General features: G+C 37.7%; 3 protein-coding genes across 9 annotated transcripts in view; 2 read left to right on the top strand and 1 right to left on the bottom strand.

Annotated features, from left to right (window-relative positions):
- Positions 1-11,663, top strand: part of golim4a (golgi integral membrane protein 4a) — a 29,942-nt gene extending 18,279 nt beyond the window's left edge. The window contains exons 6-18 of one of the 3 annotated variants that reach the window (XM_028465066.1): positions 110-192; positions 350-433; positions 1,830-1,913; positions 2,416-2,424; positions 3,942-4,157; positions 4,256-4,486; positions 5,265-5,551; positions 6,552-6,628; positions 6,728-6,795; positions 7,368-7,550; positions 7,681-7,749; positions 8,329-8,412; positions 10,713-11,663. In XM_028465066.1, the coding sequence (XP_028320867.1) occupies positions 110-192; positions 350-433; positions 1,830-1,913; positions 2,416-2,424; positions 3,942-4,157; positions 4,256-4,486; positions 5,265-5,551; positions 6,552-6,628; positions 6,728-6,795; positions 7,368-7,550; positions 7,681-7,749; positions 8,329-8,412; positions 10,713-10,871 (1,634 nt within the window). In that variant the 3' untranslated portion in view covers positions 10,872-11,663. Of the gene's footprint in view, positions 1-109; positions 193-349; positions 434-1,829; positions 1,914-2,415; positions 2,425-3,941; positions 4,158-4,255; positions 4,487-5,264; positions 5,552-6,551; positions 6,629-6,727; positions 6,796-7,367; positions 7,551-7,680; positions 7,750-8,328; positions 8,413-10,681 lie in introns of all 3 variants that reach the window. The other 2 variants (XM_028465068.1, XM_028465067.1) reach the window with 2 other exon arrangements.
- Positions 11,664-25,059: 13,396 nt separating this feature from the next.
- Positions 25,060-47,792, bottom strand: serpini1 (serpin peptidase inhibitor, clade I (neuroserpin), member 1). 2 transcript variants are annotated; one of them, XM_028464331.1, is made up of 9 exons: positions 47,659-47,792; positions 36,514-36,805; positions 34,444-34,674; positions 33,623-33,817; positions 31,285-31,489; positions 29,832-29,929; positions 27,171-27,257; positions 26,986-27,075; positions 25,060-25,882 (listed from the first exon to the last, which is right to left on the bottom strand). In XM_028464331.1, exons 2-9 carry the CDS (start codon positions 36,782-36,784, stop codon positions 25,806-25,808), a joined length of 1,254 nt encoding a protein of 417 aa, XP_028320132.1. In that variant the 5' UTR covers positions 36,785-36,805; positions 47,659-47,792; the 3' UTR covers positions 25,060-25,805. The 2 variants fall into 2 exon arrangements, with proteins under 2 accessions (XP_028320132.1, XP_028320131.1); XM_028464330.1 differs by lacking the exon at positions 47,659-47,792 and adding an exon at positions 40,991-41,100.
- Positions 40,965-66,929, top strand: pdcd10a (programmed cell death 10a). Of its 4 annotated transcripts, XM_028464335.1 has the most exons (9): positions 41,025-41,100; positions 47,737-47,806; positions 53,210-53,402; positions 57,574-57,627; positions 57,751-57,868; positions 59,240-59,366; positions 64,837-64,915; positions 65,018-65,100; positions 65,437-66,929. In XM_028464335.1, the coding sequence occupies exons 3-9, from the start codon at positions 53,310-53,312 to the stop codon at positions 65,516-65,518; spliced, it is 636 nt and encodes a 211-aa protein (XP_028320136.1). In that variant the 5' UTR covers positions 41,025-41,100; positions 47,737-47,806; positions 53,210-53,309; the 3' UTR covers positions 65,519-66,929. The 4 variants fall into 4 exon arrangements, with proteins under 4 accessions (XP_028320135.1, XP_028320136.1, XP_028320137.1 ...); XM_028464334.1 differs by lacking the exon at positions 47,737-47,806 and having other exon boundaries at positions 40,965-41,100; XM_028464336.1 differs by lacking the exons at positions 41,025-41,100; positions 47,737-47,806 and adding an exon at positions 50,183-50,290.
- The last annotated feature ends 5,160 nt before the right edge of the window (positions 66,930-72,089 follow it).

The raw sequence follows: 72,089 nt of genomic DNA, 5'->3' as shown, positions 1-72,089 counted from the left end.
TGTTGTTGTTATTTTTCAGGAATATTTTTGACATCATTGTCTGTAACCACGTGCTGCTTTTTGTTAAAAGCTGCTTTTTGTAATTAAATGTGTTGTTGATCATTGACAGAGAGCATTTATAACCTTCGAGAGGAGAATAAACAACTGAGGAAAGCCCACCATGACATTCACACACAGTTACAGGACGTGCATGTAAGAACAACCTCACACTCAGGAAATGGGTGAAATTTGCTTATTCAAATATCTAATTAAACATAATGTTTCTAGCATGGTCGATATGTTACTGATCAACACTTTTTAAAGGGAACAGTGTATTTCTGTTTGAATGTTTGCATTTTTTTGTGTTCAGGTTCAGCGTCAGGATCTAAAGGCAGCCCATGATAAGCTTGTACTGTCGCTGGAAGACCACAAGAGTGCGCTGGCTACATCTCAGGTGCAAAACGCATGTTTTGGCATTTTCATTTCTATTTTAAGATGTCTATTTTGAGATGCACATTAACCTTACCACAGAGTGACTAATGATTTATACCAGTGATTCAAGGGGAAAGTTAAATTTAAACATTTTAAGTGTCCGAACAACTTAGAAAATTTTTTGTATGTTTATTTGTGGAGTGAAATCATGGAACAGGATGAGTGTGGAGCTAAAAAGGTATAACACATGATTTTCACGAGGTACAGGAATGAATCTGCTCTCTAATCAATTGTTGTTTTTTCTTCTGTTTTGATGATAAGCTATGAACTATTTGTGAATATGTAGATGGTTTGTTTAATTATATATGGGTAATTAATTGTATTATTAGTTGTATTTAAAAAAGCTAAGTCTTTAGTGATTAAAGAGGTAGGATTAAGTAAGTTTACGCTTCTTCCTACTCCTTTTTGCACATGTAAGTTGAGAAGTTTAAAGGGCAGGATCTAGAAATCAGACTCCATAGTGACACCACAGTGGTTAGGGTAACTGCAGCCTTCAGCCAAGCCACCACAGGGGCACACATTAACTGTTTACAGCTGATACTATGACTAGAGGATGGATACCCAACATAACACTGACGGCACCTGACAGCACCGGAAGGGTCGGGTTCGGACAGATATTTAGAACTGGTGTTCGGGTTTGGTTACATAGTGTTGTTTGCAGGCAGCGTTCTTCCTTTCCCGCTGCAGCTGCCTGCCAGAGCTGATGTAACCCTGAAGAATGCAACTTTAACTGTAGAGCAGTGAGAGCTGTGGTCCGCTGGCAAAGGAGAATAGAGCAGAGGACAATTATAAAGGAATACACCGTTGGAACATTCCTTTTTCTGCACAATAACGTGGATTATCCTTATCTTTGATACATGGATTATGTAAACAGATCCGATGGGTCTCTTGCGTGCAAGAGTGACTATTTACTGCAAGACCTGTGCATATGTCTCTGCAGAACCAAACAGTAGTTTAGTTTACTGTGCTTGTCTTTTTTTCAGTCTCCAAGCCATCTTCTTCTCATTCTTCTTTATTTCCGGTTTATTTCCAAGTCGTTGAGAACGTGCACCAGCTTAATTTGACGTCACATTCACAGAACTGCATGGGAAAATGGCGCCCAGAACAGCAGTACAAAATGTGTCACACAATATTTTGAAGGCAATAGGGAGAAATGTGTGGACTCATTCTCTTTGGTTTTGCATTTTTTTTTTTTTATAAACTATTGTTCATTTATCATTTTACATGTTAAAAATAAATACATCAATCAAATTTGTCAACTAGGTGTGAACCCATTTTAGTGTGCATTTGGTAAATCCTTTCACAGTGTACACAGCTTATCTGAGGTGTGATAACTCGTAGCACCGCTTTGTGTTCAGATCCAGCATCAGGACCTGAAATCTGCCCACGAAAAGCTTGCACTGACACTGGAAGACCACAAGAGTGCACTGGCGGCTGCTCAGGTAGGAGCAGTCACATTGTTTACTGCACTCACCGAATGCTGCTGATTCTTTCATTTTTTTACATTTTTGTCAGGACGTTGTGTTACAGCTCAGTTATAGGGCTAACTGTTGTTTAATGTATCTGTTTTGAATTGTCTTTGCGTTATTTGTCGGTGATCTTGTGAAAAAAAAGATTCAAGACAAGTATTGCAGTAAAAATAGAACGTAGTCGATCAAGTGGAGCTAAAACGTCCTCCTCAGTCTTAATTTAATCATCTCAGCAAAGCATAAAATTGTGCAACGTAGCGGACTGAGTAATCCTCCACAGTCAGTAAGGACAATGTCAGGGGTGCTGTTGGTTTTCTGGCTAATTACATCAGATCATATTTGTCCTTGAGCGTGACCTTTGCTTTGAAATGAATGTTATAATGAGCACTGAGCTTTTTGTTCCTTCCAGCTTTTTTACCATCTGCATACTATCCACTAACTCTCTTTAACTCTTTATCTTCCTTCTGTCCATCAGAACCTCTGGGTATGTACACACATGCACGTACACGTGCACATGTTCACTCATGGGGGTTTGGTTTAGTCAGAGCTTTCAGCCATAGACCATAATGAAGCGACTGGGGTGAGAAAAAAAGAGAGAGAGGAGACATTTGGAAAGATCTAATTAGAAAACCACCTACAAGCCTCCACAGAAAATTAAATTAAAAACAGTCAAAAATACTGAAGGGTGTTTTTCAGACAAAATGTGTAAATTTAAGTTGTGTGTAAAGCTCATTGCCTTTTATCAATAACAGTGGTTTATGTTCTCCTTTAAAATTCATTGTACTGGCATTTTCTTATTTATTCAGCCCTTCAGACCAACATTTTGCTTAACATTTCACTATGTCAGTGGTTCCCAAACGAGGGGGGCACATTCACTATGAGGGGGTGAAACGTCATGACGAGGAGGTGGCGTGAGAACATTCTTGCTTAACATTGAGGAAGAAAAATATTTTTTTTTTTTTTTTTGTCTTTGCACTCCAAAAACTTTAACACTTTTATAAAATATGACGTTGAACATTTAATGTTATTTTTACGAGTTTTGAAGAAGAATTGTCACTGCAAGACACACAAGAACAGACACTCCAAAGTTTCTTAATTATAAGGCACAGACAGCACGTGGATGTCCTTTTTTTTCAGAAATGATTACTTTTATGATATATTATATGATGCTAATAAAGAAATTATATTAAAGAAAAATCGAGCTTTAATGTGTTTGACTGTCAGTCGTTCTGGATGTTATCAGCTATCCCATATTGATCTGCACTCCTGCTCACATAACATTTGATCTAATCACAACAAAGCATCTGTACACTCCTGTAAAAATTACTATACAAAACCAACAGTATATAATAATTTTATGTTCCTTCTTGTGTCCTTTTGGGTTCAACAAAACATACCTTAAGTTATATTTTAAACTAGGTTATTATTTTTTATTAAATTTATTTGGATTATCCACTGGAAAAAAACAAAAATATTAAAATGTACAGGGGACACTAATGTTTTTTTTTTTTTTTTTTTTGATAAACCAAGTGCCCAACATACAATTATTATGTGAACTAAAATGTTTGGAAGATGTGATTACTGACTTATTATTGTGTGGGCTGGTGTTAATTAAAAGGAAGCAAGTTCTTCCCTTTTCAATTAGTGGCCCATGAGTAAGTTACGTGTAGGTGTAATGGTTTTTAAAGTACCAGTTAAAGACGTCACTAATGTGACAATGGAGGAAAACTCAAAACAGCATGACTGAGTTTTTTGGACACAGAAAGGATGCTTTATGTTCAGTTGAGGTTTCGTTTATTCAGACAAGGTTTTTCAGGAAATGTTTATTTCCAGAGATAAAAAAAAATTGTTGAAAAATCTTGTCTGAAGGTTTTCCAATAAGAAGACAAAATGAATCTCGCTGGAACTATTACATGGATGCTTTATGATTTTTAGTTATTTAACACAGAAGGCCTGTACTCTGTGGCGCAGTACTCCCATTGTGTGTGTCATTGGTTACAGGTTCAAGTGAATGAATACAAACAGTTGAAAGAGTCGCTGAAAAGTGGATCCATACTGCCACAGCCTGGACAGAACCTCCATCCCCTACAGCTACATGACACAGCAGGAGGAACACGTGGCCATGAAGGGCCCGCAGACCTCGTCTTGGACAAAACACCTGATAACCACTCCCGTGAAGATCACATGGAGGAACATCACCACGACACTGAATCAAGGGTAATGTGTAATGCATGGGATCCAACAAACAGTGTTCCTGTGTATGAAGAAAAAGAAGGATTTTAGTATTCCTCACATGATGTTTTTCACCCCCACAGTTGGACCTCCAAGAAGAGCAGGTGCACGCAGAGTCAGAGGTCAAGTCTCACTTAATCCTGCCTGAGAAAGATGAGGATGGTGAGGGAGATGCAGAGAGAAGGAGGGAGCTGGAAGAGGAGGAGATGGCCCAGGCAGGACAACCTCAGAAGCTGGAGGAGGAAGACCTGGAACAACAAGAGGAAGAGGAGGAACAAGCTGACGAGAACGCTATGGATCAACAGAGACGGCTGGTCAGTTCATTCAAAGTCTTCTGTTTAACCACTAAAGCACTGGTTCTTGTCGTGACCCCATTTTTATATCACAAACTTTTTTTTTCTCTAAAATGAATTTTGTTTATCGTGTTTGTTTATACTGTGTAACAAACACACAGTAGCCAATATCAGTACACAAAGTAACAATAAGCTCCAGCTCAGATATTTTTATAATGCATTTTATTTTAACTAGATTTATATTTGAGAAAGTGAAAGTATACACATGTTTGAGATTGTGTGGATTAATTAAAAAAGGATAATAATAAATATTTCAGTATGTATATCTATTTCTATGATATTATGATTTTTCTTTTTCTTTTTTTTATTTGTGCAAAACAGATACAAAAAAAAAAAAAATCTTAAATATTTGACAAATTTTAAATAAAATTTAAAATTCAAACTTTCTTTAAAAAAAAAATCTAAAATTTAAAAATATAATTTTAATCAGTATTTTTTTTGTTAAAATGTATTATTACAAGACATTTCAGGCAACCCCACATGGGGCCCTGACCCTAAGGTTGAAAAACCCTGCTCACTTTGACTTATGTGATTAATTCTATGTTTCTGTCTGTGTGATGTTGTTGGACTTTCTAGTGGATTGATTGCAAGGGGTATTTTTTTATTCTATGTAAGGTTTTAATGATGTAAAGCACTTTGAATTATATATATATATATATATATATATATATATATTATGAATATTTAATACTTTTGTTTGTTCATTATATGTTACTTATGTTTCATTCTCCACTTAAAGGATCCACTTGCAGAGCTGAATCTAGAAGCCCAGCTACAGCACCAGGCCCAGGCTCTGGTGCCTGGAGCGAAGTCGGCCTACGAGCAACAGCAGGAGCAGCAGCGCCTGGAGGCTCAGAGAGCCGAGGAGCGTCAACAGATCCAGCTGCGACTGGAGTCCCAGCTGGCCCAGAGAGAGAGGGAGCTGAAAGAGAGGCAGCAAAGGCTGAAGCAGGAGCAGGAAAAGGAGCTGCTGCAGCAGAAGGAGGCCGACAGGAGGGAAGAACTGCTCAGAGAGGAGCAACAAAGGTCAGCATTATGGGCGACTTTTTTTTCTCCTCATCATCATCTTTGATCAATCTGAAGGAAACGATCAAACATAATTTAGTACATTTTTTACTCAACTTCTATCATAAACATCATCCACCAGAGAGGAGACATAAACTAAGGCGTTCAAAATGGCATACTAAAGTACTACTCATACTGACGTCAAAATGAGTATGGAAAGATCAAGTACGCGAGAAATACCCAGATGTATACTGTATCTGGACATTTTTTTAGTATGCACAGTGGGCACACTAGTCATATTAACCAACCCCATGATGCATTGCGAGCAAAATGTAAAATCGCCCTGGTACAGGCTTCACGCTAAAAGTCAAACATCCCCTTTTCAAAATAAAAGCTTCTCTAAAGGGCTGTTGTCCTAAAGTTAACCGGAGGTTTTGTGAGTAGCACAATGGCGGATTTCTGAAATGTCAGCATTAAAAGTGTTTCTACGAGTTTTTATGGATCAAATGAGCACGTGTTGATCTTCTACTTGGTCACTTTCTCGCTGAAAATGTTATCAGAACTTTCAGAGGTGGCGAATTAATGTAGATGTTTAGCCTCAGTGTGCTTCAGGTTTTTGTTTTTGCAGGTTCGAAATGCATCTTGGGGAACTTGGAAGTATACTTCAGTGGGAACGGTGCATCCTAATCATACTGATAGTATATAGTATATAGTGTGTAGTATGTTAGTATGCGATTTCGAACACAGCCTAAGACAAACGTGTGTGTTCTGTGCATCATTCCAGAAACCTATCTGTACATCATGTAGGCTGAAATAATGGTGTAAATAATTGTAAAAAAAAAAAAAAAAAATTGTACGCTATAAAAATTAAAAAAAATTAAAAAACATTTTTAAAGTGAAAGAAATATTAGCTTTTCATAGGCTAATATTTCATATGCTTCATAATGTATCAGTCTGTACTGAATCATTAATTATCAAGGCTTCTTTCCCATTCTGACTTTTCTTTATTCTCTGTTTTCAGAAAGCAGGCCGAGTATGAGAACATGGACAATGACATTTTTCCGGGTGAAGAGGACCATAAAGATGTGGACGAAGAAGGTTGAATAGAAATATAACAGTTACAATGTCAGAAATGCAAAACGAGTGAAACTTCCCATGAAACGTGGGTGATTCTGTGACTTTTTTCTGTGTTTTCAGAAAGAGACGTGCACATGCTACATGAGGAAGAGGAGGAGGACAAACACCAAGTGTTGCCACATCAGCAGGTGAGTCAGATCTGGATCTTTACATCTTCATCTCTTCGTCCTCATCACTCTTCCACCCACTTTGATGATTCCTTTAAATCACACGTGTCAAACCCTTTAAAGCATCAAATTCGGCCCACAGGAGACAGTAAAAGTCACAGAAAAAACATGCATTATTGTGTAAATGACCAAATAATTCAGTTATCCTGAATTCAGAAATATAATGAAACTCCATAATATTTGTAGTGACTTGCTGTTTTCTTTTGCTTATATTTCATGAATGCAAACATTTTTAATTGCATATTGTAAAAAGAAGTCTCAATTTTTCCACAAATTTTGCAATTTCTCACTAACACTCCCACAAAATTCCTTTAAATTACACAAAAAATGGTTATAAAATCAATACTTTTTAAAGTGAAGATTCAGCACAAAGGTGTTAAAATTGATCTTTTTCCCCCCAACAAAAATCTGCGGCCCACTCGATTTCAAACTGGTCAGTATTTGGTTCCTGGTCTAAAATGAGTTTGATACCCTTGCTTTAAATCTTTTTTAAGTTATTGAAGTATTAAAGTCTTGACATCATCATGGTAAAGGGCGGAGTTGAGGGTGAGTTGGACCCCGAGGACGACCCCAACAACCAGGGAGAGGATGAGTTCGAGGAGGCCGAGAACGAGCAGCGACACCACATCAAAGCTCATGAGGAGAAAGTAGAAGAAGAAGCAGAGGAGCCAGCGCAGCACCTCAACAAACAACCTGCAGTGGAGCAGGAGCTCGTGGTGAGTCAGTAAGCAGGTGCACAGGGAGATACAGAGCACAGGTTTCACAGAAGCAACTGCTGGAAGGCTTTCGTAGCTGCTTGTAAAAATGTTAATATTTGGGATTTGAGTGTCATTTGTGTGTTTTCAGATGGCAGAAAACCCAGACCAACAGGAAGACATGCTGGACGACCAGTACCCAGAGGAAGTAGAAGATGAGGTGAAGCCTAGTCCATAATCATATCAAATATAAACTGTTCAAGTTTAGAATGATCTTAAGGATCACTTTAAGTTAATGAGTTCACTGTTCAAAAATGATTGGAAAAACTAAATATGTTGCTCCTATTGAAACATAAGTTGATATGTGGTGGTCTAGTGGTTAAGGAAGCAGGCTTGTAACCGGAGGATCAGTGGTTTGAATCTCACCCGGGCCATTACTGTGGGATGTTGAGCCAGTCCCTTAACCCCAATCCAACTGCTCCCCGGGCGCCTGCAATTGGCAGTCCACAGCTACTCTCAGGGGAAATGGATAAAATGCAGAGTAGAATTTCATTACGGTAATTTATAAAGTACACATCATTAAGCTGATGAATAACAGCAGTATTCATGAGCTGAGTTTCTATTGTGTTTTTAAATGCTATTTGGCAATGGGCTCCGAAAAGCAGTTACTGCTTAAGCCCATTCCATTGTTAAAATTAATGTTTATTCTTTGTATTGTATTGTATTGTATATGTTTAAAGACAGCCAAGAACAAGTAAATATCTGTCTGTATATTAGTCTGAATATGTCTCTTTTGCAGGCTCCAGAGGACTTAGCTGGTGGGCCCAAGGAAGAGAGAGAGGAGGATGGAGAAGAGCAATACATTAATGAGAACTTTGAACAGGTGAGTTTCCTATCTGAGGCTTAAGAAAAACCTTTTCCTTAATGGTCAGCCGCCCTGAACTAGATATCTAATGGTAACCAAAGTAACTGGAGCTGAAAGTAATTAGCATGTTCTCACTGGACAATGTAGGAATTAAATGTGTTCCCTTTCCGCTACACCAGTGGAGACTTCTTTACAGCCATGCACAGTGGCAAAGATTAATATCATAGATTTATACATTAATAGTGTAATACATACATTGTCATTCTGGAATTTACTGGTGAAAGCTCAAACCCAAGTTAAGTTTGGGTAACTTGAACCCAGCTTGTGCAGCTCATGCTTAAATGAGGGCGATCAGGTGATGACTACTATTGTGGTGTCAGGTTTTTAGCGACGCTATGTTAACTTAATTTATCTTCAGTGGAATCTGCTCAAAAAGGATTGAATACCACATTTTATTTTTATTTTAGTTATGTATCGTCTGTCCCTAAAAGATTCAGTACTAACCACTACACCAGCATCTTATCCCTTTGTTAAGTGTTATAGTAAATAATCAGAAAGTATTTACTTTTATTAGCATCTGTCATCCCTTTACATCTGTGTCCTGCTAATCCAAGCTAATCATTTCATAATATAGTTTATCTGCTGACAGCCATTGCACTAATAAGGAAACAAGTATGTAAATTAGGGGAAATTATTTTGACTAATTATTAACTGATAAACAACAGTGAATCAGCAATAAATGGGAATTTCTGAGGGAAAATAAATCAGATCTCAGATAAACCAAAAAAAAAGAAGAAGAAGAAAATACCCAGACAATGACCTCAGGTGCCTGCAGGTAAATGTTTTGGATCAATAAACAAAGTCTGTGGTTTTCGAGACCCAACAGAAGCTCATTTATGAAATGAAGAATCAATGAAAAAAGGACCTTGAGGTTTTTCAAAGCCATGTGTTTTGACAGCAGTTCAATACTACAGCTAGAAAGTGACAAAGCCACCTCCAAAGTCTGTTGTCCACACATGTCGCACTTCATAGTGCAACATAGTTTTGACTATTGCAAACACCCTCTGAGATTTGTTATTTATTTGTTTGTTTGCCCATACAACATACAGTACTTTTAAAAATCCATCAAAGATTTATAACATAAATGTGCTGAAATTCCTGGAAAAGTTATGGAATTTGGAAAAAAAAAAAAAAAAAAGATTTTCCAGTCTTGAAAAGTCATGGAGCAATTTTAACTGTTTTGGAAAAGTTTTGGAAACATAGCTGTTAAGAAGTGGTACCAAAGCAGCTAGGATGTGGTAGGAGGCAGACGAGGGAGACTTTATGCAGATGCAAAAATCTTGAATAGATCTTCGCAGTTCAGAACTAAGTCATGGAAATTTGGTAAAATATTTTTGAAAAGTTTTGAAAAATCATTGTGAAAAAAGTGTGTGAAGCCTGGGTTAAGAAGACCACAGGCTCTTATAAAGCCACCTCACCAATTCCAACTAAGCAATTTACATATACAAAGCAACGGATGAATAAAAAATAAATAAAATAAACTTTTCCGAAAATTAACAATATATGCAAATGTTTTTTAAAAGAGTTAAAAGTGGATTTCAAAGTCCGAGGTAAATTGTTCCAAAGTGATGGGCCTCTATATTCCAAAGTTTTTTGGTTCATTTAAGTTCTGCAGTATGGCAGATGAAAATCCCTGCAATGCCTTCTTGAATAATTGTGAAAATCGGAAGAATATTTGAAGAAATTACAGAATACATTTGGTAACTCAGTGGGCAAGTGCACATAAATATACATGAATATACAATTTCTGTAAATGTCAACATTGAAAATGGACTACATTTTGTATTTTCTAAACAGAAGACCAAATAAGGACAATCTATCATAGGAATCCAACATTCTTAGAAATGTCTTTTGAATTAGCAAAACCTTGTTTAAATAAGTTTGACAGGTATTGCCCCAATTAAACTATAATATAGTCAATCATACAAGAGGGATTAACAAATGGACGGACTCTACCCAGAATACCTATAGATTTAATGATTTTCCTACAAACATATTCAGTGGTTTTTGGTCAACAATGACTCCAAAAATTTGGACTCCATCAATTAGCAAATTCTCATGATTTTGACTAAGGCTAAGGTTTTTTTTTGCTAAAAATCATGAAGTCAGTTTTTTCGTATATTCAGAGAAAGCTTCCACTTTCTTAATGTTTAGGCTAAACTACAGCGAGGGTCAGAAAGGGTTATGTATGAACTATGAAATGGCAAAAACTGAGCAAATCCAATAGCCCAAGGGCTTTGTGTGATTTCTCCTTATAGGAGGGTGGGAAAGACGAGGAAGGCCCTGAAAATGAGGACGACCATCATCACAATGACACAAAGGATAATGAAGGAGATAACTATGAGGAGGAGGATGAAGAAAGAGAGGAAGACGCAGCTGATCAAGGAGATGGAACCAATCGGAGGGCGGAAATGTAAGAGGGTTTTTGCGGTGCCTTTATAGAACAGAACGTCTTCATTGGGCACTTGTTTCAGATTCCAATGAGGGACATTGGGTTATTGTGCCTAGAAAATGGGGAAGTTGTTTCCAAACCTGAGATTAAAAGTGCTCAGATTACACTGTGGAGATGGACTCAAGTCCTGAGGCTCAACTGGGCCATCACTGGAACTATTTTTGAAATTTATAAACTTTTCTTCAAACACCAATCAAACAAAGAATGTGTTTTTTCCATTGTGTTTGGATAAAAAGAAAGATAATGTGGTGCTCTTGTCTTTTAGGCTTTTACATGAATATTTTTAACAGATGGATGTAACCTTCGAGGAACTCAAACGTTGTTTTATGTCTTGCATTCCAATCAGTCCAGTCTTTTTTCTGTTATTTATTGTTGCTGGAAACAAACCTGACAATCGTGAGCAGCGCACCATTTTTTTTACTTTCCCTGACAGAAATGCCTTGTGTTATTATTGTGTTTAACAATCTTCTGATGCTGATACAAAGACTCACTTTTACTGAGGATGTGTGCAGATGTTAATCAGTTATTTCTGGTGAAGCTGTTCTGCCCACTAAGTGCCACACTGACAGGGCAAGCCTGTTGGACACAAACGTTGGATATCAGTTACTGTTGTACGTCACAGATGATACAAGGCCTTAAAGATTATCCATTGTCAACTTCTGTCTTAAAATCTCTTACAATAATGAGGTTCAGTGCCATATATTTAGTCTACTGTACAATTTATGTAAAATAAATGATGATTTTTGGTATATTTGTATAACATTTGTACTGTTTGGTGTTGGACCGTCCCTGTTCTGAATTTATTCTGTGTATGGAATAAAGAGACTTCCATACTTTTACACAATAAATGCCAAGTCTAGATTTTCTTTTTAGCGTTTACCACATTATCTCATCGTTTTTTCTGCATTGCAATGCTTTAAGAGCCTCCCTGCTGTCAAATGCTACAGGTTCACGGTTTTAGGTGAAGCATAAGTTCTACAAAAAAGTGATTGTGTCAGTATTTCTATGAACTTTAGCAAAAAAAGATGCATTATCAGTGGTGTAACTTCAATAATGTACCCTGATAAGATGCCCTTTAGATCAGGGGTTCTCAACCTTGGGGTCAGGACCCCATTTGGGTTTGTGAGACACTGGGAGGGGGTTGCCCAATGGCTTCTAGAAACAGAATATTTTCTGATAAATTTGAGCCCATTTTTGCTTTGTATTTGTTTACCCTTTTTCTGCAACCACACCAAACTTGCCATATTTAAACCTATTTTCATCACTTGCCATATTTTTTGCTCCTTTTAATGCATTTTTGAAACATTGCTCCCATTTCTGCCACTTCTCCATCAAATTTCTATGCCTTTTCTGCAATTTTTTTGCTTTTTCAAGACTTATAAACCTATAAACCCTTTTCACCACTTTCCCCACCTAATGTCACGTACAATATGTTGACCCATTTTGTCACTTTTAACCTCTTTTAACCATATTTCCTGCTTATTGAAGCCAATTTAACCACATTCCCTATTTGTCATGCCCATTATTTGTCAGTTTAAGCTAATTGTTCCAGTATTGACACTTTGAACCATTTTTTTACCACTTTTTCTTTACGTTTTTTGGCCACTCTAATTTGCAACTTTAAAACAATTTCTATGGTTTTTAAAATGCCATTTCACCATCTTTTCCACCATTTTTGGTCACTTTTAACCTGTTTTATTTCTGATTAAAACAAGGATTTACATCTAAGATAACTATACTGTACTATGGCACAAATAATACTATCTTTATTTTAGGGGTCACGGGCTGAATATTATAGATTATATTTGTTTATTAAATGTTTTAAAGGTGTTTGTAGAACTAAAAACACCGAGGACAAGCGCACTCGGAGCACAAACCCCCACGAAGTTTCAAATATCCTCTTTGCCAGGTATTGGTAGTTATGTGGAATGGATCAGGATCACTGATGGTACATGATCATTCACACTTCATTCCTATCCCCATTAATAACTCTACAGTAGGTTCAAATGTATGACCATTCCCATTTTTTCGAAAACATTACAATGAAATGTTCGATCCAGATGAAACTTGGTGAGTGATTTGAGGAACAAAACCTGACATAACAGTCAATTTTTTTCAAGATCAGTCAAATATGAACTGAGAAAGGAATTTTTGAAATTTCACTCCTGATGACAGTTAATATATTGAACCAGATCCCCACCAAAATGTTGTCAATTTGCTTTGAGTAATTTTGACATTATCCAGTTCAGTGTTTCTCAAATGGGGATAGGGGTACGCAATGGCACAATGGGGTACATGAGAGAGAGAGATGGAGTGGAAAATTAACTAATGAAACCATTAAAAAATATGTAGTTTTATAATAAGTTAAAATGATAATCATACAAATGATGGGAATGATTTTGATTAGAACATGAACTGAAAATACAAGGGTCCGTCACACCAGGTGGGAGATGACCATAAATCTATTCAGGAGGCACTAAATATTGTTTAGTTCCACATATTTACAAAATGAGATTCTGTGTTATCACTAATCCAATCCATCATTATGCTATATAGCTGTTTTTCATAGAACTTTGATTAAAATGTTGTAGTCGGACAAAGAAAAAAAAACAAACACACACCAGGTACAAACTTGTGTGGGACCCACCAAGACAAAGCTTACCATTCACTCTAACTGGTTTCTAACAGCACACATTTTAACCCCATGACTGAAATGTGGTCCAACTCCAGGTAGCCTATCCCAGGCTAATCTGTAGCTCCGCCCCTGGAGTCAACTGCAGATCTGAATTAAACAAATTGTTGGTTTAAAAACAAGGCGTAGAATAACAAACCACTTTGAACAATGATAAGCTGATGATTATCCATCAAGCTGACTGAATATTATGAATATTCACAGTTGCCCATAATTGTTTGGGTATAAATCATCATGTATAATCAAGCCTGTCCTGGTGAGGGTTATGAATATGAGAAGTTTGTGTGTGAATTCACTCAGGTGGGAAATGAGGCAACAAATTAAAATGAAATGAAAATCAGGAAGGAAAGCAATTATTTCTAATGAACAGTATTTGTTCCCAGCAAAGTGTCTCCATTGCTTCGCTTCCTGTCATCCTCTCCACAAACACTCCTTTACTTTACCTCTCACTGCTCCCCCGGGGGACTGTGGGATGCTGAATCACTACACCAGTAATAGGTGTCTTAATAATCTGCTAACACCAGGCTGAAAGATGATGTGCGCACACACACATTGCGAAGTTGGCAACAGAATACTTTCTTATATTCTTGCAATAATTTTTTTCTTTACTTGAATCATTAAGTATGAATCAGTTTAAAGCTGCAGTATGTAGAATCATGAGACTTGTATAGGAACAACCAAACTCCCTTCTCCCTTCCCTGTTTTGAAACATATCATCCCTTACAGGTATCCTTGTGAACGTGCACAACTGTGGAGCTCTTTTCGACGTTTTTCTCAATAGATACTAGTCGGGATCTTATGTTATTGGAGAGTTTCCTGATGTTTTAGAGACTCTGACATGAATGCAAGTATCACTCGAGTTACTGTCCTCACAGCGGCTGTTGCCATGAGCTCCTCCCCCACCACAAGCTCACACAGGCGGCTGCAGTGGTCTCAGAGCAAAGTGACAACCACCACTCGAGCATCCAGACTGCAAAATGAATTGTGTCTGTTCTCTCCACCCTGGATAAGCTTCTCTTAGGTTTACATGTGTTTTATCTGGTCTGTTCTCACTCTCCCTCTGAAACCACTAGCCTACATTGGGCGGACCGTATGCAGTCATGGAACTCCACACAAACTCAAAGCGGCCTTCCATGAAGTCTGTTTCTCCCGAGTATGTTTGTGACTTCAGACTGTTGCTTCTCCACGTCGGTCTTCTTATTTCCTCTTTGCCGTGTAACCGCTGTGCCATTGTATTTTTGTACAGAGGACGTAAACGTGCATCAACTTTAGTCGGGCAGCCAATAGTAACACCCCAAAAACAGCTCAAGTAGCACTCTGTTTGTAAAACGAGCTCTGATTGGCTGAGAAGTCGCATCACGCTCCTGTATTTCTAAACTTCATATACAAGGCCAAGAGAAAGTGCAGGGGTCCCGTTGTCAGGATGTAGTTTTATTTTGTAGGGCAGGCAGGAACTCTTGGCCTCCCTCCCAGCAGCTTTCTCCTGCTGGGCACCAGCTGCTGGTGATTAGTCACCAGCTGCAATGAACTAACTGCTCTGTATATAAATGGGATGCTTTGCCTCAGTTCAGTGCTGGGACATTTACTTTATTTATCACTTGTGACCTGGGCTCGGTTTCATGTCAGTAACTCCTGGATCGACAAGTGTTTTTTGCTTTTGGATCTTCTTCTTGATTACCATCGCTTTGGAGTTTTTGGTTTTGTGGATACCTCTGCCTCCCTGGACTGAACACCTGTGTGTCGAATCCCTGTTTGCCTGACCATACCTAAGCGAACAATAAAATTGGTTTATTACACCTGCACGTGATACGTGTTTCCTATCAAAAATGTTTTGAATTACAATATGCTCAAAGGTGATTATAGAGTTTTGACCAAATGAAGCCAAAATAAAAAGAAATTACATACTGCGGCTTTAGTGTTGCTTGCTTGAAGCTCCAATCCATATTGAGATGAATGCTCACTTGTATTCCAGGCCCAACAGGAACATATGGTTGAAGTTGATAAAGTTGATATCCTGCTAAGCGTGCGCCACTTGGCAGGAGTTACTCTCTCTATAGATGTAGTGTTTATGGGTCATTACCCAGTCAGCTTGGGGGGACAGGAGGCCATTATCTAAGGGAGTCTGGACACTAAATGTTTGATAAACCCTGAAAGCGGATGTCCTGTGTCTCTTCTCTTATGTTACACATGTCAAGCAAACAGCCACCTGTTAATTCATTCATCACACATTCATGAACCTATAGACAATAGGCTGTAAAATAACCGCTATGTTTAATGTCGCCTGTAACAGACATACTGCTTACATATACAAAGCCATTTGCACAGTCATTATATATATATACTGTAGGTTGTGGCATCAGTTGAGACAGTCCATAGGAATCCTGTTACTGAAAACCTATTGACAGTGTAACTTAGCGTGTTTTCCTGGTACATGTCCTATGCTGAAGGTGGATGTTACAAATCTGTAGTACTTCCCTGCTGTGGATCAGTCCGTGTGACATACAGTATCCCTCTGTGGACATCCGTCATAGTATGGTACATATTCTGAGAGTTTCAGGGAACTGTAGTCGGAGGGGCAGGGAGTCTTCTGGCAGTTTGGGGATTCCATCCAAGACCTCGAGCTTTGGCAAACAGCAGAAAACACTACAAAAAAGAAATCATAGATACATGTGGTGAGAATAAATAACACACTGCTCTGGTTGTTCTCATGATCAGTCCTCTCACCGTGCTCGGTAGTCCTGGGTAAAAGACACAGGGTTCCGGGTAAGGTTGAGGGAGCGCAGAGGACTGTTCTCCAGAGATCCCAGTCCCCCCAGTGATCTGATGGCATTCTCAGACAAACAGAGGTGCTCCACTACTGGGAGCTTTGGCAGCTGACGCAGACACACCAAGTGGTTACGATGCAGGTTTAACATTCTGCACCTGCGCAAAGGAAGTAGTAACGCCATTAAAACACACCGTTAACACCTGTTGAGCTGTATGAAAGGTATGGAAAGCCATTAGGGCATAGATTTGAAATCAGTGATATCAACCATAGTTAGGCGTTACTCCTCAAATCTGGACTGCATGTTTTCCATTTTAATTTACTAGTGCATGTTATAGTGAAGTAAAACGTTTAATTAGTAATCTTAGAGAAGAAAAGTGTCACTAGTGCTATAAGTAAGCATTATACAGTGTGCTCATAAGAGGGTGGGGAAAAGCAAATTTAGGCATTTCATTGGATTTCAAAAATATTCCAACCAATCAGAGACAGGGTGCTGGATTTGGTTATATTTGGTTATGTTCCTCAGGGCTCTGTTCTTGGACCCCTTCTGTATAGCCTTTATATGCTTCCTTTAGGACAAATTTAACAGAACTGCAAAGTTGATTATCAGAGCTACGCAGATGACACACAACTATATCTATCACTGAATCCAGATGACTATGGTCCCATTGAGGTGATGTGTGACTGCTTAGAAAAAGTAAACTGCTGGATGAGTGAAAACTTCCTGCAACTAAACCATGACAAGATAGAGGGGATTATCTTTGGTAACAAGGAAAAGAGGACTGCTGTCAGCAAGTATCTTGAGTCTCTTTCTTTGAAGGCAAAAGACCAAGTCAAAAACCTTGGTGTTCTGATTGACTCAGATCTTACATTCAGCAGTCAGATCAAATCTATCACAAAAACAGCCGTCTACCACCTAAAGAACATCTCCAGAGTGAAAGGTTTAATGGCTCAGAAAGATCAGGAGAAACTGTTCCATGCTTTTATCTCCAGCAAACTGGACTATGTTATGTACGTAACTTAAGAATTGCAACCCGTTAGCTGCTGAAGAACACACTAGCACACCCACACACTGCGCACAACAGCTCTGATGTTATACGGTCGTAAAACCCACAGTCACAACGGGTGCTGGGGTGGCACGTACACAACAGACTATTGTAATGGTCTTCTGACAGGAATCCCCCAAAAGAGCATCAAACAGCTACAGCTGGTTCAGAACGCTGCAGCTCAGGTCTTAACCAGAACAAAGAGGTCAGAACACATTACTCCAGTTTTAAAGTCTTTACACTGGCTCCCAGTCAGCCTCAGAATAGACTTTAAAGTTCTGCTGCTGGTGTATAAATCTGTGAATGGGTTTGGTCCAGAATACATCAGTGACATGTTAGTCAGGTATGAACCCAGCAGGTCTCTCAGATCTATGGACACAGGTCAGATAGTGGAGCCCAGAGCTCACAGCAAACAGGGTGATGCTGCAAAGAAGTGGAACAAACTGCCAGCACAGCTGAAGATGTGCCCCTATTTGGCCAGTTTAAGTCACGTGATAGGTCAGTCATTGGTCAGTTTAGGTCACATGACTAAGACTAAACCTTACCCTAAACCTAACCTTAAAAATTGTTGCGATATTGAGTTATAACCTAACCCTAAACCTAATCCTAACCCTAAAACGCTACGTACGTGTACTTCGGTAACTGTACCAATAGCACCAAGGGTTGTCCGTACGACAACCGTACAAATAGACACTTTCTACTATATAATACTTATTTTACTACACACATTACTAATATTTTGCCTTTACTAGTACTATTAGTAGACTAACAACAATCTACTAGTACTTCTTGTCAGCTTTTGTTTGGTTTTAGCCCCCCTCTGTTTGTTTTCCTGTGAGTCTTTGTTTACTCTGTTTAGTATTCATTCTTGTTCTAGTTTCATGTTTTAACTCTTGTCTCTGTATCCCCAGGTATTCCTGCTTGTGTCTCCATCTTCCAGTCACTTTTTGGGTTGTGAGTGATTAATTAGCGGCCTCATGTTTTGCACCCAGGTGCAGCCCGTTACCAATCGAGCCTCCCTCACTATTAGCTGAGTGTCTGAACACAGAATGATGGCGAGTGAATCCTACCATCCTGGTGTGCTGCTGCGTTTTGTCTCCTGCTCCCATTTTTGGACTGATCCAGGTCATTAACGCTACGCCTGCCTGCTGTCTCAATCTTCTCTACACCCACCAGGCGTGACACTACTAGTGAGATTTTGAGTGTATTAGCAGTACTACTACTAATGAAGGTTTTTGGTGCAGTCGTGTGCGAGTAAACCATACTAGTAAGTATATTGAAATGTTTTAATACGTTAATTAATGTTTTTCTTGTCTTTAAACACGTCAGTCATATAAGATGTGTATTTTAAATGAGACTAATGCAAATAATCTGGGTTATATTCACTATAATCATAATCCTAACCTTGGCAGACAGACAGAACTCAAGTTGGTGAGAGAGTTGTCTATCAGTTGTAGTTTCTCCACACGGATCAACCGACGCAGAATTCTGAGGAAATTCTCCTGCTGAAAGGGATCCCCCAGGTCCTGGTAGGACAGATTTAACTCCTGAAAAGGAAATGGGGAAAAAAACCCCAAATATCATCCTCTTCTGTTGACCTCATTTTATATCAACATGTCTGCCTCTCTGTCCGTCTACAGTATTTAGCTTGATGTCTTTCACAGCAACAAAGCACACCTATAAGGTTGCTTATCAGCATTTTCAAACCGTACCACACAGTTTTCCCAGTTCTCTTGCAGTCGCTCTTCCCATCTCTGTCCTTCTTCCTCTCTCCTCCTCCTTCTGTTCCCACTTTCCAAGCACAGGTCAGTCCTTTCCCTAAGGAGCAGCTCCTCTGCTGATGGCCCTTTGGGTTACATTGACAAAAAATAGATATTAAACAACAATATTGAGTGTGTGTTTTAAGGCTCGGCTGCCGGAACTTGATGCAAACGCCGCTGACTTTGTTCTTCTTGTTCTTTTTCTTCTCCTTGTTGTTGTGTACACAAGTTAAAATCACGACTCCTCTGTTATTTGTGAACGGATGGGGCTGAAATTTGGTAGGTATAATCTATGGATGTGTACACATTGACGCTCGGAGATCGATTTTCGATTTGGGGCCCCAAAAGAAAAAAACAAAAAACAAAAGTCCATTTCTCATTTATTTGCGAGTCAAATATTACGAGGGTTAATGGTACCGAATCATTGGCACATACCAATTTATAAATGGGGCCCATTACCCCATACGTGTCACGGGGCGCCATCGGAAACCCCGAGGCCCCATTTTTCAAATGACTACTTCACCGTTAGATCGGTATGCAGTTTGGTATGAATACTCTATGAATGAACATGATGAGATGCTCGGAGCCCTTTTTTTGAAATAGGGTAGGTAGCCCCCTGGCCTACCCCCCATTTCCGGTAATTTCCAAATTTATGGGAACATAGCCGTGTGATATATTGTTTCAAAGATAATTCAACGTAGATTACGATTATGCCTCGCACAATTTGATTAGAGGCTCGGGCCCGCCTCTAATCAAATTGTGCGAGGAAAAATCTTTTTTAGGCAATTTTCATTAAAGTATTTTTTCATTTATTTGTTAGTCAAATGCTGCGACAGTTGGTGATCCCGAATCACTGACACATACCAATATATAAATGGGCCCCGTTCTCCAAATGACTACTCCTCCGTTAATGCTTGTTGAAACGAGCTGTAATTTGACATGGATATTCTATGAGTGGATGTCAAGAGCCTCTCGGAGACCTTTCCAAAGGGGGGGGCACCCCCTTTTCCGGTAATTTCTAAACTTGATGGAACATAGTCACGTGATATATTGTTTCAAAGGCAATTCAAATTAGAATACGATTTTGCGTCGCACAATTTCATTTGTTTTACTCTGTGGAACCGAGTCATTTCACTGAATTCTCGGGTAAGTGGGAGGAACTATTCGGTTCGTTCCGTGAACCCGGCCGTAGTTCATCAGAACTTATCTCAGAACAGCTTGATACATGCATACATTTATAAAATCTAAAGTAAAATATTAAAAGAGCTGCTGTGAGTGCATGCACACGTTTTTTTTTTTTTTTTTTACATGCAGTCATTCCATCACTTGTACTTTATTAATCCAAAACCCAAACCTGTGTACATTAGTCTGACTTTTATTGTAGTTAAATGGTCTAGTTACACTAATCAAAAATGAGTTCAAGCCAATGAGAATGTAAAAAAAAACACCCTATGAGGAAATAGGGCATTGACTGTGAAATGGGTCACATTGATAGATCCCATACCTTTTCTAACCCTGGGGCAGGTCAGCTGATCACCTGTGACATCACACTGCTCCAGACGATGCCACGAGGTAAACTGGAACCGACTGGAAGGAAGCTAGAACCAGGAAGGGGAAGATAACGGGGAAAAAAAATCACTTTTTTCAGAAACTGGTAAAAAGTTTTAAACAAACACTGGCACTGATCTTTGTGTTTATCTTTGTTATCACCTGACTACTATTTTTATGTCCCTCACTGTTTGTGAACATATCAGTCTTCATCATTCATTTCAAATATGACTCATCCAAACACATCTATGGTCAACAAAAACAGTTTTTCATTGTAGAGAGTTGTATCGACAAAATTATTCGTCATCATCATAACATGTAAAGCATGGGCAGTCTCTATTGATTGGACCAAAATAGCTCAAAAGTGCGGGACCCATGCAGGTGAACCTTTGAAAACCCAAAGAAGTCCCTAAAAAGCATCAGCTGTGATGGTGCAATGCTAACCAACGTTTGAGATGAGGAAGTTTGGTCAACAGCTTAGTACACTTACAGAAAAGATTGAACTCACAGACCAAAGTCCTGCACAATGTATTAAAAATCCTGCTCACTCAAACAAACAAAAGACTCAAAGTAAAACACCTTACAGTTTCCTAAAGTGTAAATCATTCAGCTACATATATCTGAAACTTTATCCTGCAGGCCCAATCAGATGCTCCTGTGGGCCACATTTGGCCTGTGGGCCTTGGGTTTGACATCCCAGTTCACTGGGATCCACTACATAACTTCATAGATTCTCCTGACTTGACCTTTTCAACTCTGTTACAGATATCCTACTGAGCCACAGTTTGTCAGTGTAATTCTACCCCAACACACGACAATGACCCCAAGGTTGACTGCCTATCCTCATGGACACGAAAACGACAACTTGAAGTCTTTCCACAGGTTAAACACAAAACTAATATGTGACGAAAAAACAAGACAACTGTCTTTAGCTGATTAATTATTCATTAGAGGAAATTCAACATTGTTGAAATCCAAATGTTACTTGCCAAGCTGTAGCAGCACAAGCTAAATTAAATACTGCTTTACAGTGTTACAGTAACATTCCAAAAGGAAATGGGATCAAATTCATAGATTCCTGCTATTCCACAGAAAGACTCAGAAATAGGCAACCGGCTGCCGGGGGCCATATGCAGCCCTCAGTCTCCAAAACAAATTCCCAAAATTTGCAGTTCAATAAATTGAAATTAATATTAAAGCCAATAATACAGAAAATACCTCTGAAAACGCTAAACATAACCAAAATGCACAAAAAAAAACACAAAAGTCAAAGATACTCAAAATGACTCTCAAAACACACAACATGACAACAAAGATACATAAACAATAAACACACAACCAAACAGGATCTAGTAACAATGGGCAGGTCATTTTCCAACGGAAGTGATTGGTCAGGAGGCGGTGCTTCCATACGCTCTCATATCCCCGCCAGAACAAAACCTACTCCAGAGCAGGTTCAGCCTAGGTTACCACGGTGATTTACCCTGGTAAGAAGTTAACCAGCATCGTAGTACACCACACACGGAATAAATCCCAGAAGTTAGCGCGATAAGAGGAGATCCAGCTTCGTAGTACAGGTTCCTAATGCTCATACTGTTCACTATTATAATATACATGTAGACATGAATGATCCAAAAGTCACTCCGATGTGAAAAGTTGCCCATCAATAAAAAAAGGGTGGAATAAAGGAGAATGCTTGAATAACATCAGTGGTGATGGCACTTACAGGAGTAGAAACCAGACCAGAATCAGGACTGTGCTCCACTGAGAGAGGTGTGCGTGCAACACCAACGTCAGAGCACTGGGAGGAATGGGATTTGGGAAAACTTTCACTCAGAGTGTTCACACCTGAAGAGCTGGGAGTAGGAAAAGTCAAAATAAACAGCTTGGGTTAATAACATATCCACATAATAACACATCTCACGTTCTTTTAGTCTAATGCAAGCCCTGCTGCTTCCCAACAACCTGCCCACAGACACAGTGGTTAGAGTTACACTGATGTCGGTAAATTAGGACACGTTGCCATGACAGCAGAAGACACCTGAGCAGGGCTTTTAGCTGATAATAGTCCCTGTATGAGGGAAACTACTCGACACTGCTGCTTATTTAGGTGATAAAGCATGTTTTTCAGTGGTTTACTAATGTAAAAAACAAATAAATACATTTTAAAGGTAGAAGTTTTATACTTTTTGGTAAAAAATCCAAGCACTTTCAGGCAGAGATATGCTATAGAAAGAAAACAGAGACTTGTAATAAAAAGAAAAGTGGAAGCAGCCTGGTTGTCATTACACAGCAGGTGTAGCTTACCTTTCTGACATGTCCCAAACGCCCCAAGATGAATCCTCCCGACTGTCAATAACGCACCATGAGTGGCTGTGTGTAGCCCTGTAGCGCTGAACCACTGACCCATGGAGCCCGCTGTGTGTGTGTCAGTGTTCAAACGTACCTGTCTGTCACTATCCCAGGACAAACAGGCGAGTGCTCCGGCCCGACAGTCGACTGTTGGTTACCTGGCAACGCTGCTCAGGTGTTTTACACAAATTAGGGAGAAACCAACACTGCCATTAGCATAGATAATTCATAGAAAACTCATGTAACGGATGGTTCTGGTCATAAATCCAAGCTGCATGTTTATTAAAGGATAGATAGATAGATGGATAGATAGATGGATAGATAAATATTAAAATGTATTATTTAGGTTTATTCTCTATACTACGAGCTCTTATCTCTGAAGACCTGTTGCATGTTAGCTACATGTCACCTGGCCCAAACGTCTTGCACCAACCAAACTATTGTACGGGGTGTGCCCAGCCCAAGAAGATAAAATATCTACTCCCAATTCTATGTACACTCTTGCTTCTGATTCTCACCTGTGTGTGACTATAACTTTCAAACTTAAATGGAAAATAATCAACAAATCTGAGTGACCAACAGTACTAAAGTTGCTCAGCATCTGATAAGCGTGTTGGTGAATGAGCAGGATCTACTGGTTGTGCACTTGGAGTGATAGTGCATCCTTACAAGCTCACTCCTCTGATTGGTCAGATATTGACGGCTGTCAATCATTGCAGCAATGCACGCGCAGTCAGATTAAAACTCTCTTTTCTCTGCTTCAGCCAGAACTGAAGTAGCCCCCCCTTCCAACCCCAAAATGAGGCTCTACACACAAGTGCGTCTTCTACCTTTAGAGAGTAGCGATCACCTGGTCCGATCACCTGTTTACAGGAGTGCTATTTCCTGATTGGCTGATGTGTAACGGTATGTTATTTTCTGATAGGCTGACGTGCGGTTGGTCTTATTGACTGGGCTGTGCCAGCAGTGTGATTGGCTGATAGGTCCCTGATTCAAGTAGAACAACATTAACAGATTACTAATCTCTTTTACATATAGTCTGTTATTAACGTGCAATGAATTTTACCACTTGTCAGAAGTGTCATGTGTGGTGTGTGAATGTATTGCATTGCGTTAGACTTGAGAGCCCTGGATAGATCGATAGATGCCATAGGGCAGCGTGTTGCTAGCATGGGTAGATTCCTGAGCTGCTGTGCAGAGTTTGCATGTTTTCTTTTTTGTAAATTGTGATTTACAAAATGTAAAATCTAATTCATTATTAAGAGTGCAAATAATCCAAAATCATACAGTTGGAAAAGCAGAGTCAGCCCGCAATGTTTAAAATGGTCCCAGCTTGGGTGAAGTTGACTTTGACTGGCTGTGGTGGTTCACCAACAAAGCTTAACATGTGCAAGATATTGCTGCGATGAGCACGCCTCACATTGTCTAATTCTAGACTCAGTATCTGCAGTTGAGAACATATCTTAACCAGTTAACTATGCTGTTAGCTTGAAGTCATTCTTGAGTTTTGCTGTTTTGTGGCAGGTTGTACTATCCATCAGACTCATTTAGATTTGTTAAAAGTCAGCAATTTTTTTTTATGTAGTTGCACCGAAATATAAATGTAAAATCTAAATATAAATGCTAAACGTTAAATGTAAAACCTGATTCTTGACAGTTGCATGCACGTTTGTGTGTTTTTATATGCATGTCTTTGCTTACACATGTAAATATAATATAGAGGTCATCGTGTAGCTTTCCAAAGGGTTCTGTTTGTCTTACATACAAATTAACCTAATGAAAGTTTTCTTATCATATAGGGACATTTTTCTCACAGGACGGGCGATGTAGAAAAACAATACATTATTCGTAATTGTAATAATTAAAAAAAACTGCATATATGCTATTTAGTGATAAAATAAATCAGATGAAAAAAAACCCCCTGCTATTATTGCAATATTTTGATCTAAAAAAAAACTCAACTTTCCCATTGAAACAATGATTTATACACATTTTAATGGTAACACATTCAATGTTTTATTGAAGAAAAGACTGAATACAGCTGGTGTTACAATATCTCCCTGTATATATACATCCAAAAACGGTGCAGCAAATCCTATTAAGTGTGCTCAAAGTGTCGCTCTGTGGCAATCCGCTGTAGCTATGCAGACCTTTCAGCACACTTTTAAAATGGCCAGCCATAGCTTTATTCAGGTATGATAAGGCATAGAAGTTCATCAGCAGTTTAGCAATGTACCTACAGTGTAAAAATGTCTCACTACTGTCTGGAACACATTTCTTACTAAGATTTATTGTATAAGGACAAAACATTTGCAAGCTTTTAACCTGTAATAAATACTGAGAATATATTCTGTTTGTCTGTATAACACAATGTCAAATATACATGAATGCATTGAAGAGCGTATACTATTAGTGGATGTGGTAGATGATGAAAGAACTCTGAACCTAAAGGGAATGTGATATTATAATAGCTTGTAATGTTGATAAGTTACAAATCACACTTTACATGAGATTATTTACAACTTCATCACTATCAATGAACTGAAAGCTTAAAGTATCAAAACAATTGTCACAAAATGGGTCTTTCTGCCATGTTTCAAAGTATTTCATGTGTTTTCAGTTCATGTTCAGCTCTTTAGCAAAGTGTATAAAACACAGCTGAAGGTGATGACAGACTTTAGGTAGCATTAGGAACAACAAGATCTGATTGGCTGATGTGTCTCGTGTACATCGTTGATTATATGGATTCAAAGTAGAGGTCATTTGGCTCGATAACCTCAGGGGTCATGACCCTTCCCATGAAGAGAATAGACCCTAAAGGAGGAGAGGAGAAGATGAAGATGAAGCAAACAGATATAGGATTTTAAGGTTGCACAATGCTAAAATAAACAGCGACTTTTTGCAACATTTAGCAACAAACCACATTTAAAAAATGTATTTTGAAAAAATGAATTTTTTTCATGTTAATTTTGACCAGATTTGCAGCAATATTTGTGAAATTTGGGATATTTACATTTCCTGTAAAATATGATGTCAATGTTAAATCTAAATGTTAAATATTAAATCTAAATGTTAAATATTAAATCTAAATGTTAAATCTAAATCATTTAAATCTAAATGTTAAATCTAAATCATTTAAATCTAAATGTTAAATCTAAATGTTAAATCTAAATCATTTAAATCTAAATGTTAAATCTAAATCATTTAAATCTAAATGTTAAATCTAAATCATTTAAATCTAAATGTTAAATCTAAATCATTTAAATCTAAATGTTAAATCTAAATCATTTAAATCTAAATGTTAAATCTAAATCATTTAAATGTAAATGTTAATCTAAATCACGTTTGCGTCAATGAGCTTTTATTTTGGTACTTCCGGTGAATTTTCATATTAGCTAAATATTTAGTTTTGCCCATGACATTTAGATTTAACATTTGGATTTAGATTTAACATTTAACATTTAGCGTTTAAATTTAAATGTGACATTATATTTTTTACAAGAAAGAAAAAATAAAAAAATTAACCAATATTGTTATAATCAAAAGTAACATAAAAACATAAATTTTCTAAACGTAGTTTGTTGCTAAATGTTGTGAAAAGTTGCTGTTTATTTTAGCAAAAGCAACTTTACAATCAGCGTCCCATACACAGACATGATATATTCATATTCTGGTGTTCATGTGTAAGGTCCATTGTTGGTAAATTACAAAAAAAGTTGCACTGAAAGCAGAGAAAATCCTTGTGACTCAAAACGAAGTGGTACTACATTACAACATATTAGAAATGACGCTTTTTAGATTTTATTTTAATGAACATATTAGACAATGTTGATTTAAATTAATTTGAAGAATCACTTAGAGGCAATTCAAACAAGTGGTAAAATGCAAATAATTGATGATTTCACACATGCACACACCTGTCCTTCTGTTTCTGATGATGAAGAAGAATGGATGGTCAGCCATGACCTGAGGGTACAGAACCAGTGTCCTGGTAAGGGCGATCATCCCTGAAGTAAAGGAAAAATAGGAATAATAGTATGAGAAAATCATAATACTTTTGCCTGTTGATTTAAAAGCTTTTGACGAAGGAATAAAAGTTGACCTGATCCAACGGCTCCTTCTGCACCTTCCTCTGTCACCTCTAGATAGGCTTTCTGCACTGCTTTGCCAATGTACAGATCTTTACCATCTAAATAACACACAAATAAAAACACACACCCTCGTGCCATCTGTTACCAAAATGAAATGAAAGAGTTGTACATCTAAGGTCAGACCGAACCACATGTTCTACTGTGAGTAACTGTAATGAATGCTGTAATAATGTGAAAACAGCAAAGGGCAGAAACTCAAGGATAATATACTAAACATTTTCAGAAAAACATTTGCTATCTGTTATTGTCAGAATTGTGTGCATCATTTCCCCAAGTCTAACTCTCCATTCTTCCATATTTCAAAGAAGGTTGTGGCAGCTCTGACCTGCCGACTTAGTGCTCGTTACCTTGGTTACCGCATAGAAAGCCCAGTGACTGTTACTTTACTGGCACTAAGGACATCAAGGAGAAAATTGAAATGAACTGGACTCATACTGAGTCCATTTCATTTTTTTTCTTTCCCTTTCACCGTGCATTGAACATAAATACAGCTCTATTATATTAGACGGACATTTCATTCCTTGTTTTTATGGAACTTATTGCTTCACTCAATCCCCATTCAACCTAAAGCCACGTTTCTATATATTGAATCACTCAACTTTCTTTTGCTCATATCTCATTTTAGTCAAACTCCTTCAACAATTATCTTCAACCAGAATATCCAATTCAATTCAATTAAACTTTATTAATACAGCGCAAACTACAACAAAAGTCATCTCGAAGCGCTATCAAAATATAAAATTTGTAAGAAAAAAAACCCAACAAATCATCCACTTTGATCACTTTCTCTAAAATTCTATTGTGTTTTACCTAGGGTTGAGGTCAATTACATTTTTCAGTTACAATTACATTTTTTAATTACCCATGTTCAATTACGATTACATTTACCAGCATTTTTTCCAATTGTAATTCAATTAAAATTATTTTTTATCCTGAGGAAGTCAATTACAATTAAGTTCTCATTTAGTAAAGTTCAACTATAATTAATCACAATTGCTGAGCCTGAAATAAAAAACCTAATAAAAGTTAAGCTTCCTCTTGTGTTAGCTTTCTGTTAGCATCTCTTATGCTGCGTTCACACCGGATGCGTCACGAAATGTTCGTACAACCAGATTACATACAAAGTCAACGGATAGATGCGTCCCGGATGTGAAATCTTTCCTGTGCGGCCGTTGCATTCCGATACGCACGTCAAGAACGTTGGCCGTGTGAGCGCGCTCCCGATTTTTTGTCATATTCGCACATTCGCAAGAGTTGAAAATATTGAACTCCTGCGACTGTTTCGCATGATGAAATATATAACCGGGACCGGACTAGGAAGGATTTGGCGAGGAGGTGGTAGTAGCAGGTATAAGTTCTCTCTTTAGCACTGAGCTAGGATAGTATTAGCCGCTAATCACACCGGCTTTTTTCACTGGTGGTTTATGTTTATGAGAAGAGAAAAAGGGCGCTTCAGCAGGCAGTGAAACTCACCAAGTTGATGGGCGGGGCTTTGCTTCAGATGCGCATATGAAGCGAATGGAGACATTTTTGGATCCTGCAAAACCTGCGGAACGTTTAGAGCGGAAAACGCGTCCGGTGCCGCAGAAGACGCTTTTGGTGTGAACGCAGCATTATGATAACGGGCCCTAAATCAGCTGTAAAATACACTAAAAACAAATATATATCATCTAATTTCTTTCCTATCTATTGATTGCCTTGTTATGTTTCCTAATCAATGAAAATATAGATTTTAATATTTTTGGTGTGGGAATCTGAGCCTTTTTTGTGTTAGTATACCCCTCCATTTCATTTTTTTTTTTTAAATGGTAAAATGTGGGAAAGCTTGATATGAAACATCTTAATTATTGTTAACTACATATGTGTAGAACTGTACATAGAACTATAACATGGTTCCCCAGTTTAGCATTAAATTATAATTGACAATTTTTACAGAATTTTCATGGCAATTACAATTATAAAGTGAAACATCGAAACTCAATTACAATTTAATTACAATTAGGACAGCAACAGATTTGTTTTCAATTACAATTATAATTCTAACTACACCATCATTTTAATTAATTATCAATTATGTAATTACAATTATAATTGACCTTGACCCTGGTTTTACCTCTCTGCTTAACACTTGACTGACGTTTTGGAGCTCCATCTATGTGTTCCAGTATCACAACACCAAGCCCCCTCTAGTTTACAACCCACAGAGACTGATTCAGGCCCAGAAACACTGACCTACTTCTGGCCTTGTGATCTGTGGTCAACCTGAACACGCGTATGTGCTGCTCCTTAAATGCTGCACGAGGATTAAAGAACAAAGACCGTGGCCCCTCAGCTCGATCTGCTCACATCAACCTTCCAACCTCATGCAGCCACGCCACCGTTTGTACACTCTACCTCTCTTTGCTGAGGTAGAAGAATAGCCATTATCAAGCACTCCAAAAGAGAACGAGAAGGGACTCCAGAAACCTGAGCTCCCTGCACAAGTATGTAACACTTGAGTGCAGTCTGGATAATGGTGTACACTGAAGTTCTGGGTTTTCTGCAGTGGTTAAACGGTTAAATAACGCCAGGTTTTTTTTCTCCATGTGGATGTTCTGTGTGTATGTATCAACCTGTCATAGCAGAGAGATCCGCCTCATTGGTAAATATGTTCTTTATTCCCAGATCCTGTAGAGTGTTCTTCAAGTCAATCTTCTGCTCCACCTTAAACCTGAACAAAATATGAATACGAGCAAAAGTCAGTAACTGCTATTTTCAAAAACTAGTGCAGTGTCCGTAGGAAGTATGTGTGGGAGGTTAAGTAGCTTTTTCATGGATGGTTTACATGGGAGTTTTAATTCCTCTTTAATTCAGAATAATTAAAATTGACCATGTAAACACAATTCCGAATGCAAATTTAATTCTGAATTACACATCCTGCGTTACTATGACTACCTGTCAACATTGAGCTGCTCTAACTTATCCTGAGTCATCATGACTACCTGTCAACATTAAGCTGTTCTAACTTATCCTGAGTCACTATGACTACCTGTCAACATTGAGCTGCTCTAACTTATCCTGAGTCATCATGACTACCTGTCAACATTGAGCTGTTCTTAACTTATCCTGAGTCACCATGACTACCTGTCAACACTGAGCTGTTCTGCAAAGCTGCATTTTAAGACAATTTATGAAATAATTTATTAACGGTATGGACTCATGTAGTCCAACATTGCACACCATTGAACCATGCAGCAGCCATGTTGAATTCACAGAGATATTTGAGATAGACAGACAGACAGACGGACAGACAGACGTTCCTTGCTTTATAGATAGATTATAGATAAGATTATAGGTAAGAAAGAAGGTGAAAAACTTAAAACTCTAATTTATAAAAACCTTGGCATTTAACTAACAAGGCAATACTAAAGATTGAAGAAATATTGTAGGATGTTGTTATAAATAAAGGAGCACAATTATTTCTGTGCTACAGGGTTGGGGTTAATTACATTTTTCAATTACATTTACATCTTTAATTATCCATGTTCAATTACAACTCAATGATGATTACAGTGACCAACATTTTTTTTTATTACAATTAAAATTATTTTCCCCCTGAAAGTCAATTATAATTATGTTCTCAATTACTGAGCCTTTAATAAATAAGCCCATAAAACACAACCTTACTCTTGTGTTAGCTTTCTGTAAATGACAGTTTTTATTGAATTTCCATGACAAATACAATTACAAAGTCAATTACTCAAACTCAATTACATTTCAATTGCAGGTAACATATATTTCAAATTACAATTACAATTATTTTTGTCATAATTGTAATTACTTATGAATTACATGACTACAATTATAATTGACCCCAACCTTGGTGATTTAATTTCAGTTCTCTAAAAAGATACTTTGTGTAAGAATTTATACAAAGTCGATCCCAAAAGCGATATTTTGGATCGTAGCAAAGTAGTGATTCACACCCCGACCACAAGAGGTCACCACTGCTAGAGGAAGCAGAGATTACAGCTTTTTTTTTCTTTTTAAGTATTTGCTGCTCCACCTGTATGTGTCATTGCTCACCTTGGTAGGTAGACTTCCACCTTCTGTCTCTTGACATTGTTGGCCCACTCCTCCAGCAGAGGGGCTTTGATGATAGGCTCCAGAGAAGCCAGCGGAACCTCCTGTCGCGGTAGAACGATCATCATGGACATGTCCTCTCCCTCATAGGGCATCTCCAACACCTGGTACACACCACCAGCTTCCTGCGATCCATCGCTGAACTCACCTACACAACATAATAATAACAGTGGCTTAAATTTATTCACACCAGTCACTCACATCAGTTATACCGGTGGTGATAAGCTACATTGTAGCCACAGCTGCCCTGGGGCATACTGAGAGAAGCGTGGCTGCCATTTTGCACCTACAGCCGCTCTGAGTACCACCAACATTCATGTACAATTCACACGAGGGATATACCGATATGGATTTTTTAGGGCCGATGCCGATACCGATTTTTTCCCACCAGCCTTAGCCGATGACCGATACGATATTTGGAGCTGATACTACTTTAGTTCCCTCAATTTACATCATTAAAATTACACAATGATGATAACAAATGGTACGAGTCTCAATTTTTTTAAAAAGGAACATTTATTGAAAATAACAAAGGTGATGTAGAACAAGAACAAGTAAAAACTATTTCTGCTCTCTGTAAATAAAGCGGATCTGAGAACGCAGCAGCCCGCATCCGCCGACGTCGATACACGGAAAAAAACGCAAAAATCGGCCCGCCAACGTATCAGTCTATCACTAATTCATACCCATTCATACGAAGCAATATGGGTTAAGTGCCTTGCACAAGGACACAACGACAATGACTGGGATAGAGCGGGATTCAAACCCCCAACTCTTTGGTTATTGGACGACCCACTCTAACACTGAGCCATGGTTGACCCTAAGAAAACAAGATAAAACATGCCAACTGTATAGATTTGTAGGGATATTTGTACACGTAGGAAGCGTAACTGTGGAGGTGGACACAGTGGGATGTGTGTCGTGGCTCATTGATTGGTTCTATTGATTACAGCGTGTGTGGTCATTTTCTCTGACGCTATAATTAAAACCTACTGACGCTTCTCATTCAAAGCTAAAACGGATTATGCAAACAGTTGCTTGCAACAGCTGCCAGTGTTCTGCTGAAATCCCAGGAATATTTAATTATGTGGAGAAAGATGGTGCGTTTCAGTGCATTTGTCAGGGCAATGCGTCATCTGCACAAACATGCACAAAGAGTCAAAGGCAGGAAATTCTTCAGGGGTGAAAGTTATGATTGCATTTTGATAGAAAAAGTGAAACACACACAAGATAAAAAAAACTGTAAAAAACCGAGACCTTTAACAGATCTAGTGTTGAATCAGATACAATACATGGACAATAGGACTTACCAAGGGAAATCATAAATTATTACATTGTTTCTGGATTCCTACAGTATGTTTTTTTAATTTGCATTGAATTGTTCATTTCAATCTCATCAAAACATTTGAATTTTAGAAAAAAGAGGGATTATATAATAAAATGAGGTCATCCATCACTGACTTGACACTGCAGAGCGAACTTGCTGACACCAGCAAAGGTAACTGTGTGAAAAGGAAAAAAAACAAATGCTGCAAATGCCCAAAACATTTGACTGAACAAGCGTGATTGCACTTCGAAATGAGAATGCTAATGCAGCTCTCTCCCTGAGGACATGTCCCTGTTTCGCGACTCTCAAACAAACGCACAGAAACATGCACCAACCACTCACACGCAACATTTCACTTCTGAAATGTCAGGATTTAAGACTACAGTGAATAACATACATATTGAAATTTTTAGCTGTGGAAAAACTAGGATTTACATTTATTTTAGCGTGAAGAACAATGACGACTGGAGAGGAGACATCCAACCTCTGAATAGTCTCAAACATCTCAGCTTCAGCAAAAATCAAAACATCTACAATTGGACATATTTGTGACATATTGCGAGGTTAGAATCTTGTTCTATATATTAAGTCAGCGATTCTCAACTGGTGAGTCAGGACCTAAAAGTGGGTCGCGGACGTGCACTGAGTTGGTCGCAGGCAGCTGGTCAAAAAGAAATAAATACCTAATGTCTCTCATGTTGGACTTGTCTTTTATTTTGATAGAAACTCTTCTTTTTACAGGCATGCTGTGATATGCATGTTGCACATGAAAATATATAAATTTACATTTTAAAAGAGATCGCATATTTTCAACAGCTATTTTTGAAAAACAAAATTTGGTTGGTTGAATTCTAAAAAAAATGACCGCGGCAAAATGTGGGTCCCAGGGTGAGAACCGCCGTAATAAATAATACATAACCTTAGAGGCTCCAATGAAAAAGTCACACGCCATACCATAGTAAAAGTCTCCCTGTTGATACATCATGAGCGTCTGCACTTCAGAGCCGTCATCTTTGCTGAAGGAAAAGGTTCTGGTGTTCTCTGGCCTGAACTGGTTTTTCCAGGAGCCTCTGAAATACACGGCGTTCACCAGAGTGAGGCGGGTGATGCTGCTGAAGTCTTCGGCTGACAGCAGCGAACGGATCTTTCCTGGAGGAAACAGCGTGAAAAAAGAAATAAATACATTTTTAAACACTCACAATGTTTCCACTTTTTGTAATGAACTTTCTTATGTGTGTGTAATGAAGAATATTGATGCCATGATGTAGATCAGGGGTGTCAAACTCATTTTTGTTCAGGGGTCAAATAAGGAGTCGTTTAGCTCAAGTGTGCCGCAGATTTTAGGTGAGAAAAAGAGTAATTTAAACATTACTGACAGATACCAGTCCCTGTAGGATATTCACTTTCAATTTATTTGATTTTGTGACCTATTTTTATGTATTTTGGGGAAATTATGTGGAATAATTTGAAGAAAACTGCTAAATTTCAGATAAAAAAATGACTGCCATCATGTGATATCCAGTATATTGTGGAGTTCCATTGAATGTGTGAATTATTTTATAGATATCTAGCTGAGATATTTACTAATGAATTACTTTGTAATTTACATAACGATTCATGGTTTCTCTGACTTATTTTGCTTTTTGCTGTGGGCTGAATTTGATGCTCTTAATGGCCGGATTTGGCCCCCGGGCCTCGAGTTTGACATATCTGATGTAGAAGTTTTGCTTCTTTTTGTGACATCACTTCCTAGCCTTGATCGCCCCCTGACTCACTCTCTGTGTGATTTTCCACCCAGTGGTTAATCTGCTCAGCCACAGCTGATGATTCACTAAAGTTCACTGTCTCCACATCGGCCTGGAAGTACTTTCTCATCAGATGGAGAAACTCTGGATTAAAGGTGACCCCCTCCTGGAGGTAAAGGCTGTTGGCAAAGCGGATCATGTAGTGGGCGTCGTCCTCTGTCAGAGCCGTTGTTAAGTTTTGGAGCAAAGAGAACTCCACACCTGGAGAACAGAAGCAAACACAGATATGAGTTTACTATTAGTGTCATATGAATGAACGCAGTGGTTCACAAACTATTCTGGCTCAAGTACCCTCTTTGTCCAACTACAACAGAATACTATGAAAAAACAAATCTAAATAACAAATAAACGGTGTCGTTATTTTTGTTTTACTGACTTAAAACCAAAATAGAAATACAGAAAAAAAAAAAAGAAACACAGATAAGCAGCGTTTCTGTTTAAAAAAAAAATCTTGTTCTGTTTGTGAGATATTTATGGGGAAATTAGAGCGAGAACAGAAGTCCACCACACCTGATTTCCCTCCACAAGTTCTGGACCCAGGCATCACACACAATAGCACTGTTTAGGATTTATTTCAGCAGTTGTCTGGTCCTGCTCATGTTTTCCATAGACTGTAAAGAGAATGGACGGGACAAGCTCCCTGGTGGAGTGAAGCTTTCACTTTTAGAGCTCCCCCTGCTGACTGGCTGCAGTATAGGTCACAAACCCCGCCTCCTCAATGATAACAGATGGGATGTTGGTCAAACTGTAAAGTTAAAATACTCGTCACATAAATTTTTTCCAAACCTAAACTCTGCTGTGGTCATTAGTTATTATCACCCTACATTGTGTTCAAGTGCTCATTTGTCTGTGAAGTGTGTTAAATAAGTTATTTGAGGTTGTAAAACGGGATTTTACGTCATATATGACGATGACTGACAGGAAGGAAAGCCAAGATGCCATTTAACTAGATATTTGAGTTGAAACATATCGTGGTTTTGTACTAACCTCTATGATCTGAACAACCTGTTGGTAGAATTTCCAGCGGGAAAGATACTTATGTTCTTGGCGTAGCTGGGCTTACGTAAGTCATTAGGGCAGTCGGCTAAATGGGCGGGGTGTGTGACCAGGGCTCCTCCCACCGGACCATACTGTGCAGACTCTGGCTTCAAATGACGTCAAATTTGCAAGATGGATGCCCCTGAGGGCCGTATTTTGGCTTCAAGAACATTGAGCGGGAACAGCTACAGCGACATTCATGCAGTCTGTGGATGTTTCAGCTCATAACAAGCAAACAAGTTTTGTTTTATGGTGTTATGGTGCAAATAGTGTCCAAATAAACAGGTGACTGACTATCGACTGTGAGGCTGTTGTGAGGAACAATAGATGTTGGAACTTTTATGATTTCACACTTTTGCAAAAACAATTACACAGCTTTTTTGAGAGCAGTAAAATATAATTAGTTATAATACCACAAGCCACTAACGGCAGCCGGAGGTTGATCACAAGAAATAAGGAGCTACGGATTATACGGATGTAATTAATGAGTGATAACACACACAAAGAATCTTCAATTTGTAAATAAGTAGAATGAAACGGTTAAAATGTCTCCTGAATAGATTTATTTCTGATTTTTTTAAATTTTTTTGATCATTTCCGGTCATCTCCTGCCTGGTCTAGAACCAAGACTGACCTTTGTATTTTTAGTTCATCTCCTAATCAAGATAATTTCCATCATCATTATTATGGTTATAATTTGTTTGACTAAAAGTGAACATTATAAAACCCCATATTTTTATTTTTTTAATTTGTTAATTTTACACTCTCTCAACTACCCCCTGTAGTGCCATTGCATACCCCCATTTGAGAAACACTGAATTAACGTAAAACCAAAAATAATGTACTGTATCACAAAGCTCATGATCTGTCATCAGCTCATTGTCTTTTTACCTTTGATCAATTCAAGTATGTGATATATAAGGCAATCATTACATTGTGACTTTTAACGATTACCTTAAAAACTTGAATAAAATACACTTTTATTGTGCTGCTGTATGTCACCTGGCAGCAGGTGGCTGAATCCCACCGCCTGTCGTATCTCTTCCAGTGAAGCCCCCCTCGCTCCCAGCTCCACCATACCCAGGGCCACGGCTACACTCAGCGGGGAGAAAACGATGTTATCCTGACCCCCCGCCGCCTGGAGCCGGTGGTACAGTCTGACCGAGAACTCTGATGTTGTGTCCTCAGGAATGTCCGCCGCCCGGCAACCGTAGCCCGGCAACAGGATGGAGAGGAGGAAGAGCATCAGGGACACAACGTCCAGGATCAACATCGCAGCACGGATTGAAGAGAGCTGAGTGACAGAGAGGAAATCAAGAAAAATAAATAAATATCATGAATAGAAATGAAGGAGGTCATAAAAAGTATGAAATGGTGAATTGAGAAAAATATAACAAAACTAGCAAAGCACTGGGAGAGCGCAGACCTCCGCCGAGCAGCTCAAGCTCAGCTAACTGGTCATGGTAACATGGTAAACTCAGGATTACCATGACTACCTGTCAACATTGAGCGACTCTGAGCGAACCAATGACATAATCAAACAGTGTTGATGGGAAAATGAATGGGATAAATCTATATATCTATATGCTTTCTTTTGGTAGCCAGAACATCACCAAATTTTAATCACCTGTTCCTTGTCCCATTTATCAATTTTCCTGAAAATTTCATCCAAATCTGTTCACATGACTTTTCAAGTTATTTTGCTAACACGCTGACAGATTGACAGATAAACGGAGGGTGAAACATAAACTTTTTGCTCTGCGCTTCGCGTAATGAAGGGTTAAGACCCAGAAAATGATTGAACGATGGAATAACCGATGGACGAGGGAAAACAAGTGAAAATAGAAGAAGTGACATCATCAGGAGAGGATTGTAGGACAAAATGTGGCAGAGGAAAGACGTGTAAAAGAAACAGATTATGGAAAATAAGATGTGTAACAGAAACAGATTATGGACAAAAATCGGATGAAAAGCGAAAGAAAAAAAGAGAAGAGATTGAAAACGCAAAATAAGTTGGACAATTATCAGTCATCACACAAATAAAACAATTATTTTTCATCTGGTCGGTTTTAAGTGATTTTTGACATTTGTTTTACATTTATTTCCTTTATTTATTTCTAGTGAATTTATTTCATTTTTTTTCCTGTTGTTGTGTGAGCTTTTGTCGGAAGAGTTCAGTGAGGCACGTATGTTTCTTTTTAAAATGAAGAATATATTAAAAATTCACCAGTCATTTCATAGGCCAATATAAAAACGTGTGTCACCAACACATTTTTCAAATGATTAACATAAATTGGGGCAAAACTCTGTAAATAATTTAAAAATGCTAAGGTATATACACATTTTTTTTTTCATAAGTGCCTTAATCGTGAACATCTAACAAAGGCTGTACTAATGGACAGAGGTGTAGAGAGCACTGATAAATCCCACTCACGTAGAAGTACTGTTACCTGATTAAAATTATACGAGTACAAATACGAGTAAGTCATACATCAAATACTCAACTAGAAGTAAAAATCAATTAAATAGTACTCAAAGTAAGTTACTAGTTACTTTTTCCACAAAGACATCTGTATTAAATAAAATATATATATATTTTTTAAATGAAACAACACCAATTCTGTTAATTTAAAATAAAGGCTCTAAGTATAGCTTCATCTATGAACTCTAAAACGGAGGAATTTGATAATAATTTACTCAGTAATAGTTGGGTAGAGAATTGTAACAAATTACTTTACTTCTTTTAAAACGTACTTAAGTACAAGTACAATGACTGATTTAGAATACCCATAAAAGCCGCTCCATTACAGTAACATGAGTACATGTAATCCATTACTTTCACTACTGCTAAGGGAATGACTAAAAGGTGCAGGACTAGACAAAAAAAAAATGGGGTTGAAAACATTGTAATAGTGCCACGGTTCCTAAACTTTTTCAGCCTAAAGACCTAAAACAGAAATTTGCTGACACGGCAGAACTTCCCTAAATACCATTTTCTTTATAAACTACTGATAAAAAAACACACACAAGTAAATTTGCAGTTCTAGAAGCTATTATTTCTATTTACGTCTAATATATACTGTATATGGATAAATGGATCCCTCCCCACAGTGGGAATCCCTACTCTCTTATTTCCATACATTTTGTCTAATTATGTTTTCAAAATACCAAAAAACACACGGTACACTGTACAGTATTTCTGCCACTGTTGTTGCCAAGCAACGTAGCTTCTCTGGCTGGCCACACAGACGAGTCAGCGATATGTTACACAGTAAACACAGAGAAGGATATGTAGTGCAAAAAGGGGGGTGAGAAAGAGTGAGATCACACCCCCACAAGCATTTTTATTGTCGGATGTCCAGCTGCTTGTCAACATGGCTTCAATTAGCATTGCCACAGAGGGCAGGAATCTGCTGGCTAGTGCTCTATGTTTATGTGTGAGCTGTCAGGTGGATGCAAAGACAATGTAGGCAACCTGGTCATCAACAGCACCAACAATGGGTGGCAGCCAGAAACTGTGAGTGGTATTATTCTGCCCTGTTCTGGAATATAAAAAAAAAAATCATTTCATCTAGTCCTCCATACTACTGTATGATCAAAATAAGTAAAGATAACCTTCATGAAACAACGTCAAACTGACACCATTGAATCAAACTCTGTGCTGTATAAAAGCTTCTTTCTCATCAGAAAAGTCCCAAACATCAAGAACTTAACGCAAATAAATATAATATTAAATATAATATGAAATATTTGCAGATTTTAAGCAGCACATCAGCATCAATGGGACAAATGTTTTAGCTAAAATACAGGTTTTTTTTTGGTGTATTTTGTTATTCCAGCACACTGAATAGGAGTTAAAAGGGTAAAGCAGGTTAATGAATCTGATAATAAAGCACATAGAGCACATGCTTAGGGCCTTACTTACAGTAGAAGAGTCCAAATGTGACACAAATTGAAAATGTAGCAATGTTTCTCTACATACACACTAGACATTATGCCAGTATATTGACTTTGGGTCTATTTTGACATTGGCTTAGTGGCAAGAATTGAAATAATTTAAAAGAGTTTCCCGAGTTATTGTCATACCAAACATTCCTTCTGATCACTCCAGCTTTGAGACAGTTTTTTTTTCTTAATCACATAACGATAAAGTGTAGGCCTCAATAAATCTAACAATAAATCGAAGATCATTTGCTCAAAGAAAGATGTAAAAGGTTTGAATTAGTGATAGACCGATACATCGGCCGGTACGTTTTTTTACGTGTATCGACATCGGCCGATGCGCGCTGCTGCGTTCGTCGATCCGCAGTATTTACAGAGAGCAGAAATATTGTTTTACTTGTTCTTGTTCTACATCACCTGTTTTTAATATTTGTAAAAAATGTTTTACTTGTTGTTGTTCTACCTCTTTGTTGTCTATACATTCTGTTCATTTCAGTAAACGTCACTGCTTTAAAAATTGAGACTCGTACCATTTGTTAACATCATTGTGTGATTGTTATGATGTAAACTGAGGAAGCAAAAGCAGTATCGGCTCCAAATATCGGCTCAAGAAAATCGGCAGTGCGTATCGGTCATTGTCTAAGGCTGATGGGAATAAAATTGGTATCTGCATTGGCCCTGAAAAACCCATATCGGATGATCCCTAGTTTGAATTGCCCCCAGAAAGTTTTGTTTTGATCTCCACTGTAAACACTCTCTTATCGACATTTTCAGAAAAGTTTCGCACCTTGAATTGTGGGATGTGGAGTCCCATAGACAGACGCATAGAAGTGTTTTTACTTCATTTTTGCCACACAAGGAGGACAGTGATTAGTTTGACACCATTTTTGTACTATTTCAATCCATCCATTTTGTGACCCGTTAGCTCATTTTTTCCAGGGTCACGGGGGTCTGCTGGGGCCTATCTCAAGCTCTCATTGGCCATTAGCCGGGGGTACACCCTTGATAGGGCGTCAGTCCATCACATTTTTTGTACTAGCATGTTCCTGGTATTCCTTGCACTGTGAGACGTTCATTTTTGCCTGGCTTTGGCTCTTTCTGTGTAAATCCCAAAATAAACATCCGCCAACTTTCAGTCTGTGCATTTTTGGAGCAAACACAAGAAATGGTAAGAATGAAGTAGAAACACCTCCATGCATCTGTCTATGGGACTCCACATCCCACAATGCACAAAACCTTTTCCGCTAATGTGTAGAAACTAAGTGTTTACAGTAGAAATTATAAGAAACTCTCGAGTGGCAATTTTTTTGTTGTCGAGCCAATGCGGCGTACACTAGTCTATGGATTCATCTGATAGAAACAAAATGTCTCCAGCAGCCTTAAATGGCATCAGAACTACACTGTTCATCGAATGTGAATATGTATATGTAATGAGTTGTACTGTAAATAATAAGGGCTGAGCTTGTTAAGGGTTAAGAAGACAGCGAGCATGGAGGAGGTTCCTGGCAGAGATGTAAATGAAGGTAATGTTCCTGACCTTCTGAGCTGTGGGAGCTGACCTTTTCCCAGACAGTCAGTGCTTTCCCAGTGGAAGAAAAAGGGCCCAGCCATGCAGAAAATCCAGTGCGAGGAGCGTTGATCTTAAAGGTGTGTGTGTGTGTGTGTGTGTGTGTGTGTGTGTGTGCACCTTCTGTGGTGTGCATGTGTCCATGGGTGGATTGGTTAGCCTTGTAACAGTGACACCATTCTGACCTTTTGACTAGTGGCGCAGTGGAGGAGACAAACTTTTCCCGTTTGCCTCATAAATGACGGAGAAGATTAAACCAACTCTGAGCTGCTCAGGTGGATTTCCCAAACATGGAGACAACAATAGTTTTTTTGGGCAAACTGAGATAGAAATAACCGTTTTTGGAGATTTTGCCAATCAGCATTCGTGTATCATGTCATCACATCAGGATTACTCTTTGTACGTTATTTCGGTCCCATTGTTACTCTATGGTAAAACAACTTTTTAATCCAGCGTATTAGCGCTAAGTTATGTGTCATCCAGTTCATTGAACATTATCACCCTATTGTTAAGATTAATAGCATTAGAGTGAACGGATTTTAATGTTGTACTTCCCAGGAAATGAGAAATCGGACTTTGGAGTAAGTCTAAATAAGTCTATAAGTAAATAACTCTACGCTACCATCGACCTCCACATTAATGTGCTTTTTATTGCAGATGCAGCTTATAAATCGCCTCTCATTCCTAATAGTAATAGTTACACAGTCTTTCAGTTTAGCTGTCTGCTTTGAGTTTCTCTTTAAAGGTTGTAAATGGTTTAGATCCTAGGTTCCCAAAGTGGGGTTTGGGTACCCCCAGGGGTACACAAATTGTCATTGGGGTACTTGTAATAATGCTAGGCTAATGCTACTTAATGCTAACATTAGATAAATGCTAATGCTATGTTAATGCTAATGATAGGCTATTAATAGATTAATGCTAACATTAGGCAGATGCGAATGTTATGTTAATGCTAAGCTAATGTTAAGCTAATGCTAATGTTATGTTAATGCTAGGATAATGCTATGCTAATGCTAGGTTATTTCTAATGCTAGGCTAATGTTAAAGTTAGGTTAATGCTAATGCTAATGATAGGCTAATAGGGATGTAACGATTAATCGTAAGGCAGTTAAAAATCGATTCATAGGTATCACGGTTGATATTGATTTTCTGAAAATTGAATCGCAGTACTTTTTTTGAACAGCAGATACAGTATATATATATCCTTCTCTTGTCCAAATGCTGAGACGGCGGCCGGAATCTGCTACTACTTTCTTTCTTGCCGCCTTCTACTCTTAAATATGTTCATAAATGATTCCTTACCCCTTTAGCACCGAAAGAATATCTGTAATATTACGTGAATATCTGTAAAAGTCACGTTTTTCTATAAGCTCTGTCTGCTAGCTTAGCATCTCTACTTCACTGCCATAATATTTGCATGCCAACCGACCACTGGGTTACAAGCGCCCTCTGCTGGTCCAAACAAATATCTGACGTAAATACAGGGCAATGACTGTTTTTTTTTTAAAGTCCAATTGTTAAGACACAAAATACATTTTCAGTTGCACTTTTAAAAAGAAAAAAAACTATTATGCAGTTTTGCATTGTTTACTATAGAACCAGAATTTAAATTATTAGGCTTATTCTTCATTTGTATTATTCCTTTATTTATTTCATTCAAGATTAATTTTTAGTTCAATTGCATTGTTTTGAATAGTTTATCAAGGGATTCTTTTGACAATGAAAAATAAAAGGAAAATAGTACAGTATTTTCTAGTTTTTCCCCCCCAAAAAAATAAAGGAATATTTTTCAGTCATCATTTGACTACAGTCCCATTTTGTAAAATAAATCGTGAGAGAATCGTATCATAAACCCAGTATCGTGAATCGAATCGTATCGTGAGTTGAGTGAATTGTTACATCCCTATAGGCTAATGTACATTTTCTTCAGGAAATGCAAATATGAAATATATATTATTCTTCAACAGGATAGGTAAAATGTAAGGGCAATTTTCACTGTAGGGCTACATTGTATATCACATTACATTATTATGTTTTAAGTGAGCAGAAGCAGGGGGTACATGGCTTCAGGTTTAAAGTTTGAAGGGGGAAAGTTTGGGAACCACTGGTTTAGATAAAGAAGCGCTAAATGTCTCTGGTGTTTTCCTGACACTTGGACATTTGACCATCATTAATTTCTATGTTAAAAACCAAACCATACAATCACACAACACTGGGCCACACGTTAGTCCATTCCAACACCTTGAGCTGAAATTCAGTGGGATTTAACAAACACCAACAGTATGTCCATGCTAATAGTTCAAATCCACAGGTGCACATGTAACTCCAAGATGATGTTGCCATGGCAACTGCAAGTGATGGATATTTTTCACTTTGCTCAACTGGATGCAAACATCTGTCATCCTGTAAGACGTCCCCGACCCTTTCCATAGATAGATGAACTTTTCGACTTAGTCTACTGCTAATGCATTGTATTGTAATGTATTTACAATGCTACTAATGTCTATTAATGCTCCCTCCTACGTACACACATCCTTTAAGCTTCGTTTTAATTCCACTGTTCCCAACAGGAGCATTTCTATTGTAAATCATAGAATCTTTTACTGAGGCAGTGACAACATTAACACAAATTCAGAGCAAACATTAACATCTTGTTTTATCAAGGGCAATCATCCATGGATAAACTGCAGTAAATATTGTCTATGATTATTTGTGACCTAGAAACTCCTGCAACAGATGCTCAGTTTAAAATGTTTGGATGCTACAGCATTATTTGACCTCAATCATCAAACTTATTTTTTCCTATACAGTAAATTAACTTAGCACATATGCAAATAGATGCATGCATGCAAACCTTCATTAATTCAGATGATTAAATGTAATGAATCTTTTTCAAGTTTGGAGTGTTGCGACAATAGTCTGCTCACCCAGTGATGAGGAAAAATTTAACTGGGAGAGAAAAGCATTTCCACAGCAGAGGCTGCATACAGTCCTGTGCTGGTGAGATGCTTTAACTCAACCACACACTCAGACCAAGCACTAAACTGCTGTGGCGTTTGGAGACTTTCATTATACCGAGTGTGATAAAGGTGATCCAATTCATCAATCAAGCTTGTCTGCTCTGTGGACCTGTAACACCCCGGATGCTAAGTGGAGCTATGAAGTCGAATTAGGTGCTGCTGGATATTTTAATACATACAGTACAAAAAAAAAAAAAACAGAAAAAACTTGGCTGTCTCTGTGCGTTATGGGGGCATCTGTTGAGACCGTGATCTGGACATGTCTGTAGGGCTGGGCGATATATTGAGATTCAAGATACATCAAGTTTTCTATTTTGATATATATATATATATATACCTTATTTTTCGGACTATAAGGCGCACTTAAAATCCTTTAATTTTCTCAAAAATCGACAGTGTGCCTTATAATCAGGTGCACCTTATGTATGAAATTAATATGTCAAAATGTTTTAGTACAACTTTGGTAAACTATGAAGATTCACTGCTTGATGGATTTTTGGCACTTTAGGGCTACCGTAGTCAGGCGCCTCGTGGAGTGATGTGTACCAGCACTGTGCTTCAACATACTGAACTGAAAAAGTGAGTGTAATGTTCTGTATTTTATGTTAAACCTGAACAATGTTGAGAATTATTGTTAATCTGACTATTTTGTTTCGCTTAATGCATCTTAATAATAATAATAATAATAATAATAATAATAATAATAATAACAAACCGGTGCGCCTTATAGTCCGGTGCGCTTTATGTATGAAAATAGACCAGGTCAGACCCATTGACTGCTAGTGCGCCTTATAATCCGGTGCACCTTATAGTCCGAAAAATACGGTATATCCCTTTTAGGAGAAAAAGCTAAAAGTGGCACATTTTGTGCAACTGTTTGTTAATAAATGTGTCTGTGTTGCATTTAGCATCATCAACTTTAATCCTGAATTGTCTTTCTAGTCAGACTTCATTTGAATTAAAAGGATCAAGATTTATATCATATATCAACATTTTGAGAAAAAATATCAAGATATGAGTTTCGCTCCATTTCGCCCACAACCCTACATGCCTGTGTTTCCTCTGGGACCACCTAGCTCACTGGTTGCATGGGTCCTGAGTGGAGCTCTGGCCTCCAATAGCGACCCATATAACGCACACGTGCACAACACGTCAAACTATTTTGCTTGAAAAGTATCTTTTTTCTTACTTTTTGGTGAAATAAATCCAACCAGACGGATTTAAACTCTTCCTAGTTACCATACTTAACCTGGACTGTGTTCACACCAGGAAATTCTAGCTTGGTTTAACTCCTCTGGTCTTAGTTTCCATGGAAAGTCTGCTTTGTTTGGCCCCATGAGAACTCACTGCTGAAATCTGGAGTGTGTCAGAGTATACATCTACATATCATATAGAAATATTATTGATTTGTGGCCCCTCAGCGTCCTGTTTATTTAGTGGGCGGGGCTTGAGTGGCTATTATGATGATAGCTAAGGCCGCAAAGCCCTGAATTAGATCATCTTGTCTCCTTAATTATTTTCCACATTTTGCCCCATTGCAACCAATCCATGTCATAAACACAGTTCAACACACATGATTATTATACTTTTATACAATCTTTGGATGTTTACTATACACTGATACATTTACACACAAATGTCTGCTTCCTGCTTCTGTTTAATTGGTCAAAAAGTGTTTTTTGCAATTATTATTTTCACATAATAGAATAGAATAGAATGGAATAGAATAGATACACTCATCCATGTCAATGTGTAAATTATGGTATGGAGATATTTTTCTATGCACAGGATGCAATGGTTATAAATGACTTTATTAGGGTATTTATTTAATCTAATACTGGATATAGTTGTTTTATTTGATCATTTGTGTTTTTTAGTACATTGTTTTTAGTACAAATGATCGAGCGCATTGTTACTGAATCAATTTAACACATTTACATCCTTTTTCTTTTCTTTTCCTGGTTTTCCAAACTGTCTCATCTTTCTATCCCAGTCAGAATAAACCATTCTTATGAGTTTCTCCAGCTCACATACTAGGAGAAACCTTTACGTTTGCAGTGTTTTAAGTGTGTATGTAAATAGAAAGCTTTAGTGAGAGTATATTTGTGTGCAAGAAGCTGCATCAGTTTAAAATGACTGAGTGTGAAGTGTATCTTAATAGCACAGTGTAGATTTATTATGCATTTTGCACTGCCACGGTCTTTTGAAATATATATTCAGCTGCAAAAAAGCTATTTATTTGTGTGTGAGGAGTTTTTCAGGTTGGATACTGATGGTTTAATTTTCTAAGGCACACTAATGCATTCAAAATAATGTCAAATGATGTCAAAATTGGTAAGGGGGACTGATTATGACTTTGTTAAAGATTTTACTAACTTACATTACAGGCTGGCTCTGCCATAAGAGAACTCATAAGGTAGAGCTGGGCAAAAAATCGATTTAATCGATTAATCAAATTTGTAGATAAAAACAATTTTTATTTTTACATTATTTTAAAAAAAAATCCACCAGTTTCTTCTGACTTTTTCGCGTTCCGATGTGAGCCAGTCCCCTCTTTGTTTACATTTGTTTACCCTTTGAGTAGGCTACATGTGTGCCACAGGCATGTTTAATGTTTTATTCGCACTCTGCTGAGATGCTAAGGGAAGAGTTTATTATTTTTTTAGTTGTAATGTCATACGTTGTAGAATATGTAGTTATCTGAATTCTTAATCAGATATTTGAAGCTACTGTGAAGGCGCTGTTGCACTTCTGCTTAAACCTGGGTTAAAGCATGAAATTGTTGAATGACAGAGTCTCATTTACTTTTTATTTTGGGATTGTTCTATGCATTTTAACTCTTGAGAACAATGACAGCAATAAAGGTGCACTTTTATAAATATACCTGATGTCTGCAGTAATTTTTAAGTGCATTTAATAAAAAGGAAAAAAAAAAAAAAAAAAAAAAAAAAAAAATCAAAAATCGAATTGAAACTTGAATTTTTCTTTTAAAAATCAGAGATTTTTTTGTATTTTTTAGGCAAAATCGCCCAGCCCTATAACAAGGTCTGACTTTGAACATAAAATATTAACATGAATTATATCAATGTTTGTACATAGTACATACAATGTTAGTTATACAAAATGACACACACACACACACGCACACGCACACACGCACACGCGCGCGCACACACACACACACACACACACACACACACACACACACACACACACACACACACACACACACACACACACACACACAGCATGTCAAGGACAGTCTAACTGCATCAGCTCAGCTGTAGAAAGCAGCAGCAAACAGAGCTCCATTGATCAGCCCATTGTGATGAACACGTAGTCGGCTTCATGTGTGTGTTTGTCTGTGTGTGTCTCCGCCTCCTACACACTAACATTACACACACACACATGTTGATTGCACAAATATCATTCCTTCATAGAATCCATGCGTAAAACGTCACATAGCATGCACACGACCACACACAACCTAAGAAGCATACCATAGAAAATATAATGCTGATATTATTTTGTCTTTAAATGAGTGAAACTGTAAAGCTTATTGTTTGTCATACGTCACAGTCACTGATGTGGGTTAGTGCAGCAGAAAACTGCTCTTACCTTAAAGGTTGCTTTAGGAGGATGGAGGAACAGGAGGATGAACGCTCTTTCTCTCTCTCTCTCTCTCTCTCTCCGCAGCCACTGACAGAGCGTGCACAACAGGTCCCGCCCCTCAACTGCTATTGGCGCAATGGCTGCTAAACAAAGAGTATATTCTAGAAGAGAAATAGTTCCCTCCTCATCGTTCCGGTTTGGTTTTTGGATGTTTCTGTCAAAAACTTTACGTTATATTGTCATATTATTTGGCACATGTTTATTGAAATCATGTTTTTTTTTCTTTTTTTTTTTTTTTGTCAGTAGGTTTAGATTAACTAGATTACGTTTTTAATAATAATGATTAACAAAAAGCAATGGGCTATTCCTTAAAAAAATCTCACATAACAGGGTGTATACAATTGTTCTAACTGTGATGCTATTATTTTATGTTTTTCATGTTTTACATTTAAATTTATGCTCAGGTCATCGAATTCAATAAAGAAAGTGTCTATTCGTATGGTTGCTGTACAGACAACCCCCGGTGATATTGGTACGTTTACCAAAGTACATGTACATAGTGTCTTAGGGTTAGGGTTAGGGGTTACGGTTAGGTTTAGTCTTGGTCACGTGACCTAAACTAGCCAATGAGGGGCGCTGCGTACAGATAGAATGTCGGTATATTGATGATTGAATAAAATGAACTTATCAGGTGCATTTCCACTGCAACTTAACAACAAAACAAAGAATGTAGTTTTAACAACAAAAAAAAAGTTTTGAAATTGGTAAAAAACAAAATATAATAATATTAATTCTACTATCTACTATCTGACCTACACTCAATGCAGAATCTATAGATCAATGGGCACACACTGTAGCTGTTCCCACTCAACGTTCTTGAAGCCAAAATATGGCGCTTAGTATCTGCGCATTAGGATCCGGCGGGAGGAGCCCTGGTAGCACACGCCGCCCACTTAGAGTAATGCCCTGATGACTTATGCAAGCCCAGCTACACCACGAACACAAGTATCTTTCCCACTGGAAATTCTACTAATATCTTGTTCAGATCATAGAGGTTAGTACAAAACCACGATATATTTCAACTCAAATATCTAGTTTTATGGAGTTTAACAGCTTTCCTTCACGACGTAACTGCTATTCACAGAGACAGCTACGCAAGTTCCGCGGCTGCCAATCATCATATATGACTTGGGACCAACTTGGTATTTTGGGGGCGTCTGAGGGGCTGCTTGGTGGTGGGGGGTTGTGACCTGGGGCTCTTTGGCCCCCACTCTTTCTGCTGGCCTGGCTGCATCTTCAGGCCCAGGGCGGCGCTTGGGTTCGCAGAAGAGGTTCTTGTACAAACATTGGTCATGGACGCACTGGCATGTTTTGGGCTGTGGGACAAACTCGTACTGGGCTGAACCTTAGATACGTTGATCCCAAACACCAGTTTTCGGTATAACCACTCACTCCTTCCCTCTGTTCGCGACCACCACCATTATACCTAAGCTCCACACTTGTCACCAGACTGGCTGAATGGATTCACAATATACTATATCATCACATCTCACTCTCACTTTAAAGCAGTCAACTCTTCCCCACCCTTTCCATTTCCTACCCTGACTCCCTCTTCCCTGTTCCCTTCCCCCTCACCTAGGCGTAACACTGCCCTCTCTTTTTACATCCTCCCTATAATGAAGTGTTTCTTACCCTTCCTTAGGGAGGGCTGGTGATGGTCACAAATATGCAAGAAAATAAATTCATGTATTTAATTGCAATAACAAAACATGCGCTGCTGTCTTTAAAAGATTGCACTTCTTGTTGTGTTGACCTTTGACATCAAAAAAAAGTAAAATCTCATTTCTCAACCTCCAATAACTTATTTAAAACAAACTTCACAGACAGGAAAGAGAAATGTATTTTTATTTAGTCTTTAGTCTAAGCTTGGCACCACACTTAAAGGATGTAACGTGTGAATGAGGTAATCAGATGTGTGTAAATGAATTCAATAAATCAATGTAGCACACAACATTATTTTTTGCACTTAGAAAACAAAAAAAACATTTACACAGAAACATTGTTTTTAATGAGTAAACGCCAAATTACTTAACGATTAAGTTTCAGAAGAAATGTTTTGAAAGACACAATATCGTTTCCCTAAAAGAGGTGTATTAAAGGTATTGTGGACAATGTTTCGCTTCCGGGTGGATCATCAAGACTATTGGTCCTCCTAATTGTCAATCATGTTTACGAAAGGCCGTCGTACGTGCTCGTGCTCGTGCTCGTGCCCGGTGCGCACCGGGTCCTTTGAAAATGGATTTTCACTTACCGGTGGCGAGTCTGACGAAGTGGGAAAAGTGCAAATCTTCTTTTGTAAGGTAACATTGTATGACCGATGCCCACACCAACTTGTAAACAGAGCTGTGCACGAGGAAAACGGGGCTCGTGCACGCTCTCCCGCACACCCAGGCGTGATGCGCATTTTTTTTATTTTTTTTTCAAAACGTGGAGAGGGCGTTTCTTTTTTAAACATCGTCCACTATACCTTTAAGCTTGGGAGAGAACTATCTTGATCCAAATAGCAGCCGTTGCTTCTTTATCTAATAAATTCTTAATACCGCAAAAGTCAAACAACTCGTTGTTAACATCCAATTACGTGAGTAATTTCACCTTCACTGTGTTTCATACGGTTAAATATTACAACTTGTACACGTTGATAAAAGACTCGTAAGCGTTAAAACCCCATATCACTCTTTGTGCTGGGACTTGTAGTTCTTTAGCGTAGCTGTTACGGTTCAAAATAAAGAGGAGGACTGACCGAAAAAACTACAAATCGGTGTCTTTTTTTTTTTTCGATGCCGCTGGCTGTCAACCCCGCCCACAGTGGCTACAGATTTGTCATGTTGAAAACTTCCTGAATTAGGCACATAACACATCAAGAGGGCAAAACAACGGAGGCAGACAGGTGTGTATATGTTTTTCAGTTAATAGGTATTTTACCAGGGTCTTAATCGCTGTGCTAATGTTTTACGATGTAGCTAACATGAGGATGTGAGACGATGGGGGGGGAATCACCTGCTCTAAGCTGCTAATCTCACACTAGCTCTTTACCTTTCCAGGTGATTTATTGTTCTCATTTTAAAGCCTCGACACGGTTTTAGACCACGCTTGGTTTCTTTATTATATATATACGGGTATGAGCTGTGTAGAATAACAATAACGAAGCAAGTTAAAATAAGTTATCATTCTAATGTTGTCACATGTCGGCTAATTATTACAAAGGCTAGTTAATGATGCGTTCATAACGATCTGACAGAAAGACCACTGTGTAGTCTATTCACAGTGGGGATGTTCTGGCTCAAACCAACCAGTTTTGGCTTCTATCTGGAATTAGTATGAATGTAAACATCCTATGCAAATATCAATAAAATGGTTGATTTTAATGCTTAAAAAATAATCTTTTTTTTTTTTTGGTTCAATGTGTGTTTCTGTGTTAGATTTATGAGTCAAACATGCCAGCAAGTCGATTTTTCTTTTCTTTTTCTTTTTTATTTTTACCCCAGCTCCACCTAAAACTTAAACTATATACTGTAATCATGATGATTGCTTTAACCTGTTTGTCAGACTATTAGTCCATCAGTTTGTTGTTCCAGTAATGAAATTTAACAAAAGTGGTCACCTTAACACAATAAGTGAATGATCATTTTAACCCAAATTATGATGCACGTCACCATCATTAATTCAGCCATGACTATTGCAGATAGTTAAAATGTATACTTTTGTTGCGTTAAAAACTCATATTTTTGATTATGCAGACGAAACGAGTGAATCACTGGTTTCGTTTGTAATTTTTTTTTTCTGCTTCTTATTTTTCTTTGTCCAGAAAGAATTAGGGCTGGGCGATGTATCAAGATTCATGATATATCGATATATTTCTGTTTTGGCAATATAGAAAATTCAAATATCGCCTTTATCGATACATTTTTTTAATTTTGTTTTAGGAGTCGCTTCTTTCACTCATACTCAGAACAGCATGGAAAGCTCAGTTCAATGCATTTCCTTCCCCGAAACAAGCCACACTACAGAATTCACTCACACGTGCTGTCCCTTAGAGGAGAAAAAGACTAAAGTGGAACATATTGTGTAACCGTGAGGTAAAACATGTGGCATTTTGCATCAGCAAATTTAACCCTGAACTGTCTTTCAGGTCAGACGTCAATTGAATTGAAATGATCAAGATTTATATCGTATATATCGTCATTTTGAGACAAAAAATACCAATAATGACTTTTGGTCCACATTTCCCAGCCCTACCCAGAATTAATATTAAACACGGTGAAGCAGCGTAGAAATATTCTACTTCCTAAATCTGGAATAAACTGTTTAAAATATGACTTAGAACTGTTCGTAAAGTTCTAGGACATGTGTCAATCTCAAGGCCCAGGGGCCCAATCCGGCCCCTGAAAACATTAATTATTGTGTAAATTGCCAAATAATCCAGTTATAGATGGACAAATTCAGAAATTTAACAAAACTCCACAATATTTTTAGGGGATTGGATGTTTCCTTTGTTTATACTACATGGATGCAGTCATTTTTTATTTCATATTGTGGATAGAACTCTCAATTTTTCCACAAATCTTGCAGTTTTTCACAAACAAAGGCACAAATTCCTATAAATTACACACAAATTTGGTGACAAAATCAATAATTTTTGAAGTGAATTGGACTAATATTGAAAACTAGGGCACAATGATATTAAAATTCTTCTGCTTTTTCCCCACCTATAATCTGCGGCCCACTTGAGATCTAACTGGTCCTTATTAGGCCTCTGGACTAAAATCAGTTTGACACCCCTGTTCTGGGTCATCCAGGAAAAGCCCACAAAACCTGCTTTTAACCCACACAATAGTTAGACAATAATGCATATGCTCTGTTCTCCCTAATTGATACATACACATACACAAAGAATGCACGCAAGTGTCCCCACCCTCAGATAAATCACACGTCATGTGATCAGTAGAGTGAGGAGTAGTGACGTCACATGAGAAGTGCTGAGCTGCTTCACAGTAAACAATAGCTGAGGGTTGTTCGCGTGTTGTCTTTGAATGCTAGACGTGAAACCTCAGCACGGGCCACGCCACTGCTGAGAATTTATCATAGTGATATTTTTATTACAGCATTCATTTTGGAGAAGGTGTCTCTGTTTTAGGTGAGCCTCTTGCTGGTTTTGTCACTACTGCACCCAGTGGAGCAGTAAAACACACACTCTGTTATTGGAGGATCATGAAAAGTGACTAAAGGGCTTATTTTCTTTTTACAAGTAGTCTCATGGGGTTTAAAATATTGTCATTTAAGGAAAATTATTCGTTGTTGCTCCGAGAAACAGTCATTAAAACGTTTTGTGAATGAATTTACTGCTTGTTCTGGCTAACGTGCCTTCTTGCTATTCATCCTAAACAGCAGGAAAACATTGAATAATTTAAAATAATCTACTTTGTATGTTTTTATAACCTGCGAACAGTCAGTCAGTCGACTTCCATTCATCATCTCCTGTTGATTTGTTTGTTTCCAGGTGCTCGACTGCTTCCATTCTGTCACTCTTAGTGAGCGATCCAATGCGGTGAAACTGGCACCACTGGACACGTGCACAGAGGGCCACCGATTGGTCAAGGATGACCATGGAGAACATGAAGAAGAATAAAGCCGACGCCCCCGCAGTGGTCTCTATGGCTCTCTATGCCATCATGTATCCAGTCTTTAACCAGGTGAAACAGGAGCTTTTAAAGGGATCCTCCACTGTTTTTAACCAATGTGGCCTAAAAACCTTTGAAATGTGATTTTTAAGAAAATCTACTGTATGTCTAACAAAACGCTTAGTTTTTAATTAACTTTTAAACTTTTAAAAATGGGACTACTTTACAGTTTAAGTGCCTGTGTTCCGCTATCTTAAAATCACGTGATAGATGACATTCAACGGTGGACTCTCACCAAAAGGACTTTTATTCTCACAGTCCGTGATTACTCGCTTAACTTCAAACATTAGAGTGTCAGTCGGGCACTGTTTAAGGGGGAGTTAAGGTCCCTTTGATAGGGCCCTATGAAATCAATTTTATTTTTTTCCGTATTTCGTGTTTTCCTTCATAATGTTTTTAAAATTCGTTTTTTTTAATTTTTAAATTTTTAAAATAATTAGTTTTTAACTCCTGTGAGGAAACAACATTTTAAAATTTAAAATAAAATGAGTAAGATACAATAAAAAGGTAGATATAAGTTGTACTGACATGGATTATTCTAGCTGCTTTTTAAAATGATCTATATGTCATATAAAGATGTAAGAGAGTAGCATTAATGTCACCCATTGTCCCCTCAGGGATCAATGGTTTACTGAATCTGAGCAGGTTTATTGATTTAGTTTTGATCAACTTAATTTAAATGAACCTAATTTAAATGATCCTGATGACATTGCAGACCGTAATGATTAAACATAAACAAATAGACACAAAGATGCATCAGTTATTTCACCATTAGGGGCCAGAATATTTTACAGTGTCAGAAGTTATCAATAACCTACGATGTTTCAGACTCTACAATCCCTGGCATTGATGGTCTCGTCCACAACAACACAACTTTTCCCATGGATCTACTGTAGCACTGATGAGATGTTCAAACACTCCGAGCAGGTGAAGCTGATCATGTTTTCACGGAGCGCTGTAGCGCTTCACGAGAAACAAGTAAAGTTAAGCAAAAACTAATCGGCTCCGTATTTAGGAGTGAGTGATGAGTTGCGTAGCTTTTCGGCAGTTTAGACGGTGTTTCAGGTGGTTTAGTCGGTGTTTGAAGCGGCCAGGACGGGAGGGGGGCGGGCGGTGCATCTAATGAGCGGGCCCCGGAAACATTCCCCCATTAAAAACAGTTCCTTGCCTCATGGTAACGGCGTTTTATCCACATTCTGTCAATTTCCGCGTTCAACAGTAGATTCTGTTTTCATTAGTCGATTCCGTGATTTCGTCTGCGATTTTGTTAACGTGGATTTTATAGGGCCCTACTTAGGAGAGCTCTTCTTCTCTGCTTCATTGCCTCCTACGAAACCACAGAGTTGGAACTGTCGCACTCTACGGTCATAGATTTTTTTCAGGTCACAACTATTTTTATTCTCTTTCGGTAAAAAAAAAAGAGGATTTCATCGGTATCTTTAACTTTTCCTATTTTTTTTAAGAGCAACCAAAAGCAGCACACGGTTTCATTTTGACCAAAAAAGCTGCCAAATGATTGAAAAAGCAGGCTGGAATGCTTCACTCCATTGGAAAACACTAGGATGTTTACGGGCAAACGGAGCTGTGTGACGTCATCAACTACGTGATTTCATTTTTAAAGTTAATGATTTTAAACGAATATGTTTTGTTGGCATAGATCTTCTAATAAGTACATTTCAAAGGTTTTAGGCCACACTTGTAAAAACAGTGGAGGATCTTTAAGGGTTTAATTTCAAACCACACCAACTTCCAAATACATACACTAATCCCCAACCTTTTGTATAGAGCTTAACATTTCCCCAAAAGGTAACGCAGCACCAAAATCATAATCTACAATCATAATTTATGCATTTCCATCCTTCTTCCCATATCCCCAATCCATGTAACTTATGTTTCTGTTCTTCATCTGGTCACGATGAAGAAGAGCTCAGCACTAAAACATGCAGAATGTGTTTGTCTGAGCTCAGACACCTTGTGCTGAACAGTTGGTGGTGCTAACTCACCACTGCTGCTATGAAAGCTTTAGCAGGAGAGTGCATGGCAACCTTGGAATACCTGTGAGACACCGGAAGGTGAAAACAGTAATTAGAATTCTTTTTTTCAGCCATTATAGTCATTTAACAAAACTATCAGGTAGCTTTGTTTTTACTGTACCTCTTAATGGATGGATAATTCATTCCTTGACTTTAATTATCTCAATCATTGCTTTACATTTTTATTATTGGAGATGATAAAAAGACTGTCATAATCATATAAGTTGACCTCAAGTTGATTAGTTCTATCATGTCCCAGGTGTGCTTCTTAGTGAGGGTAGTTAGCTGGGGTATATTTTACAAATTCAAGCATTTTTACCCTTCATTTAATCATGAAGAAAGCATACGGCTTCATTTAGCATCTGTCATAGAGTGTGGCTACATTTTCTAGCAGTGCTTATGGTACCCTGACCATATTGCTGTCAAATGCATGAGCATGCCACTTTTCCCTTCAGCAAAAACAAGAGAAAAAAAAACATTCAAGGTAATGGTTTTGTTAGGAGTAGCTTTAAAACATTAAAAGGTGAAATACATTTAAATGAATTAATGCTGGGTTTTGAGTTAAGTAACTTGTTTTTAAAGTTCTCATGACCAGGAACAACTTACAAGGAGAAGAGTACAAAAGGAACCCTAAAATAATGATTCTTACTTGTCTAAATATAAAAAAGTTAACATCCATTCATCCTGCAATAGATACCCCAGGAATTATTTATCTTTACCTTTGACCAAACAGCTCCTTCGACCTATTTATACATGCAAATTTGAATATTTCAAAGCACATAGTGAAGCCGTAAGAGATATGTCTCCTTTGTGCTCTGCATCACTTGATAAAGTGAGTTGATTAAATATTTATTCGTTGTGCTGCAGACCAGGGATTTGTGAATCATTTACAGTAACGTGTTTGCATCCCAGTCTCACAGAGGAGGTGGAACTTCCACGAAAATGAGGAAGTCATTTTCGTGTGTGACAACACGATTTCAGACATGAATTTAATTTATGCTGCGCAGAATGGGTTTGTGTGGAGCTGCTTGGAAAGAATTGCAAACCAATGTATGTAAATGGGATTTATCACCTTAACGATAATTGTTGCTCTTCCCAAACTAAAAAAAATAATATAAAAAAAATAAATAAAGGGGGGGGGGGGGCGGTTGGGGTAATGTAATTTAAAAAGTAGGAACATCATTTTAAATTGGCAAATAATGGCATAACAAAAACATGAATGTGGTTAAATTGGCAAAAATAAGCATGAAATATGGTGAAATAGAGGTTAAAAGTGACAATAATGGGTCAGCATATGCGTCATTAGGTGGGAAAAGTGGTGGAAAGGGTTTTAAAGTACTGAAAATATCTTGAAAGGGGAAAAAATGTGCAGAAAATGCACTGAATTTTGGTGGAGAAGTGGCAGAAAGGGGAGTAATGTAGCAAAAATACATTATATGGAGCAAAAATATGGCAATAAAAAGTTATGAAAATTGGTTAAAAAATGGCACGTTTGTAGAAAAAGCAAAAATTGGTTAAAATTGTTCAAAAACATTCATAGCTTCTTAAAGGCATATCAAATATCAAATATCTCATGTATCAGGAAGTATTTGCCTCTGAATTTTTGTTTTGTTTGTACTTTTGCACTTGTTATGAGTTTGTATTTTTAATGACAAACAACACTTATGTATAATCAAAGAGTGCACGATTTATATAAAGTAACAAAGCACTATTTTGCTGACCCCCAACAAATGTCTGACGGACCTCAAGCTTCCCTGAACCTCAGTTTGATAGAGACACAGCTCTATCTGATGCCGATGTCAGATTTGTGATGTTTCATATTTTTTGCTATATAACAAACACAGGAGGACATAGTTTCAGAATAACGAACATCTGTCTGTTCTTGGTTGAACCTAAACGATTTCTGTTGACCACAAGTTTACACGGATCAAAACAGCTCAGCAGACTCAATACAGATTCTCACAATACAACTCCACAGTGTTTCTGCTCGATAGGGTTCGACTCTCAGCTTGTGAGTTCTTTTTAAAAAATATTTTTGCAGAATTACATTTCAGGACAGATGAGAGCACTGAGATAAGAGCTAAGCTGTGTCCGTGTTGTGGATGGTGCTGCAGGCTTACTGTTGTGTGTTTCTCTGTTATTACTCACAGCTGGAGAAAGTCAATTTAACCGCTGCGCAGACCTTGAGAGCTGCCTTTGTAAAGGTAAAGTTTTCTTTTGTTACTTTGTTTACATTTGAGGGAAACACGCTGCCATCGGTCCTGTAATAACTTTGACAAGCAGCTTAGCTTTGATCAGTGGCTGCAGCTCTGTTTGTGTGTCTGAAGGCGGAGAAGGAGAACCCCGGTCTGATCCAGGACATCGTTCTAAAAATAGTGGAGAAGAAAAACCTACAAATTAATTACTGCGAGTCCCTACTTCGCATGGCTGCAGATGATGTGGAAGGTAGGAAGATTTTAGATTATTTTAAAGCTGCACATGCTAAAATGAACAGCAACTTTTCACAACATTTAGCAACAAACCTCATTTAAAAAACGTATGTGAATTTTTGAATGTTAGTTTTGACCAGATTTGTGATATTTACTCTTGTGGTAAAAATATGTAAATGTAATATGCAAATTCACCCGAAGTACCAACATGAACAATCATATTTAACATTTAGATTTAATATTTAACATTTAAATTTAACATTTGGATTTATTATTAAACATTTTGATTTAGATTTAATATTTAACATTTAGATCTAGATTTCATATTTAACATTTAGATTTAGATTTAATATTTAACATTTAGCATTTATATTTACATTTAACATTTAGATTTACATTTAGATTTACACTTAGATTTAACATTTAACATTTAGATCTAGTTTTAATATTTAACATTTAGATTTAATATTCAACATTTAGATTTAACTTTAACATTTAGATTTAACATTCAACATTTAGATTTAACTTTAACATTTAGATTTAATATTCAACATTTAGATTTAACTTTAACATTTAGATTTAATATTCAACATTTAGATTTAACTTTAACATTTAGATTTAATATTCAACATTTAGATTTAACTTTAACATTTAGATTTAATATTCAACATTTAGATTTAACTTTAACATTTAGATTTAACATACGCAAATTTCACAAATATTGCTGTAAGTCTTGTCAAAAGTAACATAAAATAATTCATCTACGTTTTTTTAAACGCGTTTTGTTACTAAATGTTGCGAAAAGTTGCTGTTTATTTTAGCACGTGCAACTTCACAATCGGCACTACGTAGTTTTCTTCACAGAAAAATCCAGTTGCATTTCAAATAGTGATTTAAAACATAATAAATGGCATGTTTTATTGTTTGATCAACATGGATTAATATCTGATTATAACTTGGGGGCATTTAATGCTAAATATACATTATTCATCCCTACTGTTCAGTCTTTGTGATGCCATGTCTGAAGTCTTATTACTCACCAGCTAGGGGCGCTGTTTCCCCACAAATCGATGTTCCTGTTCTCCATGTTCCCTTGTCTCACTCTGTAATTGTATTCATTGTGTAGGGTACAGTGATTGATGGTGGTAAAGAATTCACACGCACGCACACACGCACGCACTCGTACCTCCAGAGGGGTACACTTCTACCTAATCCTGTCTCCGCTCAACAAACTAAAGGCACTCTGATGTGTGTGTTTTGGTGGCATCGCCTTCAGTAATAGCTTAACTTTTTTAAGTTCCTTGTAGATGGAAGGATGTGTTGACATGCTCATGACTGAAGGCACTGGAGATTTGTACTTCCTTCCATCTTCCATCTCTCACTGCAGATTTCATGATTGAGAGGCGAGAGCCAGAGTTCCAGGAGCTGAACGAGAGAGCACGAGCTCTGAAACACATCCTCAGCACTATACCGGATGAGATCAATGACAGAGTGGGCCTGCTACAGACCATCAAGTAAGAACACTGTGTGTGTGTGTGTGCACTAAAGGAGCTCAGCATTTCACTCAAACCTTTGGTTTCAAACGAGTGTTTGAAGATGACTAACAAACTATTACAGAAGGTGTTAAAGATTATTATAACAACACATCAAATGTGATAATCTGATAACTTGGTGGTTTGTAGTCCTATGTGTCTGTCATGTTCCTGGGAAAAACACTTCAGGGTTCTCACCAGGAATTTTTCACAGCATAAGGGGTGTGGTGTGTGAGCGAGCGTGTGCTGCCGGTTTGGAAAATGTTGAAATTTATTACAATATTAACGATTATCACAATTATTTATGCATCTTTTTCTTTTCCTCACTTTGTGACTATTTCATACTTATAAAGGTTTATGTGTCTGTATCCATTCATTAAAGTAACCAAACAAATGTTTCACTTTTATCTTTATATCAAATCACCAAATCCAACAGTAATCATATTACAAAAGAAATAAATATATATAATAACTAAAGTATTAGCTTGTTCAGCTAATTTAATCTGATCTAACACAAAAGCTTATTCAGTAAAAATAAAGACTTCCAAACAAAACTTAAATGAGCAGCACAAATCCCACAAGACACTAAACATTTTGTTGTGTACAATCAAATCAGCTTTAAAATAATATAAAACCTACAATATCGGCTCTCATAACACTTGTGGAATTTGGGTTTTTAAATTAAAATGTGGATGGATAAAAGAACACAATGAATTATTAATGCCAGGGACTGTAAGTGCTGAGACAAATGTGCAGCTGTAAGAAAAGGAGCTGGTCAACATGCTTCTATTCACTGTGCTCTGCTGTGCAGTTACACAGTGGTCCGTGTTTCTAGACGGGTCGGGTGGGTGTCCGACATCGCCACCGACCACTGGCACCAACTATCGTGGGCCGGTCCCTGTGTCGGGGCACTGAGGACTGTCCGTGCTGGGGGTGAGTGGGCTCTACACTCCTGGGGACTGTCCGCACTCCTCTGAGCTTGAATACATGAATGGTTATTACGGTTACGTAAGCAGAAGATGCATTGCACACAGGCAGCTAAAGGGCTGCAGGGGTCCTCTGGCTCGGACGCTCCCGTCTTTACCTATCACCTGTATTAAATAAATGCGGCTGATGAATGTGTTTCTGGGTTATTCAGATTAAAAAGATAGTTAAAATAACCCGTGCACACCTGGAGTCCCTTTTGTGTCTAAACCCCCATTCACATGGATTTATCTGGGGACCCCATGTAATAAATAAATGACCTCCCCCCCAAAAGTCTGCTTTTTATGTGGCGCATTCACACGGGATAACCGAAGCCTGAGATCTACCTGATATGTCAACGCGCTGCGTGTTGCGTAACATTCGCTCACATTGTTTTCAACATGGAAAAATTAGGCACTGGACGCGAGAACATACCTTAAAATTAATAGAAAATAAACATGCGTCCCGGAAACAAAACAACGCGATAACACCTCAGATCCTGCCCATTTCTGTCCAAATCACAGAGAAGCGTATTCACATTAGACTAGTATTATCACAGGACCTCGGAATTCAACAAAATATAGTAGGTAACTTTAATCACCTGACCTCATAAGTAGGGCCCCCAAGTTTTCTTTTCAAAATTTACCAAATTCATTTTCATTCGGGTTTTCCTGTTTTCGTGTCATGTTACACTTTGTTTCCTTTTCGTTACATAATCGTCCCCTGTTTAAAGGACTTTATTAGCTATTAAACGTCCTGAAATCGTACCAAAAATTCCAAATAGGGTTAATAGACTCAACTACTGTTATTAATATCAATTTATATGCTTGTAATGATTCAATGCATTGGGATAGTTATGCTGAAATCACCCAACATTGCATCGCAAAAGCGACATTAGTTACAATATTAGACCCTCAACCAACCATTTAACGTAGTGTTTTTTAACCTTGGGGTCATCTGAAATGTAAATGTGAGTCACCAAATACAGGTGCCAGTGACCAGGGCCCCCTACTGTACCTGAAGGTGGGTGAACACAGACAGGAACATTCAAGAACAGTCATGTATTTGGGTCATAGTATATTAAAGAAGATATGATAATATGGGTTGAAATTGATCAAAAGTGGTGGAAACTTTGGTGAAGTGGAAACCACAGACATTGGTCAAAAGTTACAAATTAGAGTGGACAGAAAAATGTGGTAAAAAGGGTTCAAACTTCAAAGTGTCAGTATTGAAACAATGAGTTTAAACTGGCAAATAATGGGCAAAAATAATGATTTATAGTGAAAAAAGATTAAAAGAGTCAATAATGGGTCAACATATGCAACATTAGTTTGGAAAAGTGGTGGAAAGGGTTTATAAGTTCCAAAAAATAAAATAAAAATTAGAAAAGAATGGAGGTCACCTGGAATTTACATTTTTTCTTAATTATTTTTCTTAGAAAGAGAAAAAGGAAGATAAAGAAAAAAAAGGAAAAAAAACACTATAAAAATATCAGAGCTAGCGCATTGTCACGTTTTGGAGTCGTGGATGAGGACCCAAGCACAGAGAGAGAATCAGGCAGCAGGTAGACATAATGTTCATAGATCCAGTCCATGTTTATTGTAGAACAAAGAAAATCCCAAATCCAAAAAGGCAGAAAGAAAACAGGGAGCAGGGTACTAAAACATAGCAGGATCCAATGATCCAGCAATTACTCTGTCCAAACACTCAGCTCAATAGTGAGGGAGGCTTGATTGGTAATGGGCCACACCTGGGTGGAAACATGAGGCAGCTATTCAGTCACAACATAAACACACTGACGTCACTGGGAGGTGGAAACACGAGCAGGAAGACCTGGAACACAAAGACAAGAGTCAACACATGAAACTAGAGCTAGAATGGAAACTAAACAGAACCAACATAGACTGACAGAACAAAGAGAGGACCACAAGGGCTATAGACAACAACTGACACTTATCCTGGCTAATCTGTATTTGTTAAAGAGCATAAGAAACATGATAAAAAAGTCATTATAGAAAAAAATATTTGGGGTTGCCAGACATTTGTGATATGAAAATGGGGTCACGATCCAAAAAAGGTTGGGAACCACTGGTTTAATGGAAAAAATACCATAGGAAAGTGTGATTTGTAAAACCTGTACCGTATATATCGCCAACTGCCGAATGTCCCTTAAATGTGGCACAAAATTCTGGGCGTTGGTGATGCTTCTGCAGTGATGTGTCACCAGGTAAAATGATGACCATTTTAGCTCATACACCAACAGCTAAACCTGTCTTAGTATCAGTGCCTTTTCAGATTGGAATTCAGTCATAAAAGCACACTTAAGATGAAGTTCTGTCTTTGTTTTCAATCACAGGATCAAATCAGAATAAGAAACAAAAAAAAGTTTTATTACTAAGTATAGTTTTCACAGGAATTTGTTTTGGTAGTTGGTGCAAAAACAACAACGATAGTACTAATTTTAATAATAAATATAGCGAAAAAAAGAGAGGAAATATAAATCACATGATCACTAATCTCATCGTAACACGTTGCGGACATGATAGACGAAATTGATTTAAACGGAATTGGACACATTGGGTCATTTATTACACTTTCTACACATTCAGACACTTTCCGATTAAAAAACAGTCTGTCAATGCGTGTTATTGTCACAAAATATGCATGTGAGGCATTTGTGTTCATGAACCTTTCTGATGCAGGATGACTTTGGTGTGAGAATCAGCCTAAGTATGTTTTTTTCCTAATGATTTGGGGTAAGAAATCATTGGGTGCAGCATGTGTAACAAAAGTGTGCCATGAAAGAACCCATAAAGACAAAACTGGTGTGTCCTAAAAAGGGCCCCTAAGGACAGTGCAGGGTCCAAGTGGAGACATTTATAAATAGTTTTGTAGGGTAAAAGGTTTTATTCCCAGTGACTTTATAAGCATTTTTAAGCACATGTGTGCCCCACAATGAACTCCACTTTAATAACAATAAAGTGCAGCTTTTCACTGTGAACACACATCAAATGGTGAAGGTGAAATGTTAAAACATCTAAAGAAATTAAAAAAAATTGATCCATTGATTATATACGTTGTATATTTTTGAGTCCTCCATAGATTGTAGCATTTTTTCATCCAGCATTATGTCATTGTGAATGCATTTCTGCTGTCAGGGATCTTAAAGGTAACAGCACCGTACGTGCACTCTGAGCACCCTAAGGACTATGGGAAATGTCACTTGAAATCCTAATGGATTAAAGGAGCACTTGAGGACATTCAGCTGATTATTACAATCTTTTCTGCTCCTCTGGTTGGAGTCCTGTAAGTGTCGTCCAGAGATCACACCATATGATGCACATACGCACAGGATACCAAGCCTAGACTTTGAATGTCAAATTTAGCGAAAAAAGCCCCGTGTGTTGTTTTTGTTTTTATTAAATCCGTGCTGGCCGTGCTATGCGCACACTCTTAAGAGAGAAAATAAGCAATGTTTCATTTTTCATTTTCTTCAATACATTTCCTCAGTGCAATACTGTGAGTGAGTGACAGTTTAAGTTGCTTACCCTGTGGAGGGATTAGAATATAATCAATTCAAAGGGGAGGCAAAGAAATTAAAGTTCTGAAACGTGTGGTTTGGGGTGCACAAGAATCTAGGACACGTTGAAGGTGAAGGCCAGGGTTGGGGTCAATTACGATTTTCAGCTACAGTTACATTTTCAATTACCCATGTTCAATTACAATTACAGTGTTTTTTTCTGATTAGAATTAAATTTAAAATTATTTTATCCTAAAAAAAAGGTAAATTACAATTACGTTCTCAATTACTAAAGTTAAATCACAATTAATCACAATTACTGAGCCTGAAATAAACAATCTAATAAAAGTTAACCTTCCTCTTATGTTAGCTTTCTGTTAGCATTTCTTATCATAACAGGTGCTAAATCAGCTGTAAAATACACTAAAAATCTATAATATAATTTGTTTCCTATCTATTAATTACCTTGTCAGGCTTCATAATCAATGAAAATATAGGTTTTAATATTTTTGGTTTGGGCATCTGGGCCTTTTTTGCGTCAGTATACCCCTTTTTTAAAATGCTAAAATGTGGTAAAGCTTGATATTCAATTCAATTCAACTTTATTTGTATAGCGCAAATTACAACAAGGTCATCTCAATGCGCTTATCAAAATATAAAATTCATAATAACAACATGAAACATATTTGAATAATTGTTGACTACACAAGTGTAGAACTGTGCATGATTCCCCCAGTTTAACGTTAAATTATAATTTACAATTATTGTAGAATTTTAATGCCAATTACAATTACATAGTCAATTATCTTACAATTACAATTACGCCATCATTGTAATTCATTATCAATTATGCGATTACAATTATAATTGACCCCAACCCATTTGAAGGCGTGTTTGCGCTGTAGTATCTGGCCATCAGCGTCTGATAAGAAGACACGGATTCTCTGAGATTGTTTCCGTCGTTCACAGAGACATCGCCAGCGCCATCAAGGAGCTGCTAGACACCGTTAACACAATCATCAGGAACTACCAGTATCAGAACAGACGGGTAAGTGGATCCATTAGGGTGAGAAAAGTGTCCACACGCACACTAACGCAGCAGCTTTGAAATGAGCGTCGCTGAAAGGTCGTCTGTGTGTGTTGCTCATAGGCACTGGAACAGCAGAAGAAAGAGTTTGTGAAATACTCCAAGAGCTTCAGTGACACTCTCAAATCCTACTTCAAAGATGGAAAGTATGACATATTTTGTGGTTGTTGCTGTCTAACACAACACACACACACACACACACACACACATACACAGACCCATTGTTTGCACACACTGTCAGCAGCATGTAAATCATGCTTGTATGATCACTAGCCTGTTTCCATCAAATCTGCCGTTGCTGAATAATTCCCTTGACCCGTTTTCCCGTGGACTCCCTCGCTTCCTGTTCCATGAAGCTTGTCATCCTGCATTTCATCCAGATCACAGTGATTCCTGAATCAATCGTCATACTGCTGCCATGCTTTCCCTTTGCCTGATGATTGACACGTGTGCCCTTGTGTCTCTGTCACACTTGTTTCCAGAGCGATAAATGTGTTTGTCAGCGCCAACCAGCTCATCCACCAAACCAACATGATCCAACAGGCCTTCAAGACAGTGGTGTAGCAGCCAAGGAAATCCCATATGCAGACATTTTTTATTCAAATAATGGGGTGATGGGGGGGTTGGGGGGTTATGTTTATGATTTTCAGCTGTACATGTTCAGCTTCTTTGGTTTTGGTCAGGTAGCTTTAAAGCACTTTGATGGTAAGTTTCCGTGATTAAAACATTTTTTTCGTGCTTTTCTGATACCACATTTCTCAGTTATTATCTCCCCACCTTTAAAAATGTTTCTTTCTGATCAATTTTGTGTCTGGAAATGTATTTAATTTAATTTTTTTTTTTTTTTTTTATTAGACGAGTATTTCAAGTCAAGGGATGGAAATTTTTGTTTTTGAAAAACACTAATCACAGCAAATGTGAACATATACATATGAAGTTTAAATTGTGGAATGCGGATTGTTATCATAGTATGTAACTGCATTTTTTAACATTAACATCAGGTATTTAAGTACTTTTGTGACCTTTAGTTCCTAAAAGCCTTTAAAGTTAGTTATTTTTTCATTCATCTTTTTTTTATCTGGTTATTGACAGGGTGCCTTTCTTCAGCACTCCCCAGGCGTTAGGCAGGGGTACACCCTGAACAGGGCTCCAGTCCATTAAAATAAGAAATCATTTACATATCCAAGGGTACTTCTTTGACAGCACTAAATGTAGCAGAAAGCAAAAAAAAAAACAACACGCCTAAGGCATTATTTACTAATGCATCACCTGATGACATCAAAAGTGCAGTTAGTTCTATTTCCTGTTTAAGAACTGTTTTAAATCAGCACAAGTGGCAACATATCAATCAGTGGAGAGGGTTGCATCTTTTTCTACAATTCTATTCAAATCAACGTTATTAATAGCGTTAAATACAACAAGTCATCTCAAGGCACTCATTACTAAATATAAAATTGTTTAAATAAAAAAAAACAAATGGTGACAGGGTTATGGTAACTAGAGAGTTGGTGTACATGAACTCCCGTCCAACTGTCACAATGCATGTTTTAAAGAATGCAAGCTAGAATCATACCAAGCACCACTTTTTTTTTTTTCATGGTAAATGTCTTATTTCCAATCCTGAATGCAGTAATGCCATTGCACTAATAACGTAACCCACTACTTCTAAAACAAGACTTTGATAGCAGCTTTCTTTTTATTATATGGCTCTAAGGCAGACGTGGGTAACTGCTGGTCCGGGGGCCACATACAGCCCTCGCTCAAACTTTGTGTGGAACCCCAAAGTAAATGCACAAGTGACTTAAAATACATACAAAATTACTGAAAGATACACTAGTCCAGGGCTTCTCAATTGGTCTCACCCTGGGACCCACATTTTGCCATGTTCATTAAATCGCGACCCACTTTTTTTTAGAATTCAACCAAACAATATTTAGTATTTCAAAAACAAACATGTAATATTTTTTTAAACATAAATCTATATATTTTCCTGCACAACATTCACATCAAAATAAAAGTTTCTTTCAAAATAAAAGACAAGTCCAACATGAGAGACATTAAGTATTTATTTTTGACCAGCTGGCCGCGACCCACTTTTGGGTCCCGACCCACCAGTTGAGAATCACTGCAGTAGACAGCAAAAAAAAAAAAAATACCCAAAATGACTTCAAAAACACAAAACCACAATAAAAGACGGCTAATGAGAGAAAATTGTACCAAATGAAACCTCATGAATTCACAATTTACAACAAAAACCCACAATAAGCACAAAAATGCACAAAATAACCAAAATGTTTTCAAAAACACATGAAATAGGAAAAAAATACTACACAAATCTCAATAAATGGCAATAAGAAAAACAAAAAGACACTTTCTGTGTTATTTCCTGTATTAATGCTCAGATTGGTCATTAAATGCTGACATGAACATTAAAAATGTGGCCCTCAGATTAGACAATCTTATTTTTTTGGCCCCTGATGCCTTAGCAGTTGCCCACCTCTGTTCGAAGGTAAACAGTGATGGCACAAGCTTTTTAAATGTAGCTTTTTCAGACAAAGAGGATGAAAGTTGTGTGTGAATGGGGTGGTTTAACCCTTTCAAATGAGTTTTTAAGGACAAATAGTTGGCATTCATCAAGTCTTATTTAATGTTTTCCTTGCCTTTAAATAAATGCATCTGCTGAATAATAATGTTTCTATGCAGTAATATCTGTGTCTGTCTTTTTCCCACTTTTGAAATTTTGTGATCTTGAGATTTCTCTGACCTTGTATCCTCTGGCATTTTCATTAGATTGTATATAAAATAACACAACCACAGATTATTTCCAGGGTTTTTAGAAAAAGGAAACGAATGCGAACGCTTCTCATTTTGTTTCTCTCTCCCGTGAAAAGAACTCCTAAGGTCTCTAATAAGATGTGCATTGTCCTTTCAAAAGTGCTTCATTTTCCTTCTCTTTTCTTCAGCTGTTCCTCTTTCCTCTCGGAGCTTAAACCGTGCCAGCTTTCTTTCTTCCCCATTCCAGCGACTTCCTTCTGTTCCCTGTATAATCGTGGATTTTTCACGGTGGATTTATGGTTGGCTATTTTGGGTTCTGTACTGGCTCGTCCATGCACCACAGTAATCCAATTGTGAAAGTGATCATTTCTAAAGCTTTATTATTGAAATTGCCGAGGCCTAATTTTCTGATCCTGTCACTGTTGACGCCCGCTGTAATCAGCTAATTCAAGTTATTCCAGACCATTAAGTCACACGTGGGAATTTGTCTCGGCCAGCGAACTTTGGGGAAGAAGAGCCATCATTACGCATACAGTCAGTGGAACATTTTTGTGTATGTTTGTAGGTTTTTACTTCTTTTGATATGTTAACAGTCTCAGGCAGGGTCGGGGGCAATTCTAATTGTAATCGTGTAATTGATGATTAAAATTTTAGCGTAATTGTTACTGGAAAAATCTGTTGCTGTTGTAATCGTAATTGAATTGTAATTGAGTTCAGATGACTGACTTTGTAAATCAAAACTGTCATTTACAATTAAATGCAAAACAGGGGAACCATGTAATAGTTCTATGGCTTAAGTTTACCTCTTAACCAGTTCTTTTAAGGATCAGTATACCGATGTATATATATATATATATATATATATATATATATGTACACAATGTGTTTTACAGCTGATTTAAGACATGCTATAAGAGATACTAACAGAAATCTAACACAAGAAAAAGGATATGTTTTATGGGATTATTTGATAAAACCTCATTAATTGTGATTAATTGTAATTGGACTTTAGTAATTAATTAAATTTAATTTACTTAAAGGGGAAAAATAATAAATGCAATTTTAGTTGTAATTTGAAAAAATGTTGGTCTCCATTGTTTTAATTGAACATGGATAATTGAAGACGCAATTGTAATTGAAAAATGTAATTGACTCAAACCCTTGTCTCGGACCTCTGTACCTGTGAATTGTGTTGGTTGCATCTAATGCAGTCTAAATGGGGCTATCATGTTTCCTCTCCTTAATCTGGGTGTAAAGTATTCTCACACACACACACGGGACTGGACCCCACAAACACAACAGTTTTTCACAATGTAATTTGCTGGAAACTAAAGTTTTAAGCCTGAGTCTGAAGAGTGAAAGAAAAATCTCCATTGTGTGTGTGTGTGTGTGTGTCGCCTCTGCTACTGTGTGGGCTACTGGTGGCGGTTAGTTAATTCTCAGTGGGTGTGAATGTGCCGGGGCTGATGGTGCTGATTGCTTTTCATTTATCGCAGGCAGATCCAAACCTCTGAGCACAAAGCTGTAGCTGAATACACCTGGGCAGAAGATTTAGTAAAGGCTCTATGAGGAGGTGCGGATTTCATTTAAAATGTTTTACATTTACGAAAATTGTGTTTGAAGACCTGGTAGCAATGGGGCTCGGTTTGCTTTCTAGACCCACTGAGGATTGAGAGGATCAAATTGGTCGTCTGGATTTTATTACAATGTGAGAAGTGGTGCCTTGCTCTTTCGGTTGACCTTTTTACATTAGGGCTATAATGCTCTATTGATTGTGTATGCTCTCCAAAACTCTGTCATTGTTGCTTCTTTGAGATTGAATGCTTTTGTGAGTGCAGATCTAATAAATCCAAGATAAGCATTACTTTCTTTAAAAGGAGGAGACCACAAATGGAGTTCATTTTAAGAGGAGACATCTATCTGTTCCTTTCAAAGGAATTCATTTATTCTCACTTACATATATTTATTTGTACAATCAGAGCAGATGTTTATGAGCATTCAATGCCCTGGTTACCTTATTGTTCTTACAATATTTCATTCATAGTAAACTCTTTGATCAATATATATATTTTAGAGTAGGATTTGCCATAATTCTTTGTAAAATTAGAAATATAATAAAATCACTTTTAGATTAACACCATTAGGCAAATGAGGTAAAACCTGACCCCTAGTCTATGGAAGATGACCCAATAGTATAATGGAAACTTGCACATAAAACATAGCAGAAAATCTACTTAGAAATATTCCTGGCTTACGATCAATTACATTTTCCAATTACAATTATGATTTCAGTTCTAATTAGTCACCAGCATTTTTTTTTTTTAATTACAATTACATTACAATCTAAGTTTTTGTGAAAGTCTATTATAACCTCTAAAGTTCAGTTACAATAACATACAACTAATAAGCCTAAAATAAATTCAAGCATATTCAATTACATATTTTGCATCTAGTTATTTCATGCCTAATGTAAAGTAAGTGTTTATTACAATTTTGTTATTAACATCAAATTTAGAATCACAATTAGTTATGCATCGATTTTGACACAGTATCACATATAGGCCTGAATATCACACATTTTCAAGTCCAACTTTTGGCTCATTAATCAACGTGTGCATTACACCATAGAAACTTCAGCTCCTTAAATCAATCATCAGATAGACGACATCTCTCAGGGCTGCTGCAGGTAGGAGCTGCTTGGTACTGGATCGCTAACGTGTCCGTGTTAGTGGTGGTTATGTTGACTGGTTCTTCTTCCAGTAGAAAAGTCGGTTTGTGCCCTTATCAAGAGATTGTTTTGGTAAAATAACACACATACGCACAATTTTTCTACCGTAAAATCTAAGTGTGGAGTCGGGAACTTACTGAAATGATACAATAATGGCAGTGGCTATCGGTACAGTTGCCTTATCAATATATCGACATTCTGTCCTTACGCATCGCCCCTATTTGGCCAGTTTAGGTCATGTATAGCTCAGTCATTGGCCAGTTTAGGTCATGTGACTAAGACTAAACCTTACCCTAACCCTAACTCACCCTAAAAATGGTTGCGATACTGGGTTATAACCTAACCATAGCCCTAACCCTAACACATTAACCTAACCCTAAGACGCTACGTACGTGGACTTTAGTAACCGTACCAATAGCACCGGAGGTTGTTCGTACGACAACCGTACAAATAGATGCTATCTACGATAACAGAATCCTAAAGTGTATGAATGCACTCAAAAGTTTGGACTATAAGAAAAATTGGACACAATTTTAGGTGGGATAGCAAAAGTAAGCAAAGAGTTAGCAAGTGGCTAATCAGTAACTTCCTTTTGTAGAATATTCCTGATCTTTCTAGTTGTGTTGAACAGACACAATCATCATCAGCATGCTTCAAAACAAGTCAGGATGTGGTTGATTATACGTTATCACACTGGTACGTTGTTCTTTTTTTTATTTTTTACAACAGCATGAAAACATCTGCCTGTCAGAGATTTTGAACAAAAGGTGGCAAATTAATTTGTGACAGAAAATTAGTGACCCCTGTCACTTCCTGGTGAATTCAGTGGATAGCAGACTTTTTATTATCCCATTCTTCTCTCTTTATCCCAGATATGATTTTTTTTTTTCATTCCTGGCAGGTTTTATTTGTGTTCTTTTATTTAATATCACATTACCTGACACACAAATAAAGGTTTTACATGCTGTGGCACCGTCAGCGGTGGAACCCACCTTTGAAAGTCATTCAGCCGCAGACCTTTGCTGACTCTTCAGCTGTAGTCAGAGGGAAAAAGATCCAACAATAACAAAGAGGTTCGCCACTGTCACCCTGTAGCACGATTATGATGACACGGCATCCATGTCATCAGATATGGAAGGTGAGTCTGGGATAATACGTACTGAGGACATCATGTCACACACACACACACACACACACACTTTTTACATTTGTGCCACATTGAGGATTGATTGACAGGTGTTACGTGTGGCAGGCTGCTGTGTTTTCTCTCTGTCTAACAACAGGTCTGAGCCGTAACCATGGGAACAAGGATGGAGGTGGCACAGCTTGAAAGCAGGATGAACAAAGACAACTACAGAAAGTTGCAGAGCCTTTTTGTTGTGAATCTTTGAATTTCAGTTGAATAATCAAAAAAGAGATCATCTTTACTCTTTTCTCTCAGAAAATGGCTGAGTATAGTCAGTACCCTCACAGGAACAACCCACATCTTGGTTTTAAGTACTCATTTGGCACCTCTCCATTCCTGCCCATGTAGAACTGAAGTCATTGACCTGGTAATCGGTTGACCGTGGGTCTAAGAAGGAACATGGCTTCTTTATTTCTTTATTTATGAAAGGTTCAAGGATATATTTA

This window comes from Gouania willdenowi, chromosome 13 (assembly GCF_900634775.1).
Source record: "Gouania willdenowi chromosome 13, fGouWil2.1, whole genome shotgun sequence".
NCBI classification, from domain to species: Eukaryota; Metazoa; Chordata; class Actinopteri; order Blenniiformes; family Gobiesocidae; genus Gouania; species Gouania willdenowi.
Note: the sequence above shows the minus strand (reverse complement) of the source record. Positions and strands in the feature narration are given on the sequence as shown.

Bases quoted from the DNA above. Each gene is read 5' to 3' on its own strand.
- serpini1 (XM_028464331.1), bottom strand. From the start codon at position 36,784: ATGTTGATCCTGGACGTTGTGTCCCTGATGCTCTTCCTCCTCTCCATC. The intron at 33,818-34,443 runs GTGAGTCAGGGG...TGTTTCCTCCAG, and splicing joins GGTGGAAAATCACACAGAGA to GAAAGATCCGTTCGCTGCTG. The intron at 31,490-33,622 runs GTATGGCGTGTG...TATGTTGTGTAG, and splicing joins ACAGGGAGACTTTTACTATG to GTGAGTTCAGCGATGGATCG.
- pdcd10a (XM_028464334.1), top strand. From the start codon at position 53,310: ATGACCATGGAGAACATGAAGAAGAATAAAGCCGACGCCCCCGCAGTG. The intron at 57,628-57,750 runs GTAAAGTTTTCT...GTGTGTCTGAAG, and splicing joins TGAGAGCTGCCTTTGTAAAG to GCGGAGAAGGAGAACCCCGG. The intron at 65,101-65,436 runs GTATGACATATT...ACTTGTTTCCAG, and splicing joins TCCTACTTCAAAGATGGAAA to AGCGATAAATGTGTTTGTCA.